The sequence below is a fragment of the Equus caballus genome, chromosome 1 (genome assembly GCF_041296265.1).
Source record: "Equus caballus isolate H_3958 breed thoroughbred chromosome 1, TB-T2T, whole genome shotgun sequence".
Lineage (NCBI taxonomy): Eukaryota > Metazoa > Chordata > Mammalia > Perissodactyla > Equidae > Equus > Equus caballus.
This window is the reverse complement of record NC_091684.1, coordinates 81,458,874-81,529,887: the sequence shown is the minus strand read 5'-3', so window position 1 is coordinate 81,529,887 and position 71,014 is coordinate 81,458,874. Positions and strand designations below refer to the sequence as shown.

Genomic DNA, 71,014 nt, shown 5'->3' with positions numbered 1-71,014 from the left:
CTCCCTCTGTCCTCCAGTATTAGGCACCATTACAGTTCACCACCCCATGTTTCCTTCTCGATTAAACAGGGACCCAGCAGGCAATCCAGTTCTGCCTTTTTTCTCTTACTAGTTGACATGTTAGGTGTATGGCATTTTGGTGCTCATCTGATCCATGGCAGAGGCACCAAGTGAGACCCTTAAAATCAAACTCTTGAGCAAACCCCAGATTGGGAGAAATCAGAACTCCTGCAAGAGGGGAGTGGAGCTATGAGAGGAAGTGGCCTGCTAGGGGCGGGGATTTGACTCAGCAAATGTCAGAAAGGAGAACTTTGTGGGAGCATGGTTGAATCACAGAGAGATTTCTCTCTTAGATGGAGTCTGAAACTTGTACAAGTGGGTAAGTGAAAAATAAGGCCTGAAAGATGAACTCAGACTGGAGGTCTGAGAAAGTGGCACTTGTGGCAGCTGTTGAACGCACAAACTAGGGCATTTTCACAGCAAAGGAGAGGCCTCACTGGGATTTATTTTAATATCAATGCTTATTGAGCTATCCGGGCTACAGGGAGACGAGCACTCTTTTACTGCCTTACAGAGTCACCCAATACACAGTAGGGTAAGCAAGCCTGGCCACATGGGAGCATTGACTTATCTACGCCTTGGGAAAGCCTCAAAGCTGACAAAGTGTTCGCCGTCTTTAAGCCAGACTTCTGATGTGTGCTCTTTGCTTCTCCCCTCTCTCACATTCCATGTCTTTATTCCACCTTCCTTTATTTATTTTATATTTTTAATGACCCATAGGCACAGATTGCTAAGTATTCATGGGGCTTGAAATTCCTGAAAAGTTCTCAAACTACAGGGCAAGCCACAGAAACCCACCCACAATGTCCTCCAGTGTTTGTTCAAATTGTAAAAATTTAGAGAAGTTTTATTTATCTCTTTACACTTGTCTATATTTTCAAGATGTCCTACGGTCGAACTTGTTTTAATTCCATAATCAAACACAGAAGTTGTTATTAAAAAAGAAGAAGAAAGCAATGCACTTCACATCTGTTTGTTGAATACTGATGATGTGCCTGGCGCTGATCCGTTGTAAGTGAAGAAATAGAGAAAGAGACAAGGAGGAACAAGGAAAATGATAAACAAAGCCTGATGTTCTTCAGAAAGGAAAAACACGTTTCCTGATGCCCTGTACTCTGTGGCGGATCACAAGCTGGCTGGACAAAAGGACGTCTGCCAAGATGTGCTGCAGAGGCAGAGGTCAAGGCCGAGTGGGTGAGGCACTGTGCCTGGTGCGCAGGGTTCTGCCAGGCACCCAGGTGGGAGGCAGGCCTCATGATTCCACGCCCAGCCCTGACCCTCCATCTAGATGAGGACAGGGAGCAGGTCCCTAAGGCTCCGAGTCTCAAATGTCCCTTCCATGCCTGACAAATTAAGACCCTGAGACACTTGCACTGCCTCCCAGCTATGAGATTCTCCTGGATCAGAGATGTGCATCCTTCCTTTGAGCATGTATGCCTTTCCCCAGGATCCAGCTGTCCAGTCCGGATGTCCTCACAGCCGAGTTTACAGGCCAGGTCCTGATGTTGGTGTAGTCAAGAAGACCAAAGATCAGAAAGGGTCAATGTACCTTCTTCTGCTGCTCAGCTATAAATGACGCTGTTCTGAATAATAAACTGGGAGTAATTGCCTTCAGACCCTCTTAGAGTCCGCAGCAGCACCCCCTGCTTGACCTCCTGCAGGTGTAAGGCGATGCTCTAAGGCTCCAATCACTTCCACTTGCCTGCTGAGAAGTGCTGCCTGCTTTTTGGACTTTGTTTTGTCTTTTTCCTCTCTGTTTGTCTATGGCATCTTTTGCAGGGACTCTGTTCTGTCCCTTTGCAATAACCCATATTGTGGGGCAGCGTCTGCTCCATCTGCGTTCTCTCTGAAAGAGAGGCAGCTGTGGGCTCAGACTCCACAGGCTCTACCCCACACCAAAGCTGGTGTCAAGTTTCCACGCACATGCAAAAGAACCACCACCCTCTGGCCCTTTGCCTGGCCCTTGGCTTACCTAGAAGAGGAGAAGCAGCACAGCCACCTGCTTTCCTGATGAGGTGATGAGAAGGATCAGTCGGGCTTTCCTGGGTAAAAGAGCTCTGAGATCTGCGAGATCTTGTGCAGGCTTCAGTGGTCATTATTATTAGCTGGGAGATATTCATGACTTACAGGATATAATTAGAGATGAATTCTCTGCTAAATCCTGTGACCCTGACCACAGCTGTGGTGAAAACAAGCCACAGTGAGGCCAGCGTGACCATGGAGTAGAGGGACTGCGCCAGGAGAAGAGGACGGAGAACATGGCAGGGTGAAGGTGGCAGCGTGCAGGTGTGCCTGACCCACATGGTGCATCCCTTCTGCTTGAGCTCCCGGCCTGGCACATACAGCACCTATACTGGACAGCCTTAGGGAGCCCAATCCTGTAGGTGTGTGTGTTTATAAACTCTTAGTTGAGGGTTTCCATTTAAAGTCCAGTTTAGAGTGGAGCGCAAAATTTCAGAGCTGTACTGGTGGCTATGAGAGGGCTGGAGTGGTGACGTGGGTGTGAATTTCAGTCCGCCACACCTGGTCTGTGTCCTCTCTACACCTCAGTTTCTTCATCTGCAGTGTAACAAGAGAACCAGCCTCTTCAGGTTGTAGTTTGTTAAAATGAATTAATACATGAGAACCCCCTTTCATAGTGTCTGGTACAGAATAAATGTTACCTGTTATGATTACAATGATGCCTAGAATTTAAATTCAGACCTGTCCATGAAGATCTTCAGCTACAGTCTAAGAGTCTTCAATTCTCACGTTCCTAAAATGAGTCAGCCACCTCATGTTACACATAGGTGCAGAGCAGGTGATCAAAAACCAGCCTGGAACTGCTAAAGACATCTTGTGGGCACTGAGTCCAGGGCCATGATAGATGCATAGAGGAGTAGGAGACCCCCACCCTCAGTAAGCTCCAGGCTAGTGAGGGCTTCAAATGATGACCTTGGGGAAACAAGATGTAAGGTGGGACAGAGCAGGTGGCCCAGGCATCCCTGGGCTTGCTGTTCAGGGCAGTCCAGCCAACCCAAAGAGCAACCTCCCAGCTCTGCCCCTGCCTCCATGGGACCTGCCCTGGCTGTTGACCTTCTCTGACCTCATTCCTCAGGTTCTGAGGAGACTGAAAGCCAGGAGAGATGAGGACAAGCTTTGTGAGCAGCAATGCTCTAATAGAATGCTCATTGTTACCTTAGGGAGGGGCGGGCTTTGTTTCCTGTGCTCAAGCCTGCAGAGGATCACAGGCATCCCTAGCCAACTTCTTCCCATGTAACCAAGCCCAGGGCAGAGGACAACGGGTGGGGAGGGCCACGCACAAAACATGGAGGAACCTTCCCAGCCAGCTCTGATGAAAGCAGCTGGGATGGTTTTTTGCATTAGAACAGGGCCTTTATCATGGGTGGCATATGGAAAATGGCAAGTTAAAGGAGGAGGGTGAAAGGGCATTCCAGTAGGAAAGGAAAGATCAGGACATCCTCATGGAACATTTATCGATTCCTTTGCATATGTGAACATCTAATATATGCTAGATGTGTGCAAAGAAGAGTACTCAATGGTCCCTATGCTCAAGGAATTCTGACTGAGCAAGCAGAGAGGCTCAGGAGAATAGTGAGATGGAAGTTGCCATAGAGGTGCAGAGGGGCACACCCAGCACAGACTGAGGCAGAGACTTAGCGCTGGGGGACCAGCTGTCCTGATTTTCATATCCAAAGTCCCACATTGTGGAAACCCACCAGTCCCCTTCAAACTAGGACAATTACTCCCCCTACTTGGGGCTTGGTGTTATGGGCTGAATTGTGTCCCCCCCCAATTCATATGTTGAAGTGCTAACAGTTGGTACTTCAGAATGTGGCTGTGTTGGGAGATAAAGTCTTTAAAGAACTGCTTACATTAAAGTAAGGTTATCAGGGTGGGCCCTACTCCAATATGGCTGGTATCCTTATAAGAAAAGGAGATTAGAGCACCTACAGGCAGAGGTAAGACCATGTGAAGACACAGGAAGAAGACGGCCACCTGCAGGCCAAGGAGAGAGGCCTGGAACAGATCCTTTTCTCATGGCTCTTAGAAGGAACCAACCTTGCCGACACCTTGATCTCAGACTTCCCAGCCTCCAGAACTGCTAGAGAGTTAATATCTGTTGTTTAAGGCAGGCTGACTGCGGTATTTTGTTAAGGCAGCTCTAGCAAACTAATATGCTCAGTAAAAGGTAGGCTTGAAACGAAAACAAATACCAAAGGAGGTGGTTAGGCTGGAGACAGACAGGACTCCAATAATGGGGAGGTTTGGAATTGTCCTCAAGGACAAGGGGAAGCTGGAAGGCAAAGTGGGGCCCGAGACATCTGATCAGGTTTGAGTTTTAGCCAATTACTCTGTGGGTGGAGTAGGAGACAACGGGGCCTGGAGAGACCCGACAGAGAGATCCAACTACAGCTAAGGCAGTGGCTCAGAATCCTGCAAAAAACCTATCGCTTTCACCTTTGTCCCTTATTGACGTGTGCCTTATGCAAGTTCCTCCTGACCTACCAGTTTCTCCAGAGGTGTCACCACCCACTACCCTGGCAGGAGTGGGGTCCTCCTAGGGAGCTCACTGTGCAGAATGTGCAGATGAAACCCAAGCAGTCAACACTTCTATCAGACACACCTCTCCTCCTCCTCCTAAGGAAACGCAGGGGGTGAGTGGGACAGTTTCAGCCCCATCCACGGTGAGCCCTCTGGGACCTGGTGGTCACCTCCACTCTGGGATCCCCACCTTATTCCCAGTGGAGAGACGCTATAGCAATCAACACACATACGTTCAGTGGAACTGCAGCTGACGTATCACACAGGCACAGGCACCCAGGGACAGCTAACACCATCACAGATGCAAAGCAGAAAAAGGGAGGTAAAGGTCAGTGGCCCAGCTATCTGGGACTAGCCCAGAAGCAGAGCATACGCAGATGACATTTGTTAATGGGGAAAGTTCTCTGACCTTTGTTCTCGGCTCAGAAAAGAAAAATTGTTGAAACAGGTGGGGAAAGTGGTAGCTTTGGGAAGGATTCAGGCAGAGAAACAACAGAGATGTCACCTAAGACATTTCCAGGCCGCTCTTTCAAGTGGTGCTGAGTCCCACATCTGGGATTCTGGAGAGCTGCTCCCTCCCTTCACTTCTGTGGCCTCTGCTGGGACATTGGTAAATGTGCTAGACTAGGGGTTCAAGTCAGAGGGAAAGCAACTGTCAGAGAGAACACTAATCATGGTGCACTGAAGACCTGGCTCAGCCACGTGTGCTCATAAGTGGCTGAAAATCCACTTGGAAGGGTTTGTCTGGGTCTCCACAAGTCCCCAAAGGCCAGTTGACCACACACTGATTGGTGACTGGATCATTCCATGCTGGGTGGCTAATTCATTCAATGACCAGTTTACAGATTTACCAAAAACATTTAAACGTTTTTTTATTAAAATCTAGAGCGATTTATATTAGAGGGATTGGCAGAGCCTACAAGAGCTGTAGAGGTTGCAGCTCTGGGGACCTGGGGTCTCCAGACTTTCCTGCTAACCCTAGTCCCTCCCTCTATGAGTTAGGTGGTCTGGGCTGGGCCATGTGCTGACTGTCCTTTGCCTTTCCCGCATCAGAGAATTCTTCTGTGCCCCAGCACCCTTCAGGTCCCTACAGAAGCACAAATGGAACGTCCCTTAAAATACTGATAAGCTGATGAAATCATGACACCCAGGAAGAACTAACAAATGCTCTATCAAGAGCCAAAAGAGACAAGTTGTTGACAAATGTGCATATCCCGGTATGTTCACCGAATTAGTCATTTGGAAAATTGATTCATTACTTAATTGGCTTTCACTGAATTGGAAGCGCGTCTAGGAGCAGCCCAGAGAAAGAGAGAATGAAATCTGCAACACCACAGTGGAGAATTGGGCCTAGAGATGGGAGAGAGGCATGGAGGGGGTGAGGGTCAGGGAGGAAGGAAAAAGAAGCGCTGGTTCTGCTGCTCTTCTCTGAGGGTGCAGAGCCTTCACTAATCTCAGACAGTGACGAGTATACTGTCTTCCCATCCTTTTTCTCATGTGATCCTTGCACATTCTTGTGAAGCAAGGCAAGCCTTTTAATCCTATTTTCAGTTGAATAGACAGGCTTAGAGATGTGGTTTTCCAAGATTATGAAGTTAACACTTTAAAAAACTTAAAGCTGAAACCCAGTTCTTTAGACACTAAGACCCATGTTCTGGTCTGTCTCTCAGATGAACTGACAGTGAAGGATAGAGAGACCCAGAGGACAGACTGATTGTCTCACCACTGTGTTCTCAGTGCCTTGAGCACAGCAGCTGCACATCAAATATATATTGAATAAATTAATGAATAAAAATGATGATGATGGGGGCCGGTCCCGTGGCTAAGTGGTTATGTTCGCGCGCTTGGCTGCAGGCAGCCCAGTGTTTCGTCGGTTTGAATCCTGGGCACCGACACGGCACTGCTCATTGAGCCACGCTGAGGTGCGTCCCACATACCACAACTAGAAGGACCCACAACTAAGAATACACAACTATGTACCTGGGGGCTTTGGGGAGAAAAAGGAAAAAAATAAAATCTTTAAAAAAAAATTATGATGATGGTAACAAGAATGATAATAAAAATAGTTAATATATGTTGAGTGTGCAGAAATTATCTCATTTAATTTTCAACCATATGTGGTAGATTATATTATTAAATCCATTCTGCAAAGGTGGTTTAGAAAAATCAGTGGGCTTCAGAATGAGCTGACAGATCTGGTAGTGAAGCATGGACGGCCCCAAGAAAATGCTGGACCCAGCAAAGCTTTCCCCCAGGCAAACTGCAGAGAGTAGATGGATTGTGTAATAGGAAACCACATCTGTAACCCAATCCATGGGTCCTCAGTTTATACCCAGTTTGCTGGGCCACATGGTTCAAATGTTTAGAAAATTCTAACTAGCCAGCTGAGTCTGTGAGCTCTACAGGGGATGCTGTGAGGGAGGCTCACACTCCTTACCAGTGTCCCTGTGCCAGGGCTATGCCTGCCCCAGGGCCTCTTCTACTCTCCTCCGACATTAGTCCAATTGTGTACTGCCTCTCTCCTGGAGGCAAGCATCTGCTCTCTCATTTCAGCCTGGCCAATACACAACAACTAGGGTGGCCTGCTTTAAGAGCAGCTCAGATCATAGCATGCTCTTGTTCAGAACCGCCAAGAGACTCCCCAATACCTGGGACGTTCTCAAACCCAAGCCTGCATCAGAATCACCTACACATCTTGTTAAAACACAGGTTACTGGGCCCCGTCCCCAGAGTTTCTGATTTAGTAAGTCTGGGTGGGGCTAAGATTGTGCATTTCTTGCAGTTTCCTCAATGATGCTGATGTTGTGCACGCTGCTGGTCCAGGGACCACACTTTGAGAAGCATAGCTTTAAATGGAAGCAAAAGCTTCAAGCTAGTATTCAAGCGTTTTCATAATCAGGTGGCAGTCCACGTCTCCCGTGTTGCCTTCCGTGAATCTCCTTCTGCACATTCGGCTGTTACTAGCTAGGGTAGCCATGTGTGTTACTGCCTCTGCGTATCCACTCATCCTTTGTCTCTGCCAGGATGTACCCCTCCACCTTTACTCACCCACACCCCAGCTTCTCTGCACATCCTCATCTTACACAGATCCTTCCTCACTCTGCTCCAATCCTCCTGCTTCAGGAAGCCTTTTCTGACCTCTCTTAGCAGGACATGTTCGTTCCTTCCTTGCTCTTGGAATAGTTTGTGAGTTCCTTTCTTCTGGTGCTTATCAACTTCCATCTCAATTTCTGCTCCTATATATCTATGTCTCACATTCCCTGCTAGAATGTGGACTCACACAGAGGTCGGGTAGCACAGTGGTTTAAGGCACAGGCTTTGGATGCTGGCCGAGCTAGTTTGATATCTCCGTAATGCTACTTACTAGCTTTGTGAACCACCAGGGTCTACTCAGCCTCTCAACGTCTTGGTTTCCTCATCTGTGAAATAAGAGAAATAAATACTGCCTGTGATGGTTTTTAGGTATATCTGAAAATGCTTGGATACTTTTCCCCTTGGATTTGGTCTGGTCTCAGTGACTCGCTTGTAACCAATAGAATGCCATGGACATGATGCTACATGATTCTTAAGTGAGGCCATAAGAAGCCGTTCAGCTTCCGCCTGGTTCTCTTGGAATCCAGTCACTCTTCATGAAGAAGTCCATACAGATGGCTAGGGACAGTCCCAGCTGAGGTCCCAGCCAATCACGTATCAACAGCCAGACATGTGAGTGACCCTCAAGGTAACTCCTGCCCTCATGGCCATCTGAAACATGCCCAGTGATGCCCCCAGCTGAGTCTGTTCACCCAGAACCACAAGAATGCATAATGAAATGATTGTTTCTGCTTCACGCCACTAGATTTTGGGGTGATTTGTTCAGTAAGAACAGATAACTTTACATGCTTATTTTTAAAGTCAAATGAGACAATGAAGGAAATTTGAGTACAATCTGTCATACATTAAGCACACTGAGAGGAGCCATCTTGTGATTCATGCACTTGGCGATCCCATCAACCTAAGTCACATTAAAATTTTAGGTTTTGTCTATATGCCCTCTTCCAAGTTGCCTACTCTGTCAACCAGATGTTTAGATCCATAGTCCACATGCCACAGGCTTCCCCTAAAGCATAGAGCAAGGGACCAGTTCCCCCTGGCAGTTGGTCCTACCTGAGACCTAGGAAAAATGTGACCTTGACCGTCCCCTCTCTTGTCTGCAGTGGGGAAATGCATTCAGAGGCCATGCGATGGTTCCGGGGCTCTTGGCCAAGACGTACTGTTCAATCTATTCCTCAGCTGGCTCCCTAGACAATATCAGGAAACTTTACCCTGTGTATGATCCTAGTTCTCAAAGGGCCATTGTGAATTTCACAGTGTGCAGGCCATTAGACTTGGACCCATGTTCCTTGACACTCCTCCTCTCAAGAAGTCGAGAGGTGGGCTACATCCTCTCCCCCTGAATCTGAGTTTGACCAATAGAACACAGGAGGAAGAGGAGGCCTGGATGCTCAGCCTTCATCTCTTCCAATATGCTCTCTCTAGAGTGTCCCTCTTAAGCTCCTATGTATTAGAGTTCTCTAGGAAAACAGAACTAATAGAATGTGTTTGTATGTAGAGAGAGACAGACAGAGACAGAGAGGGAGGCAGAGATATATGTTAAGGAATTGGCTCACGTGATCATGGAGGCTGGCAAATCCAAAATCTGCAGGGTAGAGGGCAGGATGAAGACCCAGGGAAGAGTTACTGGTTTAGTCTTGAGTTCCAGGGCAGTCTAGAGGCAGAGTTCCTTCTTCTTTGGGGGAGATTAGTCTTTTTTCTCTTAAGGGCATCAACTGGTTGGATGAAGCCCATCCACGTTATGGAGGATTATCTGCTTTATTCAAAGTTTACTGATTTAAATGTTAATCTCATCTAAAAAAAATACCTTTCATACTGACATCTAGATTAGTGTTTGACCAAATACCTGTGTACCATGTCCTAGCCAAGTTGACACATAAAATTAACCATCACAGGCCCTCCCTCTTGGAATCCAGCCACCATGCTGCCAGCCACCTAAACGCCATGGACAGGCAAGGAGGAGGCACTGTAGTCAACAGGCACTATGGAGCCTAGCGTGTCAGCCATCCAGACCAGGTGCCAGACATTGAGGGAAGGTACCTCCAGATGACTCCAGTCCAGTCCCCAGCTGTTGACATCACTTCCAGCCATTCAGATCTTTCCAGCTGTGGCCCCAGAAATCATGGAAGGAAGACAAGCCCTGTTCAAACTCATGACCCACAGAATTCGTGACCACAGTGAAATGGTGGTAGTTTTATGTCACTGCATTTTGGGATGGTTTGATAAACAGTAATATATAACTGGAATACTAAAATCTTTGGGAGAAAAATTCTGATATAGCCCTCAGGTGCAGTGGATGGAGGATTTTGTTGGTATGGCTGAAAGCCACAGCTCCCAAAACAGTCCTCATTAAATTAAATCATAAGACTTCTCACATCTTCCTGTCTCATCTTTCTTTGTTTTTCTTCCCCAGAAAAATAGCCTTCTCTGAACCATACCAAGAAGTCTCAATTTTAAAGCATTAACTCCGCAATTCCCCTCATTTCATTTTATTGAACCCTCAACAAACAGGGTCTATAGGATGGATCAGTTTAAAGCTTAAAAATAAGTCCAGTTATGAATATGGAATTTTTGTGTTATAAATTACTTAGCTGAGGGTACATTGGGGGTTACTCTACCAATAAAAAGAAAGACATGTCAGGGTTATTGGAGTTAGTGAGTGATTCTTTCCATCTACAAGGGCTTTCTTGTGAATTTCACAGTTAGCCCTGAGCTGACCCAGAGCCACCTGTAATGAAGGACACTGGGAACTTACACAAATAATAAGGTTGCTTTGGAGGGAAATGAATTTCTTTAGGAAGGAAAGAGATAGGAGCAGACTGTTTGTTTGCCAGCCTCTCCACTGCCCAGACTGGTGTAAAGATCCATGTCCACTTTTGTTGAAGAGAAGGGATGATAGGGATAAAACACCTGGCTCTCCACATTCTGACTACAGAAGCATTCTAGGTTCATCCAGATCCTTCTCTTTAAACTGTTCTGGGAAAGAATGTTTGGGAAACTTCATTAGAACCTTGGTGTAACTCCAACATTATAAAACATCTATCAGACTGAAGGACAGAATACAGTAAGCAAAGTGGTGCACCCTCTCCACAGGGGGCATAAATAAGTCACAATCCAGCTCAGAGAGGCAGGGATGACTGTCAAATGGATTAGATGGAAGGGAATCCTGATTCCACCTCTGCTCAGAGCCCTGTGTTCTAGTCCAAACTCAGTTCTCGGTGAGAGGGGAAGAACCTGAGATGCTGAAAGGGTGTATGAACGTTCGCTGACTGTAGACGCTCTGATGAAGGCTGAGGGCATACAGCTGGGAGGAATTTCAAATACCTGGGGTGGCGACACAACCAAGATCCAAAATTAACTTGACCAACCAAATGATCAAAACCAAAGTTCAAAGGGAAAATTTTGGGGATTGAACATGCCTCCCACACCCGACTGCAGAGGAAAAAGTAGGTGAGAAATTAAAAGCCTTAGACATCCAGCAACGATGCATCTTAGGGCTGCCTTGCAGGTTCCTGAGATCTTGGGGTGTGTAGACCAGCTGCAGTCCTCAGAATGCACGCATGGCTCAGGCCCCAGCCCTTTCACCTCCACGTTTGGTGACTGCAGGTTTGAAAAGGCAGAGCCCAGTGGCAGAGGACAGGTGGCCCTGTGCCCGTGGTCAGTTAAAAGTGCCTCTGCACAGGGTGCCAACACATGTGTACTCCAGCTTGGGAGCCACCCAGACCTAGCTTCTCAATCAGACCTACCATCTCTCACTTATTCGTTACTAGTGTAGCTTCAGGGTATAACTTTTCCTTGCATTTAGCCTTCCGTATTTTCCTCCAAGGTAGGGCTTAGAAGCATCAAACTAACAGATTCCTTAGAATTCCCTGTACATTGTTAAGTCTTTTGGGGAAGAATCCAGAGGGTTTTTTGGAGGATGAGGACACTCTCAAAGGTTAAAAACATAGATGTCCCACACTTTTGAAAACTAATCAATCTGTTTTTATAGTCAGGTTCATACCAACCACTCATTCCACCTAAAAAGTGGGTCACCTGGAACCTGACAACATAGGACATGCTTTTGAATTTCAATAAACTGGGGGAAAATGAGAATTTGGATTTCAAGGACTTAAAGGAAACGGCAGGAACCTGCCTGTGAACTCTTAATTACTGTGTTGAATGTTGAAGCTCATGATTAATTTAGTGACCTGGAATAATTAATCCAAAGTTTTAAAGTACCAAAATTGCTTAACTGGGAATAAAGTCATAGTGCATATTTGAAGAGCAATTATTTATTTCTCTTTGGAATTCTTTTTTTTTCTTTGCTGAAGAAGAATGCCCTGAGCTAACATCTGTTGTCAATCTTCCTCTTTTTTCTTTTGTATGTAAGCCAACACCACAGCACAGCCACTAACAGACAAGGGGTGTAGGTCCGTGCCTGGAAACCAAACCCAGGCTGCCAAAGCAGAGCGTGCTGAACTTAACCACTAGGCCACCAGGGCTGGCCCATCTCTGGAATTCTTATGAAAGGGTTTAGACATACTGACCTCCTTGGACACAGGCTGGTGAGATGAAGTTCTTCTCACTGGAGACCACATCTCTGTAAGGAAGGTTTGCGGTGGCTCTGAGGGGTAACTGCCCTGTTAGTCGCTCCTCTGGGAGAAGGCAGCAGGAATAGCCAGGAGGCCTGCAGTTTGATCTTGAGAGGGTGGATATTCCTCTCTGCCCTGAGGGCTGGGAGAGGCACGGTGGTGCTGCTCAGACATACTTCTCCAGGAGGCTCTGGTCAGCACAAGAGTGCTAAATACCGGGTACACAGTGAAGCCACACAGAAATGTTTTCCAAAAGAAGTTTCAAGTATTATAGGACCTTGGCCCTCAACAATGGGTAGGATTTGAACACGTCAAGAAACAACCCTTCAAGTAGAAGGAAGAGCTAAGGTGAGCGTTTGGGGAAGGAGCTTGGAGGAGCCAAACTGGAAGCTAACGGGGAGATCCACCTGGACAGGGGGCTGGGCACAGACTGGAAAGGTCCTGGAATGTCATACTGAAGGACCTATTATTGTGTTCTCCTGCTTAGGGAGCAGTTAATAACTTGTGGGTGAGATCCTGGGAGAACAATGCTGTAATCAGCTGTGGACTCAGCATTCGCTCCCTGCTCCATGTCTACCACTGGCCCTGGCGAGCGGTGCTGCCTCTGAACTCAATTTTTTTCTTATAGGCTGAGGGTGGCAGGTAGGGGTGGAGGGATAAGAGTAACTGCCTCAGGTGGTGACTTTGAAGAGCAAGTGAGCTGATGTACGCTGGGGCCTTAGCACAGGGCCAGGCGCACAGTAGGACATGTGTTTACTTGTCAAATAATATTAAACCTTGGCTTGAGAAAGATTTAACCAGCAAAGTGGACTGGAATGGGGAAAAGCTGAAGAGAGAGGACAAGAAATAAATTTCCTATCACAGAGTGTAATTCAGAGACAGGGAGGACCCGAGTCAGGGCAGCAGAGACACAACAGGGAGGATGGCAGGGGTGGGGCTCGCTGGGTTTCACCACTGAGTGATTTCCAGGTGGGTGGATGTGGCGTCCTTCACCAATTCATTCACTTGGTGAACAGTGCTCGAGCACCTACTGCATGCAGAGAAAGTGATGTGTGGGCAGATGGGGGATACTGCAGAAAGCAATTTTCCTCCTATTCTTATTTTTGCTGTATTCCCCCCATCCCTGCATGTCACTTGATGCTCAAAGGTTAGATTTTAGTAGGTCTGGGGTGTCAATTGGGCATCAGTTGGAGGTGGCAATAGAGAACGTGAGACTGAATGTTGGAAGTGAAATAGGGACTGCATGGGGATTTGGGAGCGATTTACACAGAACAATTGGAATGGATGAGTTTGCAAGGGGGAGAGCATAAAGAAGAGGAAGAAGAGGGCTGGAGAGAGCCGTCAGCGGTGGAACTAGACCCCTTTATTCTTTTCTGCAGCTTCACGCGGAGCTCCCTGAGGGCTCAGCTCTCTACCTCGTGCTCCCCACGGCCCGTGGCTCAGTCACTCCAGTGGACGGAGCAGGACCTGCTGGGAGGGTCTCCTCTGCAAACACTCTGTCTCAGCAGCCCTACCTACCCATCTCACCATGGCCCACCCATGTTTCCCTACTCAGCAGCCACCAAAGTAATTTTCCTAGTTATTTTATTTAACTATATTTCTTAATTTTTAAACAAAACACACCTATATGTTTAAATGAAGGTATTCCCAGGTCTATACATTGGCTGACTTAGAAGTTTCCGTTAGCACCCCTGGTCGAAGTCATACAGGACTCAGCAACTAGAAGGGTGTCTCCTCCATTCCCACCGCCTCCTCATCCCGCTCAGGCTGCAGGGATATTCACCGAAGGGGGACACGTTAGACTCCAGATGGAAAGAATGGTAGAGAATCAGACTCAGAATAAGAAAAAGGGCGGGACAAGGACCTGGGTTGCCTTGGGGGTTCAGGAGCCCCCAGCTGTCCCTTTCAGACACCAGCACCAGAAGGAACACCGTCCCACTCCATTTTCTGTCTTTGCCTCTCTGCATTTGAGGGTCACATCTCCCACAGGGCATCCCTCGGCTCAGCTGGGGAAGCTGATCCTCAGTTCTCAGCCCCCTCTCCCTCATACTCCACAAGCAAAGACTCAGTGGGTGGGATCAGGTTGGGGAGAGAAGATTCTGCAAAAGGGAGTCTCTGTGCTTTTAGGAAGGGGGTGGATGCTGGGAGATCCGAAGACAGCAATGCTCCCTGCAGATACTCAAAGAGCTCTTCACAGGCACCCAGGACCCTGGGCAGAGCCAAGGACCAAAGCCTCACCTGCCCAAGTTCCGAGGCCTCCAGGAAGGACTGAAGCGGTCAGGGCTTTCCGGAAGCAGTATGCGAGCATCGCAGGGAGCCCATGAAGAAAGCTCGTACTCCAGAGAGTCAGTCATTTTAAAGCAGATGTTCTAAATTCACAATGCGGTGCTGGAGATGACTTGACAAACGTCATGGCCTCATGCCCTGGGCCTCTTTCTAATTCCCTTCTTATGGAATCCTCAGCCTCTGCAAACCTCTGACTCATTCTAGACTTTGAGACAGCCCTGGAAATGTAGCCTTGAGACCACTATTGCCCTCCTCCAATAGCTGGTGATTTCAGGTGTGCTGCCAGGACCTGGGACATCACCTGGACACCCTGGGAGCTCTGCTCCCTGGGGAGAAGGATCTGTCAGAGGGAGAGAGTCACAGACCTGAGACATGGGCCCCATGGCCTCTGAGCCTGAGTGTAGGAAGTGTCCTGTGGTCTCCCTGGGAAGCCTGGCCAGGCGGCCACCCCCCAACCACCTGGACGCCCTACCTGAGGGGCTCTGCAGCACTGCTGGGTGGATGCCAGCCTCAGCTCACCCAAGGAAGAAGCCTCTGGGCTATTTGCCTGACCCATGGCAAGTTAACCAGTCTTCCTGATGTGGAAAGGGGAGGTTTGGTTTGGCAACACTCACTTCTTTCAGAGAGAAGCAGGTGTAAACACCAGCTATGAATCTATGTGTCAGATTGCGGTGGAAAAAGCATCCCTTTCCTTTACTTATTTTAAATAAATTTATTTCTGGTCCACATCTCCCTTATCGGGGAGACAAGACACCCAGAATTAGTTAGCCTCAGTGCTCTCCTGCTGTGGTCATAGTCCTGACCTCTGTCCCCTCACTGAACGGTCCTCTAAGAGCCATGGGTAGGGCTGACCCAGGGGCTGTGCTGATGGCTTCCCCCCACAAGCTCAGCCATAGCGGCAGTCCCCTGGCTCCTCTTAAGCCAACTTGTCTGGTTTGTGCGCTCTCCCAATCAAGAACACCATGGCCAAGATGACAAAGGGCTCCATTGGTCCCAGAAACCCAGAAGGACTTCAAGTACAACACAGAGAATTGAGCAGACATTCACCGTCTGGCCTCCATTTAATGTTGCCACTAGCACTTACCCTTCCTGACATCCTATCGTAGATGTACTGTTTCCTCTCTGCCCTTTCTACTCAACTCTGTGCCTCATGACACCCACCTGGTCTTTGTCTGCTTTGTTCACTGCTGTATCCTCAGTGTCTAGAACAGGCCTCAGGTACTGTTTGTGGAATGAATAAATAGTGTCTTAGTCTGCTAGGGCTATATAACAAAATACACAGACTGGGCAGCTTAAACAACAGAGATTTATTTTCTCACAATTCTAGAGTCTGGGGAATCCAAGATCAAGGTCCAGCAGGGTTGGTGTCTGCTGAGGGCTTTCCTCTTAGGTTGCAGACAGCTGCCTTCTCTCTGTGTCCCCACATGGTCTTTTCTTGGATGTGCAAATGGAGAGGAAGCTCTCTGGTGACTCTTCTTTAATGACAGTAATCATATTGGGTCAGGCCCTCACCCTTGTAACCTCATTTAACCTTAATTACTTCCTTACAGGACCATCTCCAAATACAGTCACACTGGGAGTAAGAGCTCCCACATAGGAATTTGGGGGAACACAAACATCCAGTCCATAACAAATGAGTATGGAATCCGATGTCCAGACCACAGCACGGGCAAGGAGAAATGGTCAGAGGAGTGAGGAAGCCCAGGACATAAAGATGAAAAGTCAGAGAATAAACAACAACAGAAAGACAAAAGGTAAAATTGAACCCTGAAGAAAATAGGGAACATTCTGGAAAGAGAATTTTAAAAGGAACAAACATCTTCTTCAGTTAGCAGAGTCAGAGAGATTTGAGACTATATTACAGCCACACACAAAAAGTGCAAGTAATTTGAAAAAGACACATTCAGATAATGAGAAATAGTCTTCAAATTTTAAAAATATAATCACTAAAATAAAAGAGCAAAAAAAAAGATGAAGGCCTGGAATATAGAGTCAAGAAAATCTCCAAGAATATAGACTTACCTGGCAAACAGAATAAAATCCTGAGAGAAAATACACAGAATATCAAGCATCAAGCCAAAATTTCAATATCAAATATTAGAAAGAGAGAAAAATTAAAAACAGAGGGAACAGAATTTTAAAAAAGAAGGAATTTCCCCAAAGCTGGAAAAGATCCTGAGTCTTTACATTGAGGATCCAACAGGAGTCCAGCCCAATAAGTGAAAAAAAGCATATCTAGACACAACTTGGTCACAGTTCAGAATTATGAGAATCCAAAACTGAACTTTAAAGATTCCAGAGACAAACAAAGAAAACAAATTTACAAGTGAAGCATAATCAGACTGGTATAATCTTTTATACCCAGCCAAAATGTCAATCCAATGTCTGTAGAATAAAGCTGTTTCCTAAAATCAAGACTCAAAAAGTTTATTTTCCATTTACTCCTTTTTTTAGGAAGCTATGTAAGGATGTGCTCCAGTAAAACAAGGAGAATGCCAAGAAAGAAAAAAAAATGGAATTCATAAAACAATAGATCCAATGCAGAAGGGAAATTCTAAAATGAAAAAATCAAGAAGGCCTTAAGATCAGCCATCCCAAATTGGAGCAGCAATACCAAGTACTTTAGAAAGGAAATGTCAGGGAAAATAGGTGTTTTCAAGAAATACAAATCTATTACTTGACAGGATGAGAAGACAGGATGAGAAAATGTAAGACCACGATAGAAACACCTGAATCTGTCTTCAGTAACAACAACCAAAAATAAATAAATAAAAATAAAAAAAGAATTAGCAACTCCAAGGGAAAGAAAACCATGTACAAAAAAAGTAACAGTCCAAAATTAAAATAAACCAAAATGTGCTCATGAAGTAACTAATACTGTTGAAGAACAGAAAATAAGAACACTTGATTCTCGTTTGGGTGACACTGGACCTGGAGAGAAGCTAATGTAAACCCAGCCCACTATCTGGTGTGAAAATATTTACATTATGTTCATAATAATTTAAATGTATTTTGTTATTGTTCAATTTTGGAATTAACCTCTGACAAAACACTAAAGACGGGTGCAGCTGTGTACAAGTAACTATTTACAGCCTTGTAAAATATGGAGGCAGAAACCATAGCTGATAGAAGGTAGAGTAAGGAAGAGAAAGGTGAGGATGTGAATGTCCTTTTACAGAGAGATAAGTTGAGACCATGAGTAAAGGTGAGTGAACCCAAGATTTATGTACGGATTTTTTGTTCATTTTTCAAACTACAAATATAATGTCAGAAGAACTAAAATTAACAACTTAATCCCCCAACACTGGCAGAAGTGGGTTAGTGGCGTGAGATGAATCTTGGAGACAAGTAGTTTTTGTATAAAGTTGATTAAACAAGAAATAAACACATCTGAAGTAGAAACTAAAATGACAGGAAGAGGCTACCTCAAGGAGCGGGCCTGTGCATGGCCTCTGCGGCAAAGGTGGCTGCCTTTTATTATAAGCTCTTCTGTACTAATTGATCTGTCACCATGTCCATAGAGCAGATTGCTTAACCAAACAACATTCCTCCCATGTCTGAGACCAGTCCGCACCCCCTCCAACCCTCTCACACTTGGACATCTTAGACAATTCCCTAGACAGTCCAACTACCTCCCTTTCAATGGACCCCAAATCCAAGAGGTGATTACTTTGCTGGGTTGGGGGTGGGATGCAGAATGATGCCAAGACAGATAGAGACACAGTGACACAGTATAATGATTCACCTGTCAATGGTGGCCCAGCGAAGCTTGTCCATTGGATAGTCCGTTGGCCTGACACATTGAGATATTGGTATTTTACATGTCTCCATCCTACCGCAGCTCATGCGTCATAATTTTTATGCTGTAGTCTCTTATAGCCCCCAAATTTGTCTTCTACTTTAATTTGCATTCCCTCCAACCCAGCCCCCTCATTCTTATCTCAAGCACAAATCAGACTGTGCTATTCCTCTGCTCAGAATATTGTAAAGGTTCCTCATAAAATAAAGTTCATTTTACTTTAACAAACATTTACTGAACTACAGTCCTGAAGATTCAGAGATAAGAGTCAGAATTCCTACCCTCGGGAAGCTCAAAATCTAGAGAAAACAGATAATATGCACAATGTGTTAGTTAAGTGCCATGCAACAGATTGGCATGGGGAGTCCCAGGGACCTGCAAAAGGCATCTAACCCTTCCCCAAGGAGGCTGTTCCTAAGGGGAGAAATTTACCAGTGTGTCCTGACCAGCATCCACTCTCTTCTTCTGCTAACAGAACCTCCGCCTTTCCTCTGGGCAACTCTTCCTCCTTCATTCATATGGTCTCCAGGACACTGTCATTCCGGGTGTCAACCACTCCCACCATCCAGGGCTGAGCACACGATCCCAGTGTGGCCAGTCTTATTGTCTCCATCACCTGGCACAGTGTCTGTCCCGCAATGAACAAGAGACCCAAGTAGGGCCCATGAGACAATTCCGTGGAATTATCCCCCTCTTGGGTGTCTAAGCTGGAATGCTGGGAAGCTGAGGTTGATAGGGGTCACATGCCACCCCACGTGGAGAAGGTCTTGCTGTGGTAGCAGATCGTGAGGAGAGCAGAGCACAGAGACGGAGAGAGAGAGCTGGAACCAGTTGTTCCTGGAGCTCTACCCACCCGTGCTGGTCTAGTTGTTGTGAGTCAGCACATTCCCTGCTACTGCTTAAGCCAGGATGGGCTGATTTATTTCACTTCAACAGCAGATCTCCAACTAGGAGGTGCGTGAGGAGAGAGGAAGAATGCGGGAGCTGCGTGCGGGACTGAGCAGGCAGGATTGAGTGACACATGGTTCTGGACAGAGACTAACTGGCCAGCGGGCCCATACTGAGTGGAGGACAGAGGAAGATCAGGTTCAGGGTGAAGAGTTGCAATTGGACATGCCCAGTGTGAGCAGCTTGCGGGACATCATCCCTGTGTGAGAGGAAGGAAAGCGAAGACTTGAATGTGGCTTGAGGCCAAACTGCCTAGATTTAAATCTCAGCTCCCCAACCTTTCAGCTGGGTGACCTTGGGCAAGTTTATTAACCTCTCCTCTGTGCTTCTGTATTATGGTCTCTAGAGAAACAGAACTGATAGGATATATATATTCTGTATATGTATTCTGCATATGTATATACATTAATACATATAGAGAAAGAGACAGAGGCAGAGAGAGAGATATTTAAAAGAATTGGCTCACAAGATTGTAGGGGCTGGCAAGAGCAAAATCTACAAAACAAGTCAGCAGCCTGGAAATTCCCACAGAAGTTGATGTGCACTCTTGAGTCCAAAGGCAGCCTGGAGGCAGAATGCCTTCCTCTTCAGGGGACCTCACTCTTTTCTCTTAAGTCCTTCAACTGATTAGATGACACCCCTTCACATTACACAGGATCACTTGTTCTACTCAGTCTGCTGATTAAAGGGTTAATTACACCAAAAAAATACTCTCACAGCAACATCTAGATTAGTGTTTGACCAAACAACTGGGCACCATGGTCTAGTCAAGTTGACACATAAAATTAACCATCACAGCTTCCATTTCCTTATCTGTGAAAGGAGCTAATAATGGTACCTCCTTCCTATGGTTGTTGGGAGAATGAAAAACGTTACTCTCTGCAAGGTGCTGAGACAAGTGCTGGCACACGTCTGTGCTGGATAATGGTGGCTGGCTCTGCCTATTATCAGCGTCCAAGTGGAGACACCAAGGAAGTCTTGACTATACTGGTTGGCAGCTGTGCAACACTGAGGTGGAGACATTGCAGCGGTCCCGGAGGCCAGGTGGAGGGAGATCCTTCAGTGCACCGGGTGGGCATGCTTCCCCGGCACCACATTTTATGAACCCTACAGCTGCCACTTCAAATTCTTATCTCTCCCCAAATGTTCCAGGTTTTTCTTCCCTCACTCCTTGTACCTTCCTCCCCCAAGGATCAATTCTCCCCACCCCATGGGGCTGCTCCACGACATGGGTGGGAGTGCAGGTCGGGCACTGCATTCTTTCCCCACTGTCATTCATTGCACAGCATGTTACTCGTTTTCACATCTGTTTTGTTCCTGCTCCCCAAGGTCCTCAAAGTCAAGAAGTCCTATTCTTATTCTGAGGCAGCCTCGCATGGTGGTTATGAGCAAAGGCTTGGGAATCAGCAGATGCTAGTGGGCTCTGCCCCCTAAGGACTGAATGGCCTTTGGACTTGACTCAGCCTCACTGAGCCCCAGGTTATCCATATGCGGAATGGGAGTACACCAGCATGCAGGCCATGGGAGGATTGCAGAGGTAGATGTGTAAAGCAACTGCTTAGTGACCGGTGGCTGTTGCTACCATCTTGGCAGCCCCTGCAGGCAGCCCAGGGCCTGGGACGTAGTAAGTGCCCAGTAAGGCTTCGTTTATGAAGTTCTACAAACTCATCTTGGAGACTTGGGAGATCCATCCCACACTGTCCTGGGTGCTTGGAACAGGTGTGAAGTCTGCCAGACCTCCCCTCTGTGCAGGGAGCACACAGGGTTTCCTGGGGCCACAGGATGTGTGACCCTACACACTGGCCCACTCAGATGTGCCACATAAGGTAGACGCCTGTCATCGCTAGGCAACTCTGCTGTCTGATTTCCCTGTGGGCACAGCACAGTCCATTTACAGATAACCTGCGCTTGTCTGCGCCTTCTGAGCTCTGTCAGTAACCTGGAGAGGTTGATAATATCATGCTCCCCATTTTACAGAGGAAGAAACTGAGGTTCAAAACAGCAAAGTCCTTCCTGAAGGTCGTGCAGCAGCCTTCTAGTGGGGTGGTCTCACCTCCAAAAAGTGTTTCTTTCTACTCTTCAGCAGTCAGCAGGACCCCCGTGAATCCCAGCAGGACCAGCCTCAATGCGGCAGAAACTCCCTCCCTGGCCTCTGTGTCCTGAGGGCTCAGCGTGCTAGAGAGCAGTGGGAGGTCACTGTGGGTGCCAGGAGGAATGAGTGTCGGTTCCCTGGGGGCAAGGGATATGAGACCCCACCAGGGTTTGGCCACTTTCCTGGAGGGGAGAGCACATGCTAGAAAATGGAATTTCTGAGGAGACCCAGTTCTTGAAGGAGAGTGTTTCTGACTTGGGTGTTTTGCAAGGAGGGAGTCCACAGAAGCTCCAACCTGCAAACTTCATAGGTTCGTCCATTCCAAGTACCTCTAGCTTTCAAAAGTTCCATTCTGTTTAGGTGGCTTGCTTTTGACAAATTATATAATCATGCGGCATGCTCCTGGCCTCTTCCTGTGTCTCACTCTCTCCTTCTCTTTCCCGTTCTCATTTTCTTCCTTTTCTCAAGCTTCTTCTCTCTTGTATTCCTATTCCCTCTCCTCTCCCCTTCTTTCCTGCCCTCTCCTCCATTCTCCTCTCCTCTCCTCTCTTCTCTTCTTCTCCCCTCCTCTCCTCCTCTCTCTTCCTCTCCACTCCCCTTCTCTCTCCTGCGTGGTGATTGACCCAGAAAGGAGGAAAGTGTGGAATTCGTTTTCTGCACCAGAGCTGTGGCTTCAAACCAATAGAGAAACTGTTTGGGAGAAAGTGACCTATGAGAATTTAGCACTTATTGAAGGCACAGCCGTGTCTGGGCAGTGGACTTCCTGTTTATACAGCTCTCTGTCTCTGGGGAGGCTCAGCTGAGCCTGGCCAGCTGTGGCCTGGGCACGCCGCCGAGCTCCAAAGCCCAGGATCCCGCCGGTTGGTGTCAGGCCGGGGCCCACCAGAAGACCCCCAGTGTCGTGCCTCTCCCAGTGCTCCCCACAGCTGAATGTGGGCTTGGAACCCTCAACACTGGGACACGCCCATCTCCTGCAGGGCACCCTGGGCCTGCACACTTCAGGAGGACGTGCTAGGCTGTGTCTGCCTCGTCATCCCTGTGGTGCAGCAGGGCCACAGGGGAGATGGCTGCCTGGACTCCTTTCAGCCCCTCTGTCCTGGATCCAGGACCCGGAGTCTCTAAACTGGAAAGGCTCCCAGGAGATCATTCATCCATTCAGGCCTCACATACTTATTAAATACCTTCTGTTTTCTCCACATGGTTCCAGGTCCCAGGTGACACACACGGAAACAGACGTGGCTGTCTGCCCTTCTACACTGACATTCACAGACAGACAGAAAAACAATTATCAAGGAAACGTCAAATAGAGATAGGCAGTGTGGGGGCCACTGGACAGGGGGCAGGGGCAGGGGCAGGGGCAGGGGCTGAGGTGGAGACTGGGGGAGGCCTCCCTGAGGGCTTTTCCTTAGCTGAGGGTAAAGAGAGGGCAGCTGCCAGGGGAAGATGAAGGGGACAGGGTTCCAGGTAAAGGGAGAAAAGGGACATGCAAATGTCCTGAGGAGAGGGCAAACGGGGCTGGACCAGGGGACAGAGAAGTGACTGGGGAGGCCGGATCACAGGAATGGGTGAAGGAGTGGGTTTGCTGAGCACTGGAAGGTCCCCAGAGGCAGAGCTCCTTGGGCACGGGGCTCTGCAGAGGGGTCTGGATTTTCTTCTAAAGGCACAGAAACACCATGGGAGAATTTCACTTGGGGAGAAGGGTGTCAACTAATTTATATTTGGAAGATCAAATTGGCTGGTGGGAGCTGTGGGCTCCCCGGTAAAGCGTGTGGGTGCCATAGACAACTGTCTTGTTCCATGCACATCCTCTGGGTGGGGCTGCGTGGTGGAGGCCGTGAACTGAGCCCTGTAACGTGGATGTTACCCACGTGATCTCCATCATATTCCCAGGGACTTGAGCAGTAGATGAGCTGAAGGGAAAGCAACTAGGGATGGTCAGAAACAAGGGTGTAGCACAGTCTGCGGAGCACCAGCTGTCCCTCCAGTGACATCAGGAAAGCTTCCCTTGCAAGCATTTGCTCCTGGCCCACCTGGGTTGGGCGAGGAAGTGGCTTCAGTTTTTCAGGCTATTCAGGCCAACTGTTCTGCCTTCACATCTGATGACCCCGTTATCATTGCACTGACTCACAAAGGCATGGGTGGGCCCTCTCACCGTGAGCAAAGTGGTTAGATGGACAGCAAGGACGGGGTGCTGTTATAGGAGAAGTGTCCCTGTGCCCATGGATGGCACCAACAGGGGACTCAGGCTGAATGTCATTTAGGAAAAGACTCTTTCTGATCAGCAGATGTTTAAGACAGCCCCAGTGCCACACTGAGCCAGACACCAAGCCCTTAGGTGACCGATAGCAAGATGCTTGTTGCAAACCAACCCCCTGGGCTGGCCGCCAGCATTCTGGGGACCTCATTAGAGGGATCTTCCTTCCTCAAACATCAGATGGTAACACCTCGGTGCATGAAGTGAACTTTGAATGGTTGCAGATGCCAAACTGCCAATTTTCTGCCAACTGAGACAAAGACCTTGTTAGGAGGGCTTTGCCACCCCAAGGTAGAGCAAGCTGGGCCTCAGGCAGTTTGGGCTGCATAGCAGAGGGTAGACAGAACACGGGCTGAAGACAAGGAGGGCAGCCCAGGTGGGACTTGCCACACTTGCCTTGTGAAAAAGAAACTGGAAGCCAGTAGATCATAACCCACCTTACTGTACTCATTGATTGCTCTACACGTGAAACAGCATTTGTAACAATTAGAATGAGAACTGTCTCCATGTTTTGAGTACTTACTGGGTGCTTATTATGCTAAACATTTTAAATATACGATCTCATTTAGTTCTCCCCAAAGCTAACATTCTGCCAATGATAAAGTTGGGCACAGAGAGGTTAGGTGACTTGTCTGAGGCCATACAGGCTAAGCCTGGACTGAATCCCAGGTCTGCCTAACTCCAAAGCCTGGGTCTGTGGCCTCAAAGCTTGATATAGACCATGGAATCAATCAGACTAAGGTTACAATGTTCTCAACCCAGAGTAGTTCTTGTTCTCAGTAAATCCTTGTGTCATCGTCCTAACTCACTGAGCTAAAATACACCCCGCCCACCCCGGGTATGTTTCTGCACAGATGCAGGGAACTGCATCAGCTCTGCGTCCCCATGGGGACTGAAACCTGGGCCGAGAGTGAGCCAGGTGTGGGTGTGCTAAATGCTGCCTGTCTTTGTTCTTTATCTTTGCTGTTTACTTTCACTATAAAAGTAGCAGGGGCTTGTTATAAGAAATGCAGACAGCATGGAAAAATGTCATCTGAAAATGAAGTGAGTGTAGCAATCAGGGTCCCAGCAGAAAACAGATGGCACACTCCAGTTAGGTCATTTCAGAAGAGTTTAATAAAGGGAATCCTTACAAAGGTACAGGCAGGACACAGGGTGGCCTCCCCTTGAGCAGGGGGAGGGGACGGAGCCGTCACCAGATGCAAAGTCAGGGAGCACTCTGGACAGAGCTCCAACCTTCCATCAGCAGAAGCCAGGGGTGACTTGGTCTGAAGGTGCCAGGGCATAAACATCCTGACCTCACCTCTCCCGCTGTCCTCACCTCCTGCTGGTGACTCAGATAGCAGTGCTGGCCGGGTTGGCTCCCAGAGCAGAGGTCAAGCCCAAGAGAGTGGGACTGGGTCTGGAGGGCGATAGAAGATATTCCGCACAGTCTCCCAGAATCCCATCCCATAAAGTAACCTCTACTGGTGGCGATGTCTCTAAACACCATCTTAGAGACTGTGTCCCCATGACACTTGCTAAATCTGGATTGTTCCTCCCCATGGAAGCCCCTGCAGCCAGCTGTCCCCATGCTCTGCGGGGAACTGAGTGAGTAGAATGAAGTCTGCTGGATACACTCAGAGAAGTCCATTAATCGAATGAGAGCAATGGAAACATTAATGAGGGGTAAGAGGAGGCAGCAACATGGAGGCTGGGTCCACAGTGACAGGCTGAGTGGTGGAGAGAAAGCAACAAAAGGATAGGACTCCTGCCCCATCAAGGTTCAGGGACCTCTCCCCGATTCAGTTCCCTGCCTCTCTCTGCTCGCTCTCTCCACCCACTCTGCAAGCTCCCTGTGCAGCCAGGTGAGACAGCAGCAAGGGCAGGTGTGATCAGGTGTGGAGGCCCAGAGGGCTGTGGGAAGCTTTAGAGAGTTTGAGTTTGAGTTAGTTTTTTGGGGTTTTTTTTGAGGAAGGTTAGCCCTGAGTTAACATCTGCCACTAATCCTCCTCTTTTTGCTGAGGAGGACTGGCCCTGAGCTAATATCCGTGCCTATCTTCTTCTGTTTTATGTGGGACGCCTGCCACAGCATGGCTTGACAAGTAGTGCATAGGTTCGCACCCGGATCCAAACTTGGGAATGCTGGGCTGCCGAAGAGGAACATGCGAACTTAACCGCTGCACCACCAGGCCGGCCCCTGAGTTAGTTTTTAAATGATCCCTGTGGCTTTGCCTTTCCCCAACGCAAAATGCCCCAGTGTCCAGAGCACAGGTTCTCTCTCATCCTGTGGTCCTGGACCTGTAGCATCACATGCCTGGCACCTGTGAGAAAGGTACCACCCAGACCTGCTGAGTCAGAAGCTCTGGGGGTGCAACCAAGAAATCTGTGTCCTAGGAAGCCCTTGGGCAATTCTGATAATCCCTCAAATCTGAGGAGCACTGGTCTAGAGCAGTGATTTCCCACTGTGAGATTATCCACAGGGCAAACAAGTCCTGCCATGCTTATCTCGCCCCCAGACTCGGTTTTCACTCTTCCCAGCCTGGGAATCAGGATCCTAATGTGCAGCTCGGGCTGAGCCTGGCTTGGGCTTTCCCCAGGAGGTTCCGCTGCCTCAAGACTGGCTTCTCATCTTGCTTGGCTTTTCTGGACTTCTTTTAATAAATCCTCTCCTTGGATCTGCCTTCTTCTCTTTTCTTTCATCTACTCACTGGAAACGGGTTAGGGCAATAATATTTCCAGACATTTACAGCATAAAAAGTGCCAAACAAGATACTTGTGAGCAAGTCCTTTGTCTGGGGGTTTGCACAAGTATGCTAAAAATTGTATATTCCATTTTTCCTAATGCTTCAGAAGTCTATAGTCCTGGGGTGTTACAGTGTTCTATATTAAACTTGTTAAACTAAATTATTTAATAAAATAAATACTATGCCTTATGTTAATATATTAACATACATTGCAGATATAACCACACGAAAGTGTTTAGAAAAATATTGGCTTGCCACACTATTCAAATTATGTTAATTTGACCAATGCAAAATCCTCAGAGCATATGGGCAACAATAACAAAAACATTTGTAAATTGTTAACATGCGGCAGTTTTACTGCCTTCCTTCTTGGGATAGCAGGTCAGGCTTTGACCAAAGAGAGGGTAAACAAACTTGGACATGGCTGCTTGATGGGCGAAGACTTCCAGGGAGGTGAGACTACAGAACGGCCAGCTGCCCTCAGAGGGCATCCTTGCACAGACAGCTGAGGTGTGGTGTGGACGAAACTCGGCTTCGTGTAGCTGGCAGCCAGTGGGGAGGACAGACCATAGACATCTGAGCAAAGGAATGAAGATGGTGCGAAGGTCTGTGGGTTATGAGGGAAACGTGGTGGAGCAGAAAGGGTTATCACAGGGGCATCCTGGGGGATGGGAGGGTCCTGCTGAAGGATAAGGGAGTCGTGGGGTGGAAGGTCTAGGAAGAGGCCTTGAGCAAAGGAAAGACGCATTGGAGGACCTTGGGGGCCTTGGGGGAGGAAGGAGCAACACAGTGTGATTGAGGATGGGGAGGAGAGAGGCTAGAGAGGGGAGCTTTGGGAAGTTCTTAGAGGGTTTCAATAAAGGAGTGGTAAGATCCTTACAGAAGATTTTTATTTAGCGACTGCAATGAGTTCACACTTTATTGGGCATAGCAGGGGAACTCAAAAGCAGGGCAAGGCTGATCTTTCTGCTCCAGAATCTAACGCATCACCTTTGAGGTGCTTTTCAACCTTCTACGAGGAAAGAAATTGATTGCATCCAAAATCCTAAATAGTTCTAGACCATTATAGAGGCTCTCCTCCCGTTATTTAAAATAAATGTTTAGTATTATTTCATGAATTCTATTTTCCATCCATTTCAACTTTTGTTTGTTTTTTTCCCCCAGACTTTCCTCAAATCTCTGCCTATCTTTTCTCATATGGATGAGCTCCACTAGCCACAGGGAGTCAGGGAGCCTCTGTGGTCCTTTTCTGGGTGCTGGGAAGTGCAGAGAGTCATGAAGCTGCCTTTCACTGCACTAGGCACTGGGACATGCCCAAAGCTGCAAACCAAGGCTGGAGCTGCTCCCAGAGCCCAGGGTGGCCCCCTGCCTCATCCAGTGTTTGGGTTTGGCTGGGTCCCTGAGATTTCTCATAAGTGTCTTTAGTTCCTGCCACAATCCCAAGCCCAAACCTGTTGAAGATGCCTTTTTCTGTCTTGTTTTGCTTCACTTTGAGGCTAAATAGTGTGAAAATGTGAATAAAAACAATGGGAAGGAGGATTTCAGTGCTGGGAACCTCACAAATCTCTTCCACTTTGATTTGATTCCTGTCAAACAGCTCACGGTGTGTGTCGGGGAAAAGAAGATGAAAGTCTTATTTCCAAGCTGCACTGGATATTCTGTACATCCTTCTAAGCCACCTCCAGTGGCGACCAGGTTGAAGAGACCTGGTGAGAGCTCCGTCTGTCTGTCCTATTTTACTTGGAAACCATTTTTTTTTTCTGTCTGGGAGCCCATCTGGCTGCTCTGAGAAGGGATCCATCATCGTTACACTGGCATGAGGTGGTGCTGGGACCCCCTGGCAGGACAGCTGGTGGAATGAATTTGCTGAAGCTGGAATAATTGGGAGTAAAGGATGAAAGTTGGGAATTTGAACTCCCAGGAACACATATGTTCAAAACTATGGAGTTCCGTAGTTTGTGAAACAACAGCAAAATTAAGAAATGGTGAAATCCGGATGAAAGATTTTCAGCTTATAGGTAAAGGAGCAAAAATGATTTTCAAACCACATTCTTGGCAGCTGACTTATAATTGGATGTGTCCAGTGTGCCAGAGCCTCGCAGGGATGGGTGGCTCTAAGGAGCCCCTGCATCCAGCTCAGAGGTGCAGATGTCCCAAACCTACTGAGGCTGCAGGTCAGGGAGCTGCAATGCCTGGCAATTACATAACCTCTAGTGTTTGTTTAAATATCCTGTTCAACAAGTAACTAAATTTTCTTGCAATGAGTTAGTGGTGGCCCCACAATAGAGATTTAGGAGTTGGAAATTTCCATGGAATTTGGCAGAGCTGGTGACTCTTGCTGATGGAGCTGAGGCCAAGGGGAATGGGATCCAAAGCCCCAACTGAGTGCGGGATCCTGGAGGAGGGACAAGCTAGGAGCTAGGGGACCCTGAGGATGGGTCTGAGTCTCCAAGCAGAGAGCAACTTTGAGATGGGAAAGGTAAAAAGGCAACTGGCTGAGCCCAAGGTTGGGGAGTGCAGGCCTGTGTACCCTAAAGCCAAGGATACAGCCTAAGCGCATGAATTTGCAAAGATTCCTGAACCCTGGCTTCAAGACAACGTCCTGACCTTGGGTACTTCAAACAGGCCTGGCCACCCCAGCAGGAACACTGGGAGACGGGCCGGGGAAGAAGCTGAAGTGAGGGGGCTTCCATTCTTTAGCCCAGCCTGGCCTCCAGCAAAGGACATCCTCCACACAGACAGCTGAAGGGAGAAACGTCACCAAGAGCACCTGACACTTCACTAAAGTATGCGTTTGATTACAAATGGACGACATGGGAGGCAGCCCACAGATATGAAAGATCTGCAGGTTTGCGGCCCTTGAGGGCCAAAGCCAGGGAGGGGAACCCCAACTTAGTAATGCACTCCCTGGCACCCAACACACCTAGTCACAAAGTCCCAATTGCTAGCCTTCAAGACAAAACCATGTGGAGACAAAGAGGATCGGGTCCATGTCTCCTGTTTATCCTGGGGGGCCCTGAGAAAGTCACTCACTTCCTCCCTGATAAGTCAGGTTGAATGAAGTTATGGATCTGGAGCAGCCAGCCCTAAGTCTGGCACATAATCAGCACCTGGGGGACATCAGCTGGTTTTATCATTATTATTCCGGTTACTCTTTATCAGCCTCTCCGTGCTGCCTGGTGAGGGCAGGGTCTGACTCTCCCTTTATCCAACTCAAGAATGCATTTCTTTGACCCACACTCCTTAGCCTACAGCTGCTCGTGACTGGGGGGGGGGGGGGGTGTGTCAGTCAACACTGTCACATCCAGGAGATACTTCCACATATCTCACGTGTGCTAGACCCCTTGAGAGTCCCAATCATGTCACCCCTGTACCCCAGGGCAGTCCCTAGTCCAGCAGAAGGTGAAGGAGAGTCTAATGCCCTTTAGGCTCAAAGTGACTCCCTCCTCACCATCGCCCATCCCCACCCTGACACTTCCCTTTTATCTCTCTGATGGCTATGTCTGAGACACACAGGAAGGAGGACTAACTGGTCATACAGATGGCTAAATAAAAAATGTGGAGACTCAAGGTTCTGCTACTTTTATACACATGGCTTAGAAAAGTGCTAAACTTGACTGTTTTCTCATCTGCAAAACAGGCATACCATTTCCCCTGCAAGGAGCATGGAGCATCAGGTAGTGTGTGTTCCGTGCCTGGCACAAGGAAGGATGCAGTGAATGCTAGGTTGGTATCCTTATTCGCACTCAGGCACCACCCCTGCTCCACCTCCGTGGCAATCCAGGGCTGTCCTTTCTCCCCACTCTGCAAGCTACAGATGAGGAGCCACAGACAAGGAGACCAGGGCTCAGGGAGGTGCCAAGACTTCCCTGGGTCTCAAATGTGGTCTATGATGGGGTGGGCATTGACCACAGGTCCAGCAATTTTTGCAGACTCTGTGGATTTTGATCTCTCCTCATCCTGGGCTGGCCTCCATGTCTTATACCTGGACTCCAGGGATAATGTGGAGCCCAAGGCCAAGCTGGGGATTCAGATGCCCCTGAAAGCAGCTCCAGGTGTGGGTGAGGAGAGGCGATGAGGACCAGGGAAGGAAGTAAGACATGGACCTGAGGCTTGTTCAGTTTTTCTTGGAGAGAAAAGAGGACACAGAGAAGGAGGAGGGTTGGGATGAGCAGGATCCTTCGCCATTCAAGGCGTGGCTTAGCAGAGTCCACAACCTCATTCATTTTTTGATAAAGCAGCCATATAATTTATCATTCAACCTAGGACATTCTGAGAGAGAAAGGCACTCTTAGTCATTTTGCTGGGACAATAGGCAGACACTGGGACTGTCTGGGCAGGTCGAGATACACAGTCACTCCATTTTTTTAGGACTTTAAAAGGGCATCTGATTATCATCACTGGTACCCTGGATTGCCCAGGGGATTACTCCCTCTGGTTCCCCACTCTGGGAATCTTGGGGTTCAAGTTGTCCCCTTTCTGGGACCCCAGGCTCCAGGCCCTTGTTCCTTGTGGCTTCTTGGGTGCAGGCTTGGGGAGGTCAGCAGGGGATCAGTGAGGCCCATCCCTTTGGAACTGGCTCCCTGAAAAGGCACTGAGGTGGGGCCCGGGCCCCTGCCCTGCTGCCACCTGAGAACACGGGCCTTGGCAGCTGCAGGGAAAGTGCCTCGTGGATGAGACTGGTGTTGTTATTCTGGAAAAGCACAGAGCGAGAGCTGTGCCCTTCCTGGGATGGCTCTAACTCCAGCCTTTCCCAGAGAGCTCTCAGAAGGATCTTTGGAGTCAGAAATAACTATGCTTGGATTCCAGATCTGCTGCTCTGGTGGGTAACACTGGGCTTGCCCCTGGACTCTTCTGAGCCTCTCTGTCCTTATCCACGCCTGGGATCAGTGGCATCTTCATAACGCACATCAGTCAGCTGCTTTACTCTTGAAGGACAGTGTCCAATACTGATAGCAGAGCACAGAGCAGGAGGCTCAGTACAGGGTAGCAATTATGACCCTGGTGTTTTTGAGTCTGATATATTAGCATTTAATTGTAAAGCCTACAGCTCTTCAGGAAAGAAAAACATAAACTAGCCATTAGATGTGTACTGTAATTGTAAAATGTACCCTGATTCTAGAGACGTAAGAATGTTTTTTTAAACTCTTATTAAATCACAGCTATCTAGTGTTATCCTGTGACTTCTCTCTTCTACTCGGGGAAGGAGAGCCATCTCCTCATTGAGTTTTATGGACACAAGACCAGTACACTTTTTGACCACAATCTACAATAAAAATTGCATTTGACATTATGAAACACACACATGTACGGATTGTTCTTCCCTTTAGTGAGTGTGACATATACCAAAGTTTTCCAATTTATCCTCTTCTCTTCTTTCTTTTCTATTCAATGCTATTTCATTTTTAAAAATTGCTGCTTCTGAGAGGTTATACCGATTTCACAGTCAGAATTTCCTTGCATTCCCTCTAACTTAAGGAACTCTCATTTAAGGCCTAGAAATACCCTTGGGACTTACAGGGCAGAACCGGACCTGAGCCAGACAGCCCCTGCCACCGCCTCTGCCTGGTGGACCGCTTCACAAACTGCAAGAACAGATTGTCTCATGCATTGGAGCCAAACAGCCTAGGAGCAGACCTGGCCTCCCCACACACCAGCTCTGAGACATGGAGGCTCCACAGCCGCCCTGGACCATCACACAGGAGAGGGCTGTTCTCTCCTGGGATTGCTGGGGGGGACTGAAGTAGAGCATGCCTGGAAAGTCCCACCATGGGCCTGGCAGGCACAGGCTGCCCCACAAATGTCAGCTGACGGAAAGCTCCTGATCAAGGTGTTTATTTGTCTCTGCTGGGAACTCTGTCCTGCCAACCTAAGGAAACGCGCAGGTGAATGCATTAGCCGCCAGTTCCCCTTTGTGGCCTGAGCAGGGGGCAGGCCCACACAGCCTGCTGGGCAGGTGCTCTCTCAGGAAGAACTGGACAGAGCTAGTCCCCAGCAGACCTCATTCCAGGTGCCAAGGCTGCAACATGGTGCTGGGGGGTGAATTCCCGTAGTGGCAGGAAGGAGAGCCGCCTACCCTGAAGCTCAGGAATGCCCAGAATAGTTGTTTCCTCACGGCCTACAAGCCCATGTGACCCAAGCTGATGTTCAGAGAAATGCCTGGGAATAGGCCAGGACAAGGTGAGCCTGTGGCTGCATCTGGGGCCGTCCAGACTGACCAAGACCGGTCATTCCTTCTCCTGAGCAACTTCCCCAACTGCAGTGCAGAGCTTAGCTGCTGCTCAGGAAACCCGAGCACAGCCACCACTGCTGCCAACCCTCCCTGAGTTCTTGGCCCCTTCCCCGACCTCCCCAGAGGGTCTGCCATCCTGCCTGGGTCTGGCTGTGAGCAGCTGCCTTTAGGCGAAGCCAGCAACATCTAGGGTGGAATGAGGTCTCCACCTGGGCAGGGCAGTGGGAAAGCCATGGAGAACCAGAGAAGCAAGGCAGGGAAGCCTAACGGCTAAGGGCTCATGTTTGGAGCCAAATAGACATAAGTTGGAATCCCCACTCTGCCACTCCCCAGCTGTGTCCATTCATGGAAGGACACAGCCTTAGTTTCTAGTAGCTGATCTCTGTTCGTTGTCCTTTTCTACTTGCTGATGTCTCTGGAATCCTGCTCCTCTAGTGCACAGGCTGCGTGCTAAGGTCTGACCACTGGCCACTGCCCAAAATCAGGCCTGTGATGAAACACCAGCAGCAGAGACCTCATCCTAGGGACCTATACTGGCTGTGGCTGTCCTCCCCTGGACCCCGGCCCAGCACTGACAACCATTTGGTCTGCACAGGGAGTGTGTGCATGTCCCCACAGGAGGTGGGAGCACTCAGAAGGAGGTGCCTCTGGGGGAAGGAATGATTCTTTAATCTGGACTCACAGGAAATGAACCACTGTTGTTCTTCATGTGCCAGGGACTCGAGGGGGAAGCTTCAGGCACAGTGGGTCAGCATGTGTGACCACTGATATATGGACATTAGAGTGAGATGAATTTGGGTCCAAATAACAACTTACCAGTGTGACCCTGAGTGTGCAAATGAATGCACAACCTTGTGAGGTGAGCACTGCTATCTTTATTTTAGACATGAGCCAAGAAAGCTTCCACTGTGTGAACATCCTGTTGATTTATCAGCCAGTCATTCAAAAAATATTTCTTTAGTACCTTCTATGTGCTAGCCACAAAGAATAACTAGTGAGCAAAACAGACCAAGGTCCTCTCTTCCCACATAGTGTGAACCCTCTCCTGTGGGGAAATGAACGTGGCAGGTGGAGCTACGGAGGAGAACAAACAGGATAAGGTGGCCAGCGGTGGGAGGGACTGCCCTAGAGGATGGGGTGTCTGCAGTGGCTTTTCTGACAGATGATGGTGGGCAGAGACTGAAGGAAGGAAGGGGTAGACCCTGTGGTATCTAGGCAGAGACCAACTAGTGCAAAAGTCCTTTGCCAGGCGTGGGCCCAGTCTGTTCAAGGGAGAGGAGGCCAGTGTGGCTGGAGCAGAAAGGGGTCAGGTCAGAGAGGTGACAGGGGCCAGCAGGTGTAAACCTCTGTTGGCCACTGTAGGGTTTGAGTAGGAGTGACGTGGCCGGGCATCATGACAGGTCACTCTTCCTGCTGTTGAGAGGACACTGCAGGGCGTAAGGGTGGGCCGGCCAGGGGCTAGTGCTGTGATTCACACAGGAAATGGCTGTGGCTTGGACCAACATGGCAGCAGTGAGAAGTGATTGGGTTCTGGATTTGTTTTGAAGGTTGCTAATTGAGTTTGTTAATGGTTTAGCTCAGGGTTGCAAGAGAATAAAATAAATCAAAGAGGACCATAAGGTTTTGGCCTGGGCAATTGAGAAGATAGAGTCGTCATTTGCAGAAATGGGGATGAGCAGGTTGAGGAAAAGGTGGACATTAGGAATTTCATTTTGCATATCATAAATTTCAACAGAGGAGTTGAGTGTACAAGCTTGGAGTCCAGGAGAGATATCGCCCTGGATTCCTCCACATTTACCTGGTGTTCAAGGCCAAGAGAGTGAATGGGTTGACCTGGTGCTAAAGAAGAGCATCTGAGGACTGTGCCCTGGGGTGTTCTTGTGTTTAGACGTCTGGAGGATGAGAACGAAACAGCAAAGGGAAATGAGAAGGCATGAAGCTGAAGAAACAGTCAGGAGTGGTCTCCTGAAAGCCAACCAAAAAATGTTTCAAGGAGAGTGATCAGTGATGCCATGGATGCCTATAGGCTGAGTAAGCTGAGAATTGATAAGTGATCATTGGATTTCCCAAAACAGGGCTCAGTGATGGCCTTGACAAAGAGCAGTTCAACTGGAGTGAGTAGTAGGGTCAAAATTCTAATTGGAGTGGATTCCAGAAAGAACAGAGAGAGGAGAGAAAGTGGACACAGGATATATAGCAACTCTTTTGAGGACTTTTGTGGGAAGAGAAGCAGGAAAATACTGCAGAAGCTATAAGGGAATATAAGGGTAGAACGATAGAGTATAGGGGTGTTTTATTTTTACTTTGTCGTGTTTTCAATGGGAGTTATTATTGCATGTTGGTGGGTCCATGTAGAGAGTGAAAGATTTATGGTGCAGGAGAGAGGGGGAGGTAAGGAGAGATGTCCTTGGGCAGGGGAGAAGCACTGGGCTCCACCACCAGATGCAGGGTGGCCAGCGAGCAGGGTGCTCCCTGCAGGGTCACAGCAGTGACAGGCGGTGGAAGAGAGGTGAAGATCATGGAAGTCCGCTTCTTATTGCTCACTTGTATTCTGACACAGAAGCCAGATCATCAGCTGATAGTGCAGAGGGAGAAGAGGATGAAGATTTAAAGAGAGAAGAAAGTGTGGAATAAGCACCTAGCAGGAGGGGCAACTGGGGCAGGGACTTGTGATAGGATGCTGGCACCTCTGAGGACCTATTTCTGGTTAGGGTCATGACTTTAAAGAGACCAGACAGCAGGGATGTATTTTTTTTCTGAGCTCTAGTCAGCTGCAGAGGTGCAGGAACAGTGTGGACTGAGTTATAGTCAACAGAGGATGGGTTACACAGCAAGGAACAGCTACTCACTTTCCCTAAAAGTCCAGGGCTCCTCCCACTTGGCGACCAGTCCACAAGAACCTCTAGCCACTCCACGTGCCCCTCCATTTGCAGGAATAGTAGAAGGGCTGGGAGTGTAAGAGGCTTCATCTAGGGCTTCACTCTGCTTTGTTTCTGTTTGGTTTCACAGGCCAAGAGGCAGCTGCAACTCATTTGCTCTAAAATGAGTGTTAACTCCTGAAAACGTGGCAGAGCAACCTCCTTGAGATTGGAGAGGAGCTCTAGCCCCAGGTAGGCCAGCACAGTTTGTCTCTGGCTTGCCGGGAGGCTGCTGCCTCAGGGCCTGTTGATGCTCCACAACCTGAGGATGTCAGCTGGCTCATCAAACGTTTGTTCAACACCCACTATGACAAGCACTCTTCTAGGCACTGGGACTCCCTGACCCCCCATGAGACATTACGGAGCTTACAGTCTAGCAGGGGAGGCCTTAGGGATGGACCCACCTGAGAACTCAATTGTCCTGGTTTGTTCTTCTTATTGGATACACAGGCTGTGGGGTAGATCTCAGCTTCCCCTCCCCATACTTGGGGCTGGCCTGGAGCTGTCAACAGGCTGATCATGGTTCAGCCATCTCACCACAATTGATGTGGGCAAGTTGGGTTGTGCTGGTGGGTGCTTTCAGTGGAGGAAAAGCATCTAGGCCCTAAACAGAATCTGTGTGCCTTTTTGTCGGGAAGGGGCTTAAGGGATGCCTCTAGGTCATTTATTAATCTTAACAGGGTAACAGGCACAGGCGTGGTCCTTCCTTGGAGTTCAAACTGAAGCCAGACAGAGGGCTCAGCACAGACCCTGGGGAGGTTGGAGAGGGAGTAGTGAGATCTCCAACATAACTCCCTGTGCAAGCACCAGCCCACAGCTGAGCCTCCTTGCCCACTTTGCCTAATTGCCCCTAGTGATGGTTATTTGAGTATAATTAGCAGAAATCCTTATTCTAGCTCTTGTGAGGGCTTTATTTGAAATATATGCTACCCGAGTGTGGGGAGTGTTACTGGACCGTCCCAGCCACTCCCACCTCTGCTCAGGGTGGCTGGTCTCTCATCCCCACTTCTCTGAATCCGTTTCATCCAGTTTCATCTGTTTCTCTGTCTCCTGGCTACGCACACTTCCAAGTACAAGGCTCTCAACTGTGGTCAGAGAACCCAATGAGGTGTGAGTCACAACTCTGTACTTCTGGGACAGCAAATTGGATCAGCCAGCCTGGGCCAGATCCCATATCATTCAATCAGCTGTGCCGAGTGGACCCCGTCATGATACTTCCCAGGTGCCAGAACTTCCTCCCTGTGGGGGCTCAGCTCCTCTTAGCTGCATTTGTGTGGTTTGTGAGAGGAGTGAAGGGGCTGAAATCCAGCTCCCTCTGCCCTCATGCTGGGCTCCCCCATGAGCTGCACCCCTGGCAGAATCAGCTCTCATTTCTAACCCACAGAAGGAACCACCTGGGCTCTCAGGGGCAGTCCTCATGGGACAGTAGATCCCCCCAGAGGAATCTACTGCTCTCAGGTCTCGGCTTACCAGCACTTCTTTTAGGGAGCCGTTTATGGTGCTCTAAGCATCCCCGACACCTGGATGCACCTGACCTACACTTACCGAGCTTTATGAAAATGCTCACTTAATTGCAAGTCAGTCCCCAGACTGCAGGCCCCATGAAGTCAGGGAGTAAGCCATCTTGCTCACCACAGCATCTATTCCACCTAGCACAGGCCTGGCAGTGCAGCGGTAGTTGGCTGACTAATGAGGGCCATTAGCCGTGTGAAGCATGGTAGGCCACTGCCTCTTTTTTTTCTTTTATATGACAGCACTCTGAAGAGTCAACATGATTCTGAAGAATTAACCCAGAGGTTAATTCCTGGTGCACACAGAGTGGTGGAGTGTACTGGAGCCAGCACTGCACAGGCACTCAGGGAACCCACAAGACCCCAATCAAGAGGCTTCTCCCAGTCTGCCAGCTAAGAGCAAGAAGCTCAACAGTTAAGATCACTTCTAGCTCCAGCTGGTATCTGAGCTCTGCTGTGGGTCTCAGCAGAGGCAGGTCTGACCTACTCCAGCTCTTTGGACCCCAGGGGACAGGGGCAGAGGGAGCAAAATGTCTTCTGTAAACACTACCCCAGTCTAATCCTCACAACTCCAGGGGATACTAAGCTCCAAGGCTATAGCCGGGGAGCCTGAGAATCCAGGCAGGTGGGATGTCTCAAGTCACAGAGTGCTTCTGAGGGAAGATCAGGATTCAAGGGCTGGTTTGCTAATCCTCACACCCATGCTTGTCCCAGGAGACCATGCTGCTTCCTGCTGTGGCCTCCTCTCATCCTTCTGTCTCCCTCCAGTCCATCTGCAACTTAGCAACCACATCACGGCCACCCTATAAATAACTGGGAGGTTCTGAGCACAGGGGTACATGGTGACATCGGGGCCTATGGGCAAGGGGATCTGGGGGACAGAACAATCTGGACTGAGACATTTTCGGCTTTTGTGTTGCCCTCTCCTTTCCAGCATGGTTGACTATGGACCAGAGAGAATGTGGGAGGAAGTGTGAAGGGGCTGACCGACCTCTGTAAGGACAGAACCTGTCTGTCAGGCTTACTGCCCTCAATCCCTGTTCACAGTGTCCGGGACAGGGCTGGCTGGCCACAGTTGAGAGAATCAGTGTCTGGCTTCCAGGAGGGCCCCTGTGCAGGACAGAAAATGCGCAGGGTGCTGGGTCCTCAGCAATGCCTTCAGGGATGGGGCCTCTGCTGTCTTCTACTAAGCCTGGGAAATACAGAGCGCAGGTTTCCTTCTCCACAGCTGACAGACAAATGCTGGGCCCTTGCAGAAACCCATCCCTTCTGGAGTAGAGGACTAGCTTGCCTTTAGGAAGGGATTCTAGCAAAACTAAGGACATTTGGAGAAAAGGGAGTGCCTTTCCCCCACTAAGGGTCAGTTGACTGGGCGAGGCAAGTATGCCCCCAGAATTCTTACCTCAGATTAGTGTGATTACAGTGGCCTGTTTTCCTCTAACTATTGTAGTTAAGATTACATAATCCCTCTTTTTTGGGTTTGAGGAAGAAAAACCAAGTCTGGAAAACTCCAAATGGTAACACTAATTTCAAACCGTTGGTTGCTACATTTGAATACATGCCTTTATTAGGAAAATTATAAGTGCATATACATCTTTTCATTGATATGACTTCAAAGTAGAAATTGTTTCTCAAAAGGAGTTGTTACTTGTTAAAAAAAAAAAAAGCACAATGCATACAGGAAGCTTCTCCTGGGCCACCTTCACATTATCTGGGAGATGCATTTTAAACAATACAAAATACAGTATTTATCACATTTAACACTGACCCATCACTGCTCAGGGACTGAGAGTCCAGCGAGGCTGCAGAATAACAAGTTTCCTGTGAGATTTTTTTCAACTTGGCCGTGTCAGTGGTCTGCTTAGGACTTGAAGTTTTCTAGGGAGCATTTCCCAAGGATGGGGTTCCCTTGGAATGGGTCAGGGAAAATGTGTAGAGGGATCAGGACCCCACAATTCTCATCCAGCTGCAAAAGGGCGCTCCACCTGAGAAGGGTGGTGAACTCCCAGCGAGGGAGCCCACGGTGATAACACAAGGCAGCGGTCAGAAAGGAAGGTCAAATCGGATCAATGCAAAGGCTTTGAAGTTCTCTGGACTTCGCACGGGGGGATGGCAACCTTTCACTATTCAGGCCTCTGCTCAAAGCAGAACCTCCTTTCTCTGGAGGACAGACAGACAAGCAGAGGGCCCCTCCTGAGCCTTCTCGCTGGGGTCTCAGTACCTGGCCAGAGCTGGACAAAGAACAGTGCAAACAACACATGGCACAGATTCAGATTTCAACACACAGCACGTCTGTGAGCCCTGGTCCCCCAGGCTCCCTGGCCTGGTCCTGATGCAAAGGCTGGCAGTGGAGGACCGCCCTGGAGTTTACTAAGGGCCCAAGGAAGGTCAGGGAAAAGCAGCACTGGACCAGGAGGAACAGCTGGGTGACCCCTCAGCAACTGATGCCCTTGACTTGTATTTTGAAAGCAACAGGCTGATCTGGAGAGCCTTTTGTTTTGCAAATAGACTCTTTAAATGCATATTTGCTTTAGCTGGGAATCTCCTTTTAGGGCAGATTGCAAGTAGAGGAATTGTTACACAAATAATTTTCTCTGCAGTTTCTACTCTTATCGATTTTTCCCACCATAGAGGAGAAACAGAAATGATTCTTTCCTTAACTGTAGTCAAGATTTAAGGACATGTTTATTTTCTTGGAGTAAGAGATTTAATGGTTCTGGTTCATGGATTCCAGGGGAAGATGCTCCCAAATTTTCCATGAGATTTTTAAATATCTTGGATTACTTGGAAAATGACTATCCCACTGAAAGTTTCATCATTTCATGTATAATTTAGGAGCCCTGTAGTGGCAGGTTGATTTCAAGAGGGTTTTGAAACCAGTTGTGTATCCCTTATAACTAATAAAGGCCCCCATACTCTACTTTTTCAATGTAAACTAACTGGTTTGACGTGAATCCTTGTTCAGTTGATGGACTGACCTTCTACCATGAAGATCCAATTTAAAGGAATGTCTATGGAAATGCCTAACACATGCTACTGATAACTCAAAGATTATTAAATTTTAAACACCTATAATTCAAGACTGTTTTACTATAATACACTTTCTGCATGTTACTTACAGTGTCCTGTCAATTGATACATTTCCTTGTTTTGTCCTTTTTTTCCACTTTCTTAATTTTAAAAATTTTACTGAGATCTTTATCCAAAGGGAAAAGTATTTGTGAGACCACATGAAAAACACCAAAACAAGCATAAAGCCCTCAAATGCCTACCTTTTCAAAAAGTGAAATTTTTAAACTATGTAATTCAACTCTACAAACTGCCCTCAGTAAAAGGACACACTCTAAACAGCAGGGTTTTTAACTTACTTTCCCAAATATCCCATCATTTTCTAAGGGGAATGTCTTGCTGGAGGTCCCAGAAGCACAAGAAGACAGGGGCAGCAGAGAAGTTCCAGCAGCCACCGTGCAAGATAAGAGACAATGGGATTGCCCAATGGTGAAGAAGATGAGGTTAAATTTTAATTGGGAAGGAATCTTCATGTCCAAGACTGATCATTTTATGGACTGGGTTTTCAAAACCAAAAGAGTTGAGAATTCCTTTCTTATTTCCATAGCAATGCTGGGCTTGATACAATGAAGACAAAATTCTGTTTCTGAGCTATTAATAACTATAGAAGCAGGAGGGTTGGTGTCTTCAGAGGTCAACACTGCTATAAACCAAATTCCCTCGGGCTCTGTTGATCTGCCACAGCTTTGTGATCAGTGGGGAAACCAAGGCTGTCCACCCCAAAGGATGGTTGTCCTCATCAGAAACCTGGTCAGGGGCCCAGACGGGCTTCTCCTCACTCCCAGCCTTTGCATACGAGGAACTGACAGTGCATGCACTGAGGACATTGGCCTTGAACAAAAACACAGGATTGGACAACAGACAATATTCCAAACAAGACACAGATGTGCACAGTGTTTTCAGGACCCGGTAACAGGAGACAGTTTGGTTTGCTTCTTCGTGCCCAGTTTAAATTAAAGCTTTGGTCTTGAGAGAGTCCTTTTCCGGGGTCATGGAGACAGTCTTGGAGACACATGATGATGGATGAGAGAGAGAATGATGAGAAGAACATGATGGGATGTAGAGGAGAGCTCAGGATGAGGGGTGCATCTCACCCTACGCTGGCCTCACACTCCTGCTGCCTCAGCTCAGGGAAGCCCTGCGATCTCGCCAAAGAGGCGGACTCCAGTTCTCCCCTGGAGGAAGGGTGAGCCTCCCGCCTGGCCCACTAGAACCTAACTCTTCATCACCCCTTACGGCACAGGGCAGTCCTAGGGTGTGCCCATGCTGACTGGTCCTGACACTTCCTGGTGGTTCTCCATCCTAGGACATGATGATGTGGGCAAGGCTCCCTCAGTCTGGGGTCTCAGCCTGCACAGCTCAGAGAGCGACAAAACTCAGGAACCCCTAATCAGACCTGGGGCTCCATGGGAAAGATATTACAATAAAGCAAGTAAAATAATGGTCTTAGTCTAAGTTGCTATCTGTCACCAGTGACATTGGATAATCAAACTAAATGAAAAATAAACATCATATATTTTGCTACATAATCAAACGGTGAAAGTAAGGCAAACTGTGCAAAACAAAGCCCTTGGAAATGCATTCGGCCCTGCCCAGGCCTTGGGAAGCCTCTGCAGGCCCTTCCTAACACTGGTTTCAGACCTGGGCTCCTACTGTAAGGTTTCCTCAGGCGTCTGACCCAACCTGCGCCTCTCACATCTTGAACCTCCTGTTAACAAGAACAGAGGGAGACACCATTAAGGCGGGTTCCCACAGCAGCCAGGCCTTATGCCTGAGATGCTGAGCCCCGCTCCAGCAGGGCCCCCGACGCCTGACTTCCAAGTCGCCGCAGTGCGTCTCCCTTCCGAGGCCCTGGGCAGGGGGAGGGCAGTGAGAGAGAGAGCCATGGCTGAAGCAAGGGATCAACTGGAAAAGGGAAGCAGAGAAGACGGACGGGTGCAGCCAGCATGGGGCGTGGTGGATGGAGGAGGTCACTGAAACAGCATGGCACAGCGGTCACACGACAGGACAGGGCGCACTGCCTCAGCCAGCACAGACATTAGGACTGATGGCCTCCCTGCTCGGTCTGGAGCCAGGAGCAGTGTGCCGGCTCGTCCCGGGCCTTAGTGCTACTGAACTCTTCCACCTCCCACCCACACTCGCCTCAGGACCTCTCGGCCAGCGTGGGCAGGGGGGCCCAGGAGTCGGGCGCACCGGCTGCTGCACGCCGCACACTGTTCACCTGGTGCAGGCGCGCGCCTGCCTAGTTTCAACCCCCAAGAGAACGAAGGTCCGCCTCTTCGGCTCTTCCACGGCGACCCTCTCTTCGACGGGGCTGGGGCTATGCCCGCTTGTCAGATACAGTGAAGCCCTGGGGCCACTGGAGTCATACAAGGACAGGACTCAAGCTTGCCTGCGTGTCTTAATGTGGCGCCAACTCTCTTAGTCCCCGCAGCCCTGGCTTCCCCAGGAATGGAGGGGAAACCTTGTTGCCCTGAGCACTGCAAAAAGCAGGTTGTCACCTTAGAGAAGCAATAGCTTGCCTCACTGTTGCTAGATGGCAAACAGCTCTCCATGGTGCTCAGGCTGGACCTGCCACCCCTCTCTAGGCACAGAGATGCACTGTTCCTACAGTGTGAAGAACTGAGAGCATGGAGGCCTGGGTCTGACCTTCTTCGGGGGTTTTTTTTAAGGTTAAGCCAAGGTCCTACAGACCAGAACTGCTGCTGGCTCCCACAGGCAGGACGGCAGCCCTGGGCAGCCCAGCCATCATCCAGATGCCTTCAGAGGCTGGGAGGGCAGGAGGAGGTGGGCACCCCACACACCCAGGAGCAAGTCTGCTATTCCCAGTGCCGGCAAGAGGGGCTCAGCCTGGGAGAGGTGGCCAAATAGAAGAGATGGCAGTGGGAACAAAAGGCCTTTGGCAGCAAGACCCTAGGGGGACACTTCTCCAATGGCAAAAAGGAATGGCTACAATTCTGTATCCTGTAACCATGAAGGAGTGCATTAAAGCAGAAGGAAGACACGGGCTGTGTGACCCAGGTGAGGGTGACAGGCAGGGACCTAGGGTTTTCTTCTCCTGAAATCCATCTGCTCCATCCTCCAACCATTTCATCTTTCTGGACCCATGTACTGAAATTATGCCCAAGGGTCTGGGGTGCAGGGTGAGTGTGTGTTTATGTGTGACAGGGGATGGGGAGAAGAGTAGGTATTCAAGGCATCCTTTTTCAAAGCACTGAAAATCAGGGCCTTTCTCTCCAATGTGATCCCTCTCCTTCCCATCCAAATTAGAGAGACTTGGAAAGAAATCTCAGACATAAATCTGTGGGTGGGGGAGGAAAGTTCTAGAACTTAAACCATGTCCACTTTAAGCAGATATTTCCCATGAGTGAGGACGGAGGCAGCTGTGTTCCCGAACCTAATCACACAGGGTCATGGAGACTCTCCGGCAGAAGTGGGGAGGGGATAGGGCAGGAGTCCCGGGAGCTGCAGGCCCTGCACACAGTTCCTCCACATCCATCGGGGACCTGTTTAAAGAATCTACGAAATGAACTGCCTGGCGAGGAGGCTCCCTGAGAAGCATTTCCACAGCTGCTCTCTGAGAGTGCAGAGCTCCCACCTGCTCTCCCCACAGTCTGCAGAAGCCCACTTGTGCTTGGAGGTAAAGCCACTCACACAGCCCCAGGCCTGGGGGGTGCTGGAGAAGTCCCACCCCTGGCGGCAGAGTGGTGGAGGGCCAGGCGTCAGGCACTTGGGCAAAGGAGTCAGTTATCACCTGCAAGTGGCATGGCCACAGCCAGCTCTGCACCACCAAGGCCAAGGGGCGGGGAATAAGGGTATAAGGCACATGCCCCTTGCTGGCCAGGCTCCTGCTGCTGGGCTAGCAGACTGCCCTGTGTGCAGGCCAGGCGGCCACAGCCTGGTCTCAGACAGGAATGCAGACTGTAGGTGTGTGGAGCTGTGTGAGCTCCAGAGTGATCATGGGCATTCTAAGGGAGGGAGCGGAGGGCTGAGTGGGAGGCTCAACAGCCCAGAGAGATGCTGGAGACCCCTGGCCATTCTAGAGTCCTCGGCCACTCTAGATAGAGTCCTGAGCATGGAGTTTCCCCGTCACAGACCCAAACCCCAGTCTCTGCACAACTACTTTCTTCATAACTTAGTAGACCAGGAAAGGCCTTAAAAAGCATATAAATACAGGAGACAGTGTGGCCACAGGGGCAGCAGAGTGCTGCTCCCCCATAGAAGTCTGAGCGGCGCCCGGGAGGCAGGGGTCTGCCCTGGAGGAGGGGAAGAGCAAATTTACAAAGCGCCGGGAGAGACAGGAGCAGAGAGCACTGCGGTCCATCTCGAGGTGGCAGATAACTAGTTTTTCCTTTTCTGAGCAGCCTTTCTCTTCTTCTGTCGCTTCTTTTTTCCTATCTTTTCTTTTTTCCCCACTTTTTCTTCTCTGCGCCCCCTTAGATAAAATTAGTAGAATCATTAATACTGTTGAAACAAACAAGAGTCTGTCTCAGTCTGCACAATATGTAACACTGGCCCATGTATCCTTTTAACTTTGTCTTCAGTCTCAGGCCTGGAGGCCCCTGGGCAAAGCACTGCCATCAGTAAATTAAGATAAATTAGGCATTTTCCCCAATTCAAAAAAAAGCTAGACAGACTTTTGAAACATCTGCGAACTGGTTAGAGCAATTGCCAATTTGCCAACTTGACCCTGGTTCCCACTACTGCCTGATGCTTCCAATGGGGAAAGGAATTCACACCTAAAAGGGTGCGAAGGCACGCCAGGGCCCAGGGCCAGGCTGGACTTGGTCCTCCATCTCACCCCATCTGTTCTTCTTCCTTCTCAAGGCAGAGCTGCTCTGCTTTATGTAAAAAATCTCTGCACTTCAAATCGAATAATGCTTTGGAGGATGGAGGCCCAAGATTCAGATGGTCATCCAGAAGAGGAGAAAGAGGGTGGCCAGATGCCACCTTCTCCTTTCTAGATGCCTGTGGACACCCCCGGGAATGACTGGGATTGTTCTGGAGAGTGAGGGAGAGAGCTGGTTAGCAGAATTTTATTAGAGCAACTGGCTCATGACTGTCACATTAAAATGATTCAAGCTGAATGGTATTTAATGATTTATGGGGTGAGGCCACCTGTTCCTGAGAAAGCTCGATATTAACCATGGCTGGGAATTATGGGATTTTTACATGGGAAAATGTGAAAGCTGAATATTACAAGGGTTGAGTTTCTGGAGATTACATGGGCATGTTAGGAGAACTGAGGAGGAGGAGGAAGGGGAAGAGGAATTAGTGAGTCAAATATCATTCTTCAGAACACCAGCACCACCACTTCCATTGGGTTAAAAAAAAAAAGACGCAAAAACTTGAGCTGCAGATCTAATCTGCTCCTGAGGAAAACCGGGTGCAGTCACTTGCAGGTGAAGCTGTCACTCACAGCTGACCTCAACAGGAGGGTCTAAGGCACCTGACCAGCAGGCCAGCTTATCTTCATAAACTCCAGAAATACATCTGAGCTTCACGTCTAACAACTAATGGATTTTATTTCAGGTAAATAAATTCCCACATACAGTAGGAGGTTTATACCATGAAACAGTTAGCATTTTATTGCTAGTGCATATAATGTCACATTTGATACAATTTTAGTACAAGTGAAAAAATACGCTGTGGCTAACATCAAAAAGCTGCAATCACATATATATATATCATATGTATTTCTTTACAAATTGCCAGTAGTTTAAGATAATAGAGAAATGTAACCTACTGACATTTATATGGCTCCACTTCAAATATATGAGTTGTTTGACTATAAATATATTCTGAAATACATTTGTTTTCTAAAGAAACGTTTAAAAAAGTTGTGCATGAAAAAATATTTTAAAAATGCCTTGCAAAATGTTACAAATACCACCAGGCCCGTCTGTGGATCACATATATACATGGAAATTTCAACTTGCCAACATTTCTGATTGGAACCTGAAACCCTGTGTGGCTTCAGGAACTGGGGTGAGTGACAAGAGGCTCCTTTATTCATTTACTTTTTTACTTCTGATTTCAGAAACCTCAGAGTTTGTACAGCCTCCCTGGCATATACAGGCTTCAGAGGCAATCACAGAAACCAAATTCCTCAAAGCAAACTCTCAGATTGAAAATTGCATTTGATTCTGCAAAGACCTGTGTTTTGTGGGAAGGCAGAGACACGATCTCACATGGCCCAGGAGAGGGCCAGTCCCATTCTGGAGGAGGCCAGAGAAGGATCCCACAGAGGGCCGAGGAGGAGAGGAGGGCAAGGGGGGGAAGGGGGCTGTGGGGTGGGAGCCCCAGCAATCACCCTTCTCCCGCTGAGCACGTACAGAAATGAGAAGCGAAAGCGAGGTGAAAGCATGCTGTTGGAGGCAGGGGGAAGCCTGGGAAGGACCAGGAGAAGGTCTGAGCACAGTCCTCAGTGATGGGGGCTGGTAATGGAGCCCGCAGACCCAATCACTCAGCTTGAAAGAGGAGGTGAAGGTGGTGGCCACTGCCTGGCACTGGTCAGTATCTGAGAGTCACACAGGGCTGTCATTCTAGGAGGTGCCCCCTGTGGGAGCTCCCCACAGTGTTCCTCCAAACCTCAGCATCTGGAGGAAGGACACTTTTTTGAGCTCTCAACTTGGCCATCACCTGACTGTGCCCAGATCCCCCAGGGAAGAATAAGAGAAGCTTCAAAATAAACCAAATACAGATCTTGAAGTAATCACTGATTTAGAAAAGGATAACGAGAATGATGATGATGGTGATGATCATGAGAGAACCGACAGGTGGGAAATGCTGCTGGGATAATACAATTTCTTAGAAAAACCCCAGTTATAAAACAGCCAATATGCAAGGGTACGGGGCACGGATGAATACAAGCTGCGATATCGTACCATGTGCTATAAATGCCATTGTCTACATGCTGGGCAAACCTCAAGCCCATTCCCAGGTCCATGCACTCCCCCGCATTCAGACCTTCCTCCCCCACGCCTTCGCCCTTTCATCTCTCATACGGTTTTAGCTTTCCTCAAGTGGATCTAGTGGAAAGTCCTTTTTGGCTGTTGTGCTTACTTGTTTAAAGCTTTCTCCAGGTATTCCTGAATCCACTTCAGTTTCGGGTCAATGCACACTTGTCTATTGTTGTGCTTCAGCCTTGCCCTGCCAAAACAGAAAGGGTGACAGTGTGCAGCTGAGCGGAAGGAGGCACTGCTGTGATGTGGGCATTTGCTCATCTGGCCCCCACGTCAGGACCCTTACCTGGCCCAGGTGCCCGCCTTAGCAGGCTCAGGTTCCAGAGGGATTCAAGGGGCACTGGGGACACACAAAGCTAGCAGTGTGGCAAGTTCCACTGCAGAGATACAGGGAAGTGGAAAGAGTCTTCTGGGTGGGGGGGGGGTTCCAGGGAGACTTCACAGGGGGAACATCTGAGCTGGCCTTTGAAGGATAAGAGCTGGGCAAGTAAACCAAAGGGTGAGGGAAGGCAAGAGCAAGTACAGCAAAGGGAGCACAGGAGCCAGGACGCCCAGGGAGCAGGTGCAAGGGGCACAGGAGTGGGACTTGATCTGCAAGGTTATGGAAACTTGGGAGGATTTTAAACTGGAGAGTGACAGAAGCAGATTTTATTTTGGTGGGTAACCTTGATAGTACATGGAAAACAGACTTAAGAGTAAGCCTGCAGGCAGGAGACCTGAAAAGAGGTACTGCAGTGGTCTGGGCCGGGGGTGGGGGGGCAGTGAGGGGGCAAGGAGAGGAGCATTTGCGGTGTGGGGGTGGGATGGGACAGGGATAGTGTATGTAGTTTGCCAGAAAAATGGTTTCTAGAGAGATTTTACAAGTTCACTGACTGCTCCATGATTTCATTTGTTTTTGAAAAGTTCATAACCCACCTTCCTCCGACTTCTCTGTTCTACTCACAGCCTCCCTACCTAAAAACTCCTGGGGAGGAGCTGGACTCACCTCTCTGGGTCCCCTCCATAAAGCCCTGGGTACCAGGTACTCTCAAGCACCCTGAGGACTCCCCTGCCCACCACTCATGGGTCTATGAGGACAGGTACGGCCATTATGGTGGCTCGGGGACATCCATGGGAGTCTTCACACAGCCTATTAAGTGACAGAGGTGTGCAGAGGAAAGGTACAGCTCGAAGCAAGGCAGTTGGAGGTCCAAATCCGGGTACCGCCGTATATTAATTTTGTACTGGCTCAGACTTGAGAATTATATTTGGCTTCTTCAGCTTCGAGGTGCATTCCCAGGCAACTGAACCAGCACAATCTGTCCTGGAAAACAGGCTCATGCTAGCTAAATTCAGTATCTGATAAAATACCTCTCAAAGGAGAGAGAGTATTTTATTATAAGCAAAGTAAGTGAAAAAACATTCATCTTCTAGTGGCCAAAAACAGACTGTAAACGACAAACACATTCAAGGCAGACAGGCAAGAAAAAAAGACAAAGAAAATCAAACCTAAAAACAGTTGGCCTTGGGTGGAAAGGCCTTCAGGGAGTTGCAGCTTTCATTCCGACTTCTGTGTTCCCACCCCACTTTTAGCACTGGAACCCACAGGAGGTGAGCTTCCCCTAGGAGCACCTGAGCCTCACCTCCCGGCGTCCAGACACAGGACCACGCTCGCTGTGTGCAAGTGTGGGCACAGGAGACCTGGAGGCCAGCAACAGACAGCAGGCTCTCCTCATGCACCCACACCGGGCGAGAGATCTGTGTGTCTTGTGTAGGTGTGATGTTGGTTGGTCTCTTTACCCATGTGAATGAAATCAAATGTTATCAGTTGCCATCAACACCGGCAAAAACAGAAACTCATGTGTCATGTTTGAGAAAATGCTTAAATGAGATGATAATTTTGAGTTTCACCAAATGGTTAAAAATGACTGAATTTGGGTCTTGTGAGTTTGTGCTGTGATAAAGGATTAATTGAGAGCACTAAAGTCTTGAAACTGGCAGCACAGACAAAACCATCACTAACCAAGGGCTGGCAAATTTACTGGACTTCCACAGAAACTTTGGTGAAGCCCACGTTTCTCCAGTCTGGAGGCTGTGCTGCCATCAGCTGCCTGAAGGGAGGAAGCATGGAAAGAAAAGATGAGGACCACGATGAGCCAGCACGGCACCAAGGGTAAGAGTGGTTTTTGAAAGTCCTGCCTGGTGGTGAACTCAAAGTCCTTGTAGTGATAATAACAGCTGCCTCTAATGATGCCAAGTTCAAGGCTGGACTCCGCGCATGTGTCATTTCTCTAGCTTTAACAAGCCTGTGAGTTAGGTGTTACTATGCCCATTAGATGTGACATCCCTGGACGATGATGTTCAGACTTACACGATCTGAAGGGCACAGTTCGGAGTGTTGAGGATTTTAAGATGTTTGATGTTGGCTCTGGCAACGTGGCTCTCGAAGAACCGGCAAGGACATCTGTAGCTCAGGCTGACTGGTTTCCCTAGAAGAGTAATGATAACAAGGATCTTGTCATTACCCTGCCAGGCCTTGGGGATACACGTGTGTCTGCTTCTGCAGCTGAGGCTTAAGATGGTGGAATGATGGTAGGATTAAGAGTGATGGGACAAGTCAGGGGTGCATCCTGGCAAAGACCATCTCCTCGGGCAGCACAGTGAGCTCTGGATGGGCTCAGGAGTAGCTTCTACAGGGCCAGAGGGCAAAAGGCCCTTCTTGGAGAGAGCTACACTCTAGGTGGGCAGGGAAATTAAAATAAGAAGCTGAGGCGTCTCAAGATAAAGGTAGCAATTACAGGAGATAATTTCAGTCTAAGTACTGAGGCTCCCAGTTTTTCTGTCCAAAATAAATTTCTCTAGGACCAACTTAGAAAGACCTCCCTACTCAGGGAAGGGGAGCAGAAAGGAGCCTCCAGGCTCTCTTGCCTCCTTCATCTCCCCTGGGAATGCTACGGCCCGGCCCACCCCTGTCTCCTCTCCTCACATTCACCTTAAGTCCAGGCAACCAAAAAAGACTCCCAGCTTGCTTCCTACCTGGAGTCCCCAGAGGGCAGGACAGGGTCCCACCTTCTCCCCAGCACTGCTCTGAAGGCATGGAGATTCTTGGGGCTGGAGTCAATTGTGGCTTTCATTGCAGGGCAGGGATGCTATAGCCTCCTGGGTTATATTACATCTTTGTTTGCCAATTCACCAATTTGCAAAATGCCATAATTGACACTCATTAGTGTAAATTAGCAAAGGGCTCCTGCAGAACCCACTGCTCACCCTTTAAGTCTAGAATTGCAAGCCCCGAGGGGCTGGGATTTGTGGGCTGGTTTTTTTCCTGCAGATTTTATCCAAGCCCTACTTAATACCGCAAATTATCTGAATTTGTGGATCCTTTCATCAGGGATTAAACGTATGTCTGAGAATATTTAGTGCAGAGATTTAAAAAAAAGTTTGCCTGTTTACAGAGCTCCCAGAGGCCTCCTCGTGGTTCTGTTCTACACTTTGGGGCATGAAACCTCGTGAGGAAGGGACTAGCTAATTTTTTTTCTAAAGGCTGCATCAGTTGAGAGATGGCATGGCCTGGGTACAGCAGCCTATTTAGCTGCTGACTTGGGGTGGCATGGGGGCGGGAAGCAGACCACACTGCCCCCAGGACCAAACTCGACTCCCTGAAAACCAGGAAGGAGAAAGCCCGGCTTCAGGATGCTCAGTGACTCATGACACTGGAGAGTCCCGGGGGCAGCATTCAGGTTTTCATCTCATCTGACTCCAGAAGTTGCTGTTGGGGCCTGGCTTTTAGCAAGTGCAAGGAGTCCCTGCAAGGGAAGTCTGTACTGCCCTGTAACCAGATCACCTGGGAAAGCAACCCCAGAGCTGGGGGCTGGGAGGCCCGGGGAAAGGAGGAGCCACAGTCTCCCCTCGGAGAGGCCTGCCTCCAGGTTTCCCTGGAATTCTCATGGGTCCTTCTGAGCTGAGTGGGACTAGAGAACTGGGGCCTTGGTGGTGGGACAGGACAGGGTCCCCACCCCAGAGCAACAAAGAGCTGGAAGGTGCACAGTGCGAGAGGAGCAGGGGCAGCACAGGGCTGGGGGAGGGGGCTGCTACTCTCATGTCTGAGAAGCTGCTGTGACTCCACGAAGCAAGCAGTGGAGATCAGGCCAGAAATCAGAGCAGATTCTGAGCTCAAAACACAGGCTTTCTCTTTTTCTCCTCTGTCCCCTCTGTCCCCCTGGGATTATTCATTTCCTTCAAAGGTAATTCTTATTCCTGCTCCCAGGACCCAGCTGCCTGCCTGTCAAATGGGGAATTTCAACAGGTTTTTAAAGTGACAGGGCCTCCTCAAGTGCTCTTACCAAGACACTCGGTGCTCTGTCTACCCACTGTGCTTTGTGTCAATATTACCAACTTTTCCAACTGTTCTGGATGTGACTGAGTACAGGCAAGAAGGCTGACTGGCCCAGATGTTCCCTGGGGTTGGGACCTAGTGAACTTGGCCCTGCTCCTGAGCAGTTCTCAGAGAAGCTTGCACTCTACAGCAGAGAAGCCCTGGCCAGCCCCTCCAACCAGGCCTGGGAATGAGGCCCACCTTGGGTTTAACCCCTGGAAGCCCAGGGCACCCAGGGGCCCAGCTGCTTGGCTGAGGTCAGCCAGTGGAGGGAGGGCAGGGGCCCGAACAAGTCTCCTGCGTGCAGCTTTGAGACTCAGTATGCAGCCAGAGGGCACACAGGCTCCAGGTGGTCAAAAAGTACCTTCTGGTCTATGCATGCAAGGAGAACCAGACCTGCCTGGAGCCCAGGACTCTAACCTGGCCACTGAGCTGCCAAGAGGCAACTCAGAGGGCAACAACCGACCCTTCCCAGGGTCAGGAGGAGTCTGTAGATGAGGCCCCCACTTCCTCTGTCCTCCCTGCAGTTCAGCTGTGCTCAGCACTCAAGGACTTGAGTCCCTGCATTCCAGTCTTTTCTGCAACTCCCTAGGGGAGGGGGCAGCACCATTTCCTCAGAGAGATGCACACACCTCCACTCTCACCATACCACTCAATTGTTAATGTCCAAACCAGAAGGTTCCCCATGACCTGGGGGTCAATGTGGAGACACAGCCTAAGATACTTTTCCAGCTAGGCGAAAAATTCTAAGTTGCCTTCCATCCCTGTCCCTCTGCAGTTCTGATCAGCAAAACTTGCTGCACTTTTAAAGAACACTTCCCAGGCCCTCAGCTGCCAATCCCTGTTAGCCCAGGCCCTCCAGCCTGGCCCAGCAGCAGGCATGCTCATTTTACCCACACTGGCTTCCAGGACCACCGCCGCCAAGGATGCCGCGGTGCAATGCCAGGTCCGCGGCCGAACCCAGCCTAGCGCTCCAGGCGCTCCGGTGCTGCGCAGACCGCAGCAGCACCAAAGCGCTCAGAGCGTGCTTCAGCCCTTTGCAGGGTTCCTTCGAAACTTCGCATGCAGCCAAGAAAGGGCAGCGCGGCCTAACATGGTTTTGTTTTCCGTGTTCGGAGACAACAGTTTATTTTGGCTTGCAGCAACAGTGTCCTGTGACAAAACAGCGAGATTTCTCTTAAGCTTCAAAAGAAAAAAAAAAAGCTCTCTCCCTCTCCCAGTGAAACGGGACACCACCTTTCTCAGTGGCCTAAGGCCTTGGCGATTGAACTTTGCTGCAGCGCTCATTCCAAGGTAGTGCCCTCGCTTGGCCAGAGACAAAGGTGCCTGTCTGCAGGTGTGTTGTGGGGGCTGTGGAGGGGCAAGAGCGACCTGGACGGCCCCTGGGCCTCCCTTTGGTGACCCCGGGAACAGGCAGGGAGGCAGTGGCTGGACACGCGCCCAGTTTCCCCGCGTCGTTGCGGACCGTGGAGATGTGCAGACGCATGGCCAGGCGAGCCGCGCAAACCCAACAGCTGCGCGGTATGATTCGCCCGCGGAGACGCGCCAGGGTCAGTGCAGAGAGGGCTGGCCTCTGGTGAAGGGGATGCCACGGAGCGGCACCCAATTGCACCGCCACGACAAGCACGCCGCGAAGCTTTGCAAAAGCTTTGCAAAGCGCTCTCTCCCACACGAACTGCCGATCGCACCTCCAGCACCAGCGCAGCGGGTCTTCGGAGCCCACTCGCTTCTGGCAACCGAGCCTAGCGCGCGACGGTACTAGCTGCGGGCTGGGCGGCAAGGGCCTGGGGCCCGCGGCTCCTGACTTGGCGCCACACCCCGCGCCCTCCCCGAACGCGCCCTCCGCGCGCTCCCACCCAGTTATCCTGCCCGACCTCGCTCTGCAGCCCGCTCGAGGTCTGGCGGCCCCCCGCCGTCCTGGAACCCGAGCCCGGCTGCGTACTGCGAAGCCTCAGCGCGGACGGTGCAACGCACCGGGCTTTGGCCACTGCACCACGCGGAAGGGCGCCCTGCGAAGTGGACTGCCTCAACCTCTCCTGGGCACAGTGGCGCGAACTGGGTTCGTTGAGGGCGGTCCTGGCGAGGGCAGGGGAGCCGCGGCCCCGCACTGGGCGCTGAGTTCTGCGCCCTGCCTACGCCTCCGCCGCCCAGTGCACTCACCGTCGCTGAGGCAGAGCGCAGCCAGCACGAGGGCCAGCACGGCGACGACCTTGGCATCCATGGCACGGGCAGGCTGCGGGCTGACGGAGGCCGGACGCGGAGAGGACACGGCGGCGGAGAGTGAAAGTGCGGCGGCGGGAGGCGCGCGCCTAGCACTTTAGAGGCGAGAGCGGGGCGGGGCGGGGCGGGGCGGGGCGCGCGGCGAGGGGCGGGCCTGGAGCCGAATCCCTGCGGAGGCAGGGGGCTCGCACGCGCTTCTCCCCCCGCACGGCAGCTTCTCCCGTCCCCTCCTTCCCACCCCTCCTGCGCCCCCGGAGTGCTCTGGGATCTGCCGTGCTCTCCGGCTTTTGACCTCAGGTTCCCCTGGGCCCCTCTCTGTAGGCCTGACCTGCAGCGAGGAACCCAGAGGAAGGTTGGTTATTGATCTGGTCATTGTTCCCATCATGCAGATGGAGAGATTGAGTCCCGCAGGAGCTGAGTGAGAACCAAGGAAACACAAACAAGTCGGTCCTAGGGGTGAGGGCCAGCTGGGCCGGCGGCGTCCCGAGGTAACTAAGAGAGTCCTGTTTTCGGAGTGCAGGACGTCGAGGTGACACCGACCCGGGCTCACCGCGCAGTGGCCTGGAAAGCTTGGCGGTAGGGAAGGAGTCCGGTCTCTACCGTCAGAGGGACTCCTATTCCCAGCCAACACTATCAGTTACTAGCGAGCCTCAGTTTCCTCACTGTAGAGTTGGGCCCCTAAAATAGGATGCTGTGCCTCCAAAGGAAACAAAAGCACTTCGCCCTGGAGGCTCTTAGTAAGCGTGAATTTACTTGGCCCTTTGTACCTCTCTTCTCTCGACTGTGCGGTTCCACCGAATGGGCCTGGAGGACGGACCGACTTGCCTCCCCAGTGCCGGACGGTGCTCAGCATAGAGTCCGACACATAGTATCCAATAAAGGGAAGCTGGAAATAACTGTTTAAACGTCACCATTTTCTCCCTCTCCCCAGTGAATGCCCTGGACGACCCAAAGTGCTGAGTGAACTCCTCTTCTTCCCGCCTCCCACCCCGAGGGTGCTCCTGGCGACTGTCTTTCTGGTGCAGAGAACACCGTGGGTAGTCCCTCAGCGGTGTCCAGCCCTTCTGGCAGGCCGCCGCCGCGGCGCCCTAACCCAGATACTCTGAGAAAGAGCAGCCGAGCAGGGAGGAGTGCAGGCAGGCGTCCCAGGAGGCGCGGAGGTGAGAAGAGCGCCCTGTTGGGTCTCGCTAGTGACCACGGGACGCTCCAGCCACCTCCCCATGTTCTTACTGGCATAGCCGGACAATGGAGTGAATTCTATCCACGCGTCCACCCGAGGGACGCGCGGTGGGGAACAGGTATTTGTCTCTGGGGAGCCCCGGAGTCCTGGCCATCTGAGGAGTGGGCGGGCCCCGCTGGCCTGGGCTCAGCAGCTCCAGCTGAGGGCCACGCGAGGGGGTGGTCTGCAGGAAGCTGTGAGAGCTCCGGGACAAGGGCCATGTGTGTCTTGTTTTCCGAAACTACTTTCGCGCCCAATTAGGTGCGCTCTGAACCTGCACTCACTTATTCATTCATTCATTCACATCTGGCCGAGCCTACTTCGGGGCACTGGGCCTAGGGCCGGGAACCTTACTTACTTGATCCCTGCACTTAACTAACAATCCAGTGGGGAAGACAATCCTCGGGCATCCTCACGCCTCCACCTGGTCTCCGGAGCGTGGACTAGTTATCTCCAAGCCAGCGAACCCTGGCAGGCGGCGGACAAGACAAAGCACGGCGGCTGGGCTCGGGCGCCCTCTGGTGGCGAAGTCCCCCCTCCCCCGACTCCCGGTCCCCCTCCCCTGGGCTCCTGGTGCGGCACGGCTGAGTCCAGGCCCTGATGGCTGAGCAGCAGGGTACAGCTGCAGGGCTCCGCCATAGATCCCGCAGCCAGCCCGGCGGCGCGCCATGGAGCCCAGAGCGCAGCGGGAGCCGCGTGGAGCCTCGCCCGCAAGTCTGGCCAAAGCAAACGCCAAAACCTCTAGCTTGCTTCCTCTTTGCCACAAAATCTGATGCTGACCCAGCAGCCCAGGAGAGCCACTGGGAGGGACCCACGTGGACAGGGCGGAGAGGAATCAGGACCTCCTGCTTGGCCGCGCCCCGCGACCCCTGGATAGACATTAGCGTGGGACCGGTCAGTGCTGATCACTTCTTTCATTCAGTCGTTAAAATACTTACTGATCAACTATTATGTGCTAGACACGGGCTAGGTGTTTGAAATATTTAAGTAAAGGGACCAAAAAACCTCCCCAAACCCCTGTCCTCCTGGAGTTCACATCCTAGGGGTCCGGGAGACAGGAAAAGAGTACTAAAGGACAGCTATTAAGCACATAGTCTATAGAAGATCATTAAGTGCTACAGGAAAATGGAGCAGAGGGAAGGGGAGGAAGTTAGGACTTTAAATAAGGAAGCCAGAGGTCTGTGTTTTCAGTAAAATTTCCACAATTTTTCAGTGGGCAAGCTATTTAAATTTAGAACTCTGTTCTGGCCAACGCTCTGGGGGTCCAGGGACCCTCAGACTGTGCCTCTTTAACCTGGGCTCTCCCTCAGCCACAGGGCCACCTCCCAAGTTCAGGGCAGGAGAGCCCATCACCCTTTCTTCTCTGTCCTTTGCTTATGTCGCTATCTCTGTTTAAAAGGCTCCACCTTTCTTTCTGTGCCGGGAACTCCATTCCCCATCACGCCCAAAGCAATGCCACCTTCCCTTTGTGATCTTCCAGATCTCTCCCACGCTCAGCTCAGAGCTGCTGCTCCTCAGGGACACCTTAATCATGCAGAGTTCAAAGTGTGGGGGGTGGGTCAGGAGTCTGGCTGTTGAGTTAAGGGGCAGGTGCACCTCCACCTCCTGAGTGTGTGTAATGGTCTCTAGACCGTGGTGCCCAGTCTAGGTGTCTGCCGGCGGCCCTCCTCCCGGCCTGGGCTGTTCACTCCTTCAGAGTTCAGTGGCTTGGCTTGAGGGGAGGACCTTCTACAAGTTTGAAGCTTTGCACCAAATCATTGTTTACCAGTGTGTAACTGACAAGATGAATTTGGGTGGTACTCTGAAAACATTATTTTTAAAAATATAGATTTACATATTTATTTTTAAAAATAATAAAGAAAAAATACAACTAGCGCATTGAAGCATTCATATATTTCTCAAGACTGATTTCATTTTTTAAGTATATGATTTAAGTTTTAAAAATTAAGTAGATTTAGACTAACATAGCATGCAATAGTCTAGGTGATTGGGGGTATAGCAAAAATTCAGATAGTGATAGAAAAAGATACAGAAAGAAAAGGCTGCCTAAATAATGACCGTCTTTTGTATTATTTCACACTCTCTCTTAATTTCTAAACAAACCATTTGTCCCCAAAGTAGTAAAACAAAATCATACAAGGAGATATGGCATCTTCCTCACCCTTGTCATCCAGGTGAGGCCACAGAATGCTCAGCCAGGAGTGCTCAGGCCCTGGGCAGACTGTGAGACATGTGAGGTCCCACCCCTCTGTCCCTCCGATCGCAAGTCCTTCCCCTCCCATCTTCTGGGGTGTGCCTAGAGGGGCACGCCAGGAAACAGCTGCATTGCTGCCCCCCTCCCACCCACCTCTGTTCTCCCACCTCTGACACCTCCTATTGGGTTCACGAGCTGGTGTCCCACCCTGGGAGCCAGGAGGCCCCTTGAGAAAGACAAATCCTTTAGGGTCTCAAGGCTGTCATCTGTGGAATGGGTACACTAGCTCTCAGGGGTGGTGTTGGGATTTACTAAGTGTGAAACCACTTGGCATGGAGAAGGCCCTTGGGAAGATATTCACATAGGACTTCAACTTGCTTTCTCTGAATTTGTCACATTTGTTTCTTACGAAGACCCAACTCGCTGAATAAGCCCTAATGTCTCAGCTTTGAAGACAAGGAACCCAAAGCTCAGAGTGGTTGAAGATCTCAGCCAACATGGCAGAGCCAGCCAGGGACAAAGGCACAGCTCTCTGGGACCAGCGTCTTTGAATTCTGGAAAATCGTCAAGGCTCACTATCTGTACAGCTGGCCATGTTTTCCTCAACTGGATCCCAAATTGACCTCAGGAGCTAGTTCCAAAGAGCCGCAAGCCATCCAGGAGGGAAGAACCCTGGGGAGGCCAAGCCAGGGCTCCCGGATGCAGGGCTGTGCTGGGGTCTGGCTGGCATTGGGGCACCCACACAGGCAGGGGTCACCCTGGGTGAATATGCACATCCAGCAAGCCAGATCATCTGTTTAAGCTGGCTGTTCCCAAAACCTCTCCCTTGATTGACACTCCTAAAGCAGGAGTGGTATTTTCTGGAGCATTTTCCAGGAGCATCAGACTAACAGGGCTGATGTTCAAGGGCAAATCAGACCTAAAGGTCCTGATAGTGCAGGTCTGTGTCCCAGCCCCTACACTAGCTCCCACATACCAACTCAACTCTGCCTGCACCTCATCACCAAAATCAGTGGAGTCAGGTCCAGATTTGCTCTGCCTTCCTAACCCCGCCCCTCTGTCCTGTTACCCCTGCCTCTGAGTAGATTGGTCTCAGCACCTGAAGCTCTGGTGAAGGATCTTGGAGTATGCACCAGCCCCCCCTATGAACCCCTGGGTGACGGGCACTGTGAACCGTGGGAGGATAAATAACATTTGTGCAGGAGTCACTCAGTGTGATTCACTTTTTGCCTCTTTTATCCTCACATCTACCCTATGAGGTGAATTCAATGTTAACCCATTCCCAACATTTGGAACGTAAGAGCACAAAGTTATTCGAGAGAGCTGAGATTTAAGTCAGCTCAGCCTGGCTCTGAGCAGGGCTGTTCCTGGTGAAGAAGAGAAGAGTAGGTTTCCTGTAGAAAACTAGGACACCCAGTTAAATTTGAATTTCAGATAAACGAGTCATATTTTTAGTATAAATATGTCCGAAATATTCCATTTTACTAAAAAGAATTGTTCTTTGTTCATCTGAAATTCAAGTTTAATTAGGTGTCTTGGATTTGCTGAGTCTGATAACCTTCCTCCAAAGTGTCTGCTCTTCGCAGCACAATAGAACCCCTATTTGTGGGCTTTCTGCCTGGGCCTTCAGGACACGTGAGCAGAGGATGGGAAGGGTGCTGAGAAGGCAAGGTCTGGAATCACCCACTATCTCAATGATGAGATTTCTTGAGTTTTCTTACAACAGCTTTATTATGCTGGAAAGTACAGCACTAAAGCAGTACAGGAATGATCTTTTTTTGCTCTCCTTTCTGCTATCAGCGGTTTAATACCACACTAGCCCCCACCCCGACCTTCCAGAATTAGTTATGGTTATGCCTGAGGCAAGGAGAGTCAGGCCCGTTCTCCCCAGCATCACCAACCCTCCTCTTCCTCTTGTCCAGGCAGCTGTTTATGAAGCCCAGCTACTGACAACTTATCGTTCTGTTTCAGGTGCCATGTGCTGTGTATGGGGGAAGGGGAGGAGCCCTCACCTGAGGAATGAGCATCACGTGAGCAGTAGCTTGCTCTGGAGGGATCTGCAGATGAGGAAAGAGGTCCAGAGCTGCTGTGGGTTGTGGAGGAGGAGCTGGGCCTGCTGCCCACACAGCTGGCCCCCGAGTCAGAGAAGCCAGGGTTCCAGCCTCACTGGCCTTCCTTCTTCAGAGGGGGTACTTATACTTCTTTCTCCACCTTCCATCCCTGTGGCCAGGAGTCTGGAGTCTTGCTGCACAGATCCACTGGAGAAGACCCTACACGGAGGCTGCCTGGAGAGGCTTTCAATGCCAAGTGCCAAGGCAGGCCCCACTGGCAGCCTGGCCCAGGGAATGTAAGTGGGAGGTGGACTCAGGTGGGGAAGATCACCCTACACCAGTAAGGTACCCATCCCCCCACCCCACTGCTCAGAAACAGATTGGGGAGGTTAAACAAATTGATCATTAAAAGATATTTTTGTTTGGGGATAATTTATCAAATAAGGAATGTTTAAATTAGAGTTGTTGTTTTTTTTTTAAACAGTGCAAATCAAGCATGCTGACTGGGAGTTCAGACCTCACCCAGGCAGCCTCACTGGCTTCCAGCTTCCAGCAACCTTTCTCTTCTTAGGTTGCCAGAATGAAGCTTCTATGTTTGCAGCCAGACTTATTGACCATTATTGCTTCCTTTGTCTCTGTATAGTGCCCAAGTTTTGCCTCAGAGTCCTAGGCTGTACCACCAAGAGGTGCTATAGTTAGTTTAAGAAATCTGCAATCCAACCTTCTATCTATCCATCCACCCTTCCACCACCCATCCATCTGTCTATCCATTCCTCTATCTATTCACCCACCACCCATCCATCCATCCTTCTATCCACCCACACATCTATTCATTCAACCATCCATCTATCCATCCATCCACCCACCCATCCACCTGACTCTCCTCTTCAATACTCCGCATCAATCCTCTCCAAGTGCTCTAGTCCTGAGACTCCTTTTCCATCATGAACAGAAAGGGGTGCTTCCTGCTTCCTGGACCACAGGGGAAGAAGAATCAAGCATCAAGGGTCCAAAACGCAGAGATCTCAAAACAAGCCCTCACCTTGAAACAGATCAAAACCTTCATTTCCTTCTCGCTGAAAGAATGGCCTCTCTGAAAGGCAGGGAGGGCTTGCTGGGGAATGCCCACCCAGGCAGGAGCTAAGGAGAGAAATGTCTGAGCACTCTTCATCCTCCACTGCCCGTCCCATGATTTTCTTCCATAAATTCCAAAAAGAAAAAGGAGGAAAAAAATAGCAAAGAAACAAACCTTTATTTCTGTGTTTACTCCTCTGCATTTAATGAGCAGTTGTTAACATGACTGAAACCGTCTGATGATTTTTGCCAAATGGAAAAATCTCCCTACAGGGGCAATAAAACAAATATTCAGGATAGAGAGAGGTGGTCATAAAAGGCATTACCCGGTTGTAAACAGAGGCGGGTGGTGGTGATGTATTACTCCTGCCTCAGCAGCTTTCAACAAAGTTCTGACATTCCAGGAGGAGCTCTGACCTGAGGCAATATTTACTTCTGCGGCTTCTTCAGCAGGTCAGTGTGAGTATAATTCTGTCTACCAGTTGACTGGAGTTGAGGTTTTGAGCAGGAAGCCCAAACCCCGAGCGCTCATAACTCAGGAGGAGTCAGGCACCCCTGCCCAGTGTGTGCCAAGAAAAGCATATTGTACTGTCCTGGCCGGATGGGGCGAGGAGCTCTTCACACTTAGGCCATTATCAACTGAGATGGATGGCCTTGGTTTGTACCTGGTCCAACAGTGCCACTGGTTTGTGCAGTTGTCAGCTGTATTTTGTCCTAGAGCTCTCAGAAGTCTCATCCTTTTTTGATATACCACGCGCAATGATGGTAGTCTTAGCTATACGACAGTCTCATGCAGCCTCCGTAGAAAGAGCCCATTAAACCCGGCAAAGATCTTGAAGTCTGAAGGGAATCAAAGCTTAAACTTACAAGGACAGGCATCTTTCCCCAGGGACCAAGCGCCCAGCTGCCTCTTCAGGTGGCTGCAGTTACAGGTCCTGTGTGCTGTGACAACTGCAGTGTGGCGGAATGTCAGATAGATCCCGATGATTCCGTAGACAGGTCACACTGCCAGTTCATCTGAGCTCCCCAGCAGCATTGCAGGGCAAGTGTGGTTATCCCACTCTTCCGATGCAGATGCCTGGGCTCAGAAGTGAATGAAGGACTTCCCAGCACCACATGAACTGGCAGCACAGTCTAGGCTCTGACCAGGGCTCATGATACGGCCTGTGTGTTTCCCTCATGCCCCTGGTGTGGATGTGGAAGTGCCTGTGGTGGCTTTGGATGCAGAAGTACAGACTCCCTCCTGATCCCTGGGCCCACTGCGGGTACATTTCTGGTGTGTGGTAGAAGTCTGAGACACACTGCTAGGCTTTGCCGAGAGGCAAGGGGAGGCAGTTTAATGAACCTACAGAACAGCTGACTCTGAAGACCAGAATGAGGCCTGGGTCCCTTTGGTCTATGTCTGCAGCCTGCCATGGGGCCTGCAGAGCCATGGAGGACCGGGCCTGCTGGGAGCTGCAGTGTGAGCCAGGGGCTGGGTCCCCTTGGGAGCCATGGCACTAGCTCCCACTGTTCCGTGCCCACCAGCACCTTCCTGGGGGGTTCCAGGCATGGCTCTCTGGGCCCCTGAAGAGGGGCTCACTTGACCGTGCCCTAGCAAACCCGAAATCCTCGTGACTAAGGTCATGCTCAGACACTGGATTTGTAGACTAGGATGATTCAAAACGGGCTGCAGATGGTTAGAGGAGCTGGAAGAGGGGACTGAATCTGCTCTTCCCTTTAGGCAGAGCCAGAAGCTCTGAGAATGACACTGCTGTCCTGTATAAGTGCAAGGAATAACAGCATTTATTATTATTATTTATTTCTTCCCAGTTAATAGCTCTTGTTGGTTCACACAGCAGCTCTCATGTGCGTTTCTCTCTCCCACTGAACTGCAGTAAGGCATGGTCCCATCCTCATTCCCCGTGAGGAATCCAGGACTCAAACACTTGAGGGAGGTCACTAAGGTAGCGGGTGGAGATGCAGGTCCGGGGGCTTGTCACCCCCTTGGCTGCACGATCTCCAACACTGGTGCAGACACGGAGAGGGCTGGGAGCAAGAAGGAGCAAGTCATTCAAGGGCGAAGGTGAGTCTCCTGGCTCCTCCGGTAGATTTGGCCTTAGCAAGACATTGGAAAAACAGTTCACTCCAACAGTTACTGCCTGACTCCTGCAAGCTCCCCACCTCAGTCTCAACACAGGGGGCTTTTCAGGCAGGGGTCTGCACAGAGTTGGTCCCAAATCAGCCTTGATGTCAAGGAAAACAGGTTTCGCGTCCCCCACTGCTCACCTCTCCCCCCTCACTGCTTTCAGTTTGATCCCTTAACAGGTTCTTAAATGGGAGCTTGTTTTCTGTAAGCTCCAAGCCCTGGAATTTGGGCAATCCTGGTTTCAGTGAGAACCAGCCTGCCTGCAGGCCTAGGAACCATGGGAGATGAGAGTGAAGATAAATTGGTCACTTTACCCAGAGCCAGTTCTCCATTAGCACTGAGGAAGAGGAAGGGGGAGGTCGAAGGAGACAGGAGCAAGGGCAGGGCACTAGAGCTGCACTTAGGTCCAGAGAGGGAATTCATTTTCCAGGAGCAGCATTTCCATAGCAGGAAGATGGCACTTGTTTGTGTCCTTGTCAGTCAGCCACCCTGGAGTAAGCTTCCGATTCCAGGACCCCAAGGAGATGGAGAGGGCAGGGCCAGGCTCGGGATGGGTGGCCACCTGTTCCTCCCCCATCCCTGAACAAGTGCAGACATCTCCCTCCCAGGCCCCAGAAGTGAGACCCTCCTCTTCCTTTCCACTACTCAGCCAGTCCAGGTATGTGCCTATCCTTGCCCCAGAGTATATCTTGGCCAGGACGTCACCTAGCTGTGAACAGCTGGATCGATTCTGAGCATAATAAGGGACCAAGAAAAAAAAAAAAGAACTTGTTTATTCAGGCAGAAATACTTGATGTGTGCAAAATTTGACCTTTGTCTCCCTAGGTTGCCAGATAGTAGATGTGTTTAGTTTGAAGAAAAGAAAAAGGAAGAAACTGGACTGGACAGAGATCTGCCTGTGAGGCCTCACAGTGTCCACTCTCCACTTCCGGCTCAGAGAGACAGTCTGTTCCCAGCAAGGAGGGATGCCAGTGGGTGGCAGTACCCAGTGCACCCAGGAAAGAGCCTTAACCTCCCCATTCTGGCCTCCTCTACCTCTCCAGCTTAGCCTGGGACTGCAGTGTCCACTGCAAGACTGAGTAAACTGCTCAGCAGTTCCTAGGTTCAGCTCTGATCACAGATGAGGAGGGAAGAGATGCACTCAGAATTGCAGCCAGACTCTCCACCCAACACCAGGCACCCTGGACAGAACCCAGTTGGCCTGTGGGGCTGCAGGTTTGGGATGCTTTGGAGGCCAACGTGGGTGTGAGCCCCACGCTGGCCCCACGCTTACTGCCTCTGGTAGGTCAGCTCAGGGAGGGTGGGGTAATGGTGAGAAAGGCCAGCCAGCGGCCATGGAAAGCTTTGTACTCCTGCCCAGTAAGCCCCCTCCCCCCTGGGGGCTATTTGGGGAAAGGATCTGGGGAAGCTCCTCCATTGCTCTGTGTAGGCACTCAACATCCTCCCTGCCTCCTCCTTCCACACCCTGTGGATTTTCTTTCCCTGGGTGACCTTACAAAGCAAGTCATCTCAGTGATGCCACATCTCCAATCCCAGCAGTCACACCTGCCCACTGAGACTTCTCCTCCTGGCACCCGGTGCCATCCCCAGGGTGTTCCTTGCCTCTACTCTGCACTGCTCTGGTAAGGGCTCACTCTGTCCCTGGCATTCTCCTGGGCTCTTCCTCATTCCCTTTCAGGGGTGACTGGAAGTCCTGGCGGGAGCTGGCCCCCAAAGATATGGCTTTCATGCAGAGTGGACAACCCAAACTCCCCAAAAGCTCTTCTACTTCCTAGTAAGAAGTCCTTAGAGCCCCAGCAACAGTGGCAGAAGGGACTTGACATGACACTCAGTGCCTACATGTTGTTGCACAGCCATCTGTCCCAGATGAGGAGACTGAGGCTCAAGGAGTTTGTCACCAGTAAATGGAAAAGATGGGATTTGAACTCACACTGAACCACAAATCCTGGGCTCTCCCTTCCCTTCATGCTGCACAAACCTTCTCAGGGCTGGTGGAGCAGGCGTCTCAGGGTGATGGGCCTGGGGTCTGGAGTTATAACAAGAATACGCGTGTGTCCAGGAGAGGAGGAGGAGAGGGGTGGAGGGCGAGGAGAGAGGCAAATGGCAGGGCCAGTTTGAAAGGTTGGATGAAGTGGGGTGTATCTGAGCTGGATGTTGAAGGCTGAAAAGATCTAAACAGTGGAAATGCAGTGGGTGGAAGGAGAAATGAGGGTGAGGACGCTGGAGGCGTGTTGGGGTCAGGAAGGAGTGTGATTTGTGGAGTAGCAGATGCATGAGGGGAAATCACGGGGCTGAACAGGGAGGCAGGTTGTGACCAGGTCACAGAGATCTGGGGTGTCCGACCAAGGGGTAGGGAAGTGTTCTTCAGTCCTCGGTGTCCCCAACCCCCCAGGCTGTGGGCACAAATGGGTTTGCATTTGCAGGAAACAGTAACTCTCCTCTCTTTCTCTGGAGCCCCCTTCATGTTGGCCCTGCCCTGGAGGGCCCAGGGAGTGCCCAGGGGCATCCAGCTCCACCCGCTTGCTCTTTCATGTTTGGTCCACATGGCTCGTTGAGGACACGCTGACACTGGTCATGCTGCTCGGACTGACCCTAAAGCTGCCTTCAGTGCTCCACGCCTCTCAAGCTGTCCATTCTCTAGCTGGCAAGGTAGAAAGTGTGGAGCGGGCCCTTCCTCTCGCCTGTGCCACACTCTGCCACCCGGACGACATGCCCCGCAAAGCTTCCATCTGCCTGCAGCACCACTTTCAGCCATCTAGACCCACACAGAAGGGCCTGGCCAGGAACTAGAATTCCTTCCACAGCCCTCCTGTCCCTCGACCTACAGCTTCATGCCGCTTCACTCTTCTCTGCAGACATCCTCTCAGGCAGCTGACTCCACCCAGTCAAGCATGGCAGGACATGTCCAAGATGACATGAACCCCCACAGTTGGCCACAGCTGGGGATGCTGCTGAGTTCTGTAGGCAAGAAGGAGCCCCTGAGACTGTTTGAGCCCAGGACAACTGGGATCAGAGACTATGTCTTTTTTTCTTTTGTTGGTGAGGAAGCTTGTCGCTGAGGTAACATCTGTGCTAATCTTCCTCTATTTTGCATGTGTGACGCCACCACAGCATGGCTGGATGAGCAACATGTATGTTGGCACCCAGGATCTGAATCCGCAAACCCCAGGCCACCAAAGGCACGCAAACTTGACCACTATGCAACAGGGCCAGCCCCCAGCCTGTCTTTTATCTGTGTGTTTTGTTAATATGTAGATGGTTTATTCAGGAGTGCTCCCATGGTTGACACCTGTGGATGGGGAGGGAAGGAAGTGGGCAGAAGTGGGCAGAGGGAGAAGTTGGACTGTGACGCAGACTTCAAAAGGTCCCAGTCAATCCCATGGGACTCTGAGGCAGCAGGGCCCTCATGCTTCCACCTCAAATGGTTGCTTATTCTGTTGCCCTTGGAAGAGGCGTGACCCTGGGCAAGGCTCCTCCCCAGCAGAGGACAGCTTCTGATGGTGTGGCTGCCAGGTGGCCACCAGCAAGTGGCACCCCCAGCACTTGGGAGAAACAAGTCCTTTAGCCTCGAAGGAGGACCTGGTGGCCCATCCCAGAGTCTACCACTGTCTACCCCTTGCCTTGCCAAGTCTCATCTCAGGAAGAATTTTGTGTTAGGAGAGGAACCTGGCCAGTTAAGGTGCTGCATGTGGACCAGAAGAGGAATCCACGCACCCAGGAGGCTCCTGGGTGTGAGTGGCCAGCTTGCACCAGCTGAGTGGACCGGGCCTCTGTGAAATTTCAGGGTGCCAAGGGGAGTTTCATGGGACACCTTTCAGAATAGTGATCTGGCCTAGTTTAAGATGAAATGTGATTTTAAGAAACTTTTATAATGGAAACAGCAGGGATATAAAACTTCCACCACCTTGTTAGAGTAGAATGTCTCCAAACCTGGTGCAAGGGCTTTTGCATTAGCCCATTTTTACAGTTACAAATGACGAAAACCCAACTGAATTAGCTCAGGCCAAGGCGGGGGCATTTACTTACTAATTCTAGTAAATAGACCGAGGAAGGGAAGGGTCTGTGTCTCAGGGAAGACTAGCTCTCCCTCTCTCTCCCTCCCTCTCCCCTTCCTCGTATTTGAAGTGAGGGAGAGCAGTTGCTCCACAGAAGGGGACTATGGTCCCCCTTCCATATTTTGCCCCTGGGTTTGGTCTTTAGGAACATGGGGGCCTCAGTGAGGTCCCTGAGCAGGGAGGGGGAGGAGCAGCGTGGAGTAGCCCAGCCCCAGCCGCCCACTGGGGTCCAGGCCCCGGGGGTCTTGGTGACAGCGGTTCACCAGGACTACTGCAGATCTGGGTTATGTGGCTGCTGTCCTGATCCCACTGGAGAGTCCTTGCATTTTAACTCCCCTCCCCCTCCTTTCCCACCCCAGCTGCTGGGATGTAGATGAGGCCCAGGCCCAGAGAGGGGGCTAGAAAGAGCAGGAGCAGAGAGCTGGCAAGGTTCAGAGTCTGACCTAGGCTCGAGCAGCTGGCTTTTTCCTCCCTATTTCTTTCTGTTGGATTTTTTCAAAACCTAGTGGGATGTTCAGGATGCCTGGTCAGAGAAACAATGCCCTTCCTCTGTCATATGGCCTAGCGAGGCCCAGCATGGGCGAAGAGTGGCACGGGGGGCTCAAGTGGCTGCTTTGTGGGTTTTGGAACTCCAGGTCCACGCAGGTCCCTTAATGCCCAGCTCACAGTAGACAGTGCCAGACAAGGAAGGCATGGATGACACTAGCCACCAGGTGACCCAAGAGCCATTGCTGAGCATCACCAGCATTCCTACAGACCGGTCAGCAAGTGTGTGGATTGACCATTCTCTTCTGATTAGCAGTGTAATTTAATATTGATGGGATACTTTCTGTGCATGAAACACAGAGGGGAAAGAAGCAGGGTGTTGAACTGAGGTTTATGGAGCATCTACTATGTGTTGGCACACTCCTGGGAAATAGACATGTGTTGTAATTGACACACAAACTCCACCAAACAGGCAATTTTATTGCTATTTGTCAACCTAAGAAAGAAATGGGCTTAGGAGACATTAGTAACTTGTCCAGCCCTAGAGCTGGTGAGTGGCCAGGATTAAAATCTGGGCTGTCTGGTTGAAGCCTGTCTCTATCAGGCAGCAGCTCCTCCTCTGTGTTGCAGGGAAAGTCATGCAACAGTGCTGAGCCTCTGTGCTGGAGTCCTCACTTACAAACAGTGCTAACCAAGCATCTTGCTGCAAGGAATAAGTATGTGTGAAAGTGCTTCGTAAACTGTGAAGTGGTGTGCACTTTGCACCTTGAGGTGTCATGATTCTTACCATCTCAGCTGGCCACTACCCAGCTCCAATAAGGTTACAAGGGCAAGTCTATTTGCTTTTCTACCTATTTGTAAAGGCTTTCAGGCATGACAGGATACTGTGGACTGCTGACTCCTCATCCCACTGATGTAGCACCTATTTTTATCCCCAGGAAGGCAGTTTTGCAGAGGAGGCCCTGAATGCCAAGCTCAGAGCATGCGCTAAACCTTGAGATCACTAGGGTACAGCCTCTGCTTCCCTGGTCTTGGTACCCCAATGCCCAGTGGAAACAAAGCTCAGAGGACCCTTCTGTAAGGCCACTCCAGGAAATGTTTGTTAGATGGACTGAGGGATGGATGTGGGAAGAGAGGTCAGGTGACCTATCCAAAGTCAGTAAGCCCGGGAACAGGGTATAACTCAGGTCTCCTGAAGTCCAGTGCAGCCAGAGTTGACCAGGAAAGCAGTTAAAATAGAGGGAGCTGATCCCCAAACCCCATGGCCTTTTAAAATTCATCTTAGTGGATCCAGCCTCAGGTCCAGAAACTCAGGAAGGACCTGAGTTTGTTGTTACAAAGACCTCAGAAATCCCGCCCCCTCTCCTAATCTGCAAACACCAAGAGCTCAGAGACCTTACAGGTGTCAGACACTTCTCCACCCTGACGGGGCCGGGGAATCGCAAGCTGATTTACTCCTCTTTCAAGGGAGGCAGAACCCACATGCACTTCAAGGTAGATATTTCTGTTTGTTTCCTCCCCAGGAAAAGCACAACTAAAGGCGCCTACACATTCCACACCCTCTTTTCAAGGCTCATTAATAAGGAGCCTGGGGCCAAATCATAAATATGGCAAACACTGTAACCACTAAGACCAGCAGAGTGAAGGCTGCATTAAGGGGGAATTTCAGCGAAATGCTGCATGGTTCCTAAATTCATACCAGATGAGTTCCAGAAGATTAAAGTTATTACAATAAAACCCCAGGGAATCAATCATGCTTTGCCATATAAACTTCTTGGTTTACCTCGTCATTCACACAAATCACTTCCCCCAGGGCCTCGAGGAGGCTGTGGAAGCCATGGAGTTAAATGTGGCAAAATGCAGAAGGACAAGGACGAGAAGGGCAATGTCACAGTTTCCATGGGTTCAGATGACCCTGGGGCGTTCCTGAGCTGGATGCACCCAAGCTGGGCTGGACTTCAGGTTGGAGAGCCCCTATAGCCGGACAGCTTGGCTGGACAGGTGGCTAGCATCTGGCATGTGGCTTATTTTGTGACCTGTCACAGTGGAGGGGTGGCAGCCCAGGACAGGGGTGTGTGCTCCCTAACCTCCCAGCCTGCCTGAAGCACACCCCTGGGTGTGGTCATTGTCCAGACCTTGATAAGAGAGGCTTAAAGCTGCTGAGAGGCTTAGCAAGTTGTGAAACATGGCACGATTCTCTTCGTCCTTTGAAGCTACTTTGATGTTTTCACTTTTTATACGTTTTTTTTCTCAAAGCACCTCTAAGCCACCTAAGATAAATCTCCTGTGTGCTCAGGAACTATGAGCCCCCTGGCTCTCTGCTCCAGGTTCCTGTCTCCCCAGTGACCCTGTTCCTGTTTGGAGGAGAGTTCTCTCTACCAGGGGCCGCTGTGGTCACTTTGTTCTCCTGCACCTCTGTCCTAGAGTGGTAGCCCAGACCTCATTCCCCATCACACCTGTGAGGCCAGGAATCAGCTGTCACCTCTACTTTCCAGCAGAGTCCCAGAAGCATCATAGAGGAGTTAACCCTCTCTGACCCAGACCTGCCTAGTGTCTCTGCCTGGGCACCTGCATCTTGCTCCCAGGCCCGTCCTCTACAAACATCCCTAGCCGGGCCACACTTTGGTGTAAGCCCCGAAGGCCTTCGGTCCTAGCACTCTGTCCAAGTCCTCACTCCTGCTTCATGATATTGACTGGGACTTTCCATTCCCTTCAGCTAAGACTCGGCTCTCAGCCTCAGAAACGTGGTTGGACCCAATGACCAAGCAAGATACTTACTAAGTTGGCTAACATTGATGCATTGCCCTGTTTCTTATTTATTCATTCTTATTTAAGCTAATATTTAATTTAGGACTTATGCATCAATATTTGTGTGAAGTGTCTGTAGTTTTCTTTTCTTGTGCTCTTTTAGGTTTTGATGTCAGAATTGTATTAGCTTTCTAAAAAATAATGGAGAGAATTTTTTCCTTATTTCTGTGCTCTGGATCAGTTTAAATTCAGTGTTTGAAAAAGCTTTTCCAGAAAAAAGTTTGGACCAGGTGCTTTACTGGGTGTAGTTCTTTGACAACTCTTTTGGTTTGTTCTTTAGGCTTTTTTATCTCTTCTTGAGACCATTTTGATCGTTTATATTTTCCTAGGAAAAAGGAGATGTTATTTAGGTTTTCAGAGTCATTCATATGTTTGTGTAATTCTGATCCTACTTCATTTTTATACCCAGGTTTGGATGTCTGTGCTTTCTCTTACTCTATTTCTTTCCGTTTTTCCCCGCTCCCTCTCTTCCTTCTTTCCTTCCTTTTTCTTTTTCTTTTATTAGTTCATTTTTTGTTTTTCTTGACTGGGCTAATTAATATTATATTCTATTTTATTCTAGTCCAGTCTCCTCCCTCCCCAAAGAACCACCTTTTACATCATGATGAATTGATGCTATTTTTCTGTTTGAACCTTTTAATTTGCTTATGACTCTATGTTTAATATCCTTTTAGCAACTTTTATTTTTAAAAATTTATTGAGAGGCCAGCCCTGTGGCTGAGTGGTTAAAGTTCTGTGTACTCTGCTTCGGTGGCCCGGGTCTGTGGGTTTGGATGCCAGGCGTGGACTTACTCCACTCATCGGCCATGCTGTGGCGGAGTCCCACATACACGGTAGGGGAGGACTGGCACAGATGTTAGCTCGGGGCAAATCTTCCTCACAAAAAATAAACAAATTATTGAATATGATTCTTAAATCATTTGTTTTTATTTTTTCATATTTATTACTAAAAATATTAATGCTTATAAATTTTTCTATTATTACAGCTGTAATAGTATCACGAAGATTTTGATAAGGGGTGTTGTTTTAAGGGAGTTCCCTGAGGTATCTTGAGTTTTTCTTTGACCAAAGTATTGTTTAAAATTCCAAAATCGTTCCTTGCTAAATAATAATTGGCAATGACTAACCTTTTGTTATGTATTTCTAGTTTGACTCTATTGATGTTATAGAAGGTAGTTTCTGCTAGTTTTCATTTTTTTCTCTAATTTGACATTTTCCTCGTGAAATAATACGGAAAAAGAGAATAGATAAAGATGTAAACTGTTTGCAAGACATGGAGACACACTCATCTATAAATAAACACGTGTTTATATAAACGTAGATATGTACTATGTCTATGATTAATCTAATTAA

At 49.7% G+C, this 71,014-nt stretch overlaps 1 protein-coding gene across 4 annotated transcripts; it reads right to left on the bottom strand.

Annotated features, from left to right (window-relative positions):
• Positions 1 to 24,744: 24,744 nt before the first annotated feature.
• On the bottom strand, positions 24,745 to 53,777 carry CXCL12 (C-X-C motif chemokine ligand 12). Of its 4 annotated transcripts, none has more exons than XM_005602634.4 (4): positions 53,587 to 53,760; positions 49,423 to 49,540; positions 47,173 to 47,259; positions 24,745 to 25,053 (listed from the first exon to the last, which is right to left on the bottom strand). In XM_005602634.4, exons 1-4 carry the CDS (start codon positions 53,645 to 53,647, stop codon positions 24,987 to 24,989), a joined length of 333 nt encoding a protein of 110 aa, XP_005602691.1. In that variant the 5' UTR covers positions 53,648 to 53,760; the 3' UTR covers positions 24,745 to 24,986.
• Between the last annotated feature and the right edge of the window lie 17,237 nt (positions 53,778 to 71,014).

What these genes read in the sequence shown, in the direction of transcription:
- CXCL12 (XM_001489644.6), bottom strand. Translation starts at nt 53,647, where the DNA reads ATGGATGCCAAGGTCGTCGCCGTGCTGGCCCTCGTGCTGGCTGCGCTC. An exon ending in TGCGCTCTGCCTCAGCGACG is followed by an intron (nt 49,541 to 53,586) that starts GTGAGTGCACTG and finishes TTACTCTTCTAG; the next exon opens with GGAAACCAGTCAGCCTGAGC. An exon ending in AACTGTGCCCTTCAGATCGT is followed by an intron (nt 47,260 to 49,422) that starts GTAAGTCTGAAC and finishes CTGTTTTGGCAG; the next exon opens with GGCAAGGCTGAAGCACAACA.